Source organism: Coregonus clupeaformis, chromosome 9 (genome assembly GCF_020615455.1).
Source record: "Coregonus clupeaformis isolate EN_2021a chromosome 9, ASM2061545v1, whole genome shotgun sequence".
Classification (NCBI taxonomy): Eukaryota; Metazoa; Chordata; class Actinopteri; order Salmoniformes; family Salmonidae; genus Coregonus; species Coregonus clupeaformis.
In genome coordinates this window covers 39,195,487-39,267,575 of record NC_059200.1, presented here as the reverse complement: position 1 = coordinate 39,267,575, position 72,089 = coordinate 39,195,487, and the positions used below count along the sequence as shown (strand labels likewise).

General features: G+C 43.5%; 2 protein-coding genes across 2 annotated transcripts; both read left to right on the top strand.

Annotated features, from left to right (window-relative positions):
- The first annotated feature begins 49,854 nt into the window (after nucleotides 1-49,854).
- LOC121574419 (lens fiber membrane intrinsic protein-like) lies at nucleotides 49,855-59,755 on the top strand. The gene is made up of 5 exons (XM_041887043.2): nucleotides 49,855-49,988; nucleotides 51,169-51,350; nucleotides 51,849-51,998; nucleotides 58,862-58,996; nucleotides 59,496-59,755. The coding sequence occupies exons 2-5, from the start codon at nucleotides 51,176-51,178 to the stop codon at nucleotides 59,555-59,557; spliced, it is 522 nt and encodes a 173-aa protein (XP_041742977.2). The 5' UTR covers nucleotides 49,855-49,988; nucleotides 51,169-51,175; the 3' UTR covers nucleotides 59,558-59,755.
- Nucleotides 59,756-62,852: 3,097 nt separating this feature from the next.
- Nucleotides 62,853-64,889, top strand: LOC121574420 (brain-specific homeobox protein homolog). Its single transcript, XM_041887044.2, has 3 exons — nucleotides 62,853-63,261; nucleotides 63,724-63,914; nucleotides 64,015-64,889. Exons 1-3 carry the CDS (start codon nucleotides 63,009-63,011, stop codon nucleotides 64,255-64,257), a joined length of 687 nt encoding a protein of 228 aa, XP_041742978.1. The 5' UTR covers nucleotides 62,853-63,008; the 3' UTR covers nucleotides 64,258-64,889.
- Nucleotides 64,890-72,089: the final 7,200 nt, after the last annotated feature.

Below are 72,089 nucleotides of genomic sequence, written 5' to 3'. Positions count from 1 at the left end.
GACTGCGACCGCGCCAACTAAACCCAACAGGGGAGGGGCCGGGTGGGCATTCCGCCTCGGAGGCGGATCCGGCTCCGGGCGTGACCACCACTCTCTAACTACCCCCCCGTAGCGCCCCTGGTCTGGTCCCGCTGGCTGGAGCTGGACTGGACATCGGTGGAGCGGATTGCTTAGGCTCCGGTGTGGAGCAGCTGACCGGTACCTGACGTGGCACCGGTGAAACAGGCACGGGCTGTGCCGGACTGACGACGCGCACCACTGGCTTGGTGCGGGGAGCAGGAATGGGCCGGACCGGGCTGACAACGCGCACCACTGGCTTGGTGTGGGGAGCAGGAACGGGCCGGACCGGGCTGACGACGCGCACCACTGGCTTGGTGCGGGGAGCAGGAACGTGCGGACCGGGCTGACGGCGCGCACCACTGGCTTGGTGCGGGGAGCAGGAACGGGCGGACCGGGCTGACGACGCGCACCACTGGCTTGGTGCGGGGAGCAGGAACGGGCCGGACCGGGCTGACGACGCGCACCACAGGCTTGGTGCGGGGAGCAGGAACGGGCCGGACCGGGCTGGCGACGCGCACCACAGGCTTGGTGCGGGGAGCAGTAACAGGCCGGACCGGGCTGGCGACGCGCACCACAGGCTTGGGGCGGGGAGCAGGAACAGGCCGGACCGGGCTGGCGACGCGTACCACAGGCTTGGTGCGAGGGACAGGAACAGGCCGGGCTGGGCTGGCGACGCGCACCACAGGCTTGGTGCGAGGGACAGGAACAGGCCGGGCCGGGCTGGCGACGTGCACCACAGGCTTGGTGCGAGGGACAGGAACAGGCCGGGCCGGACTGGGAACACGCACCACTAACTTAGTGCGGGGAGCAGGAACGGGTTGGGCCGTACTGGGAACACGCACCACTAACTTAGTGCGGGGAGCAGGAACGGGTCGGGCCGGACTGGGAACACGCACCACTAACTTAGTGCGGGGAGCAGGAACGGGTCGGGCCGGACTGGGAACACGCACCACTAACTTAGTGCGGGGAGCAGGAACGGGTTGGGCCGTACTGGGAACACGCACCACTAACTTAGTGCGGGGAGCAGGAACAGGTTGGGCCTTACTGGGAACACGCACCACTAACTTAGTGCGGGGAGCAGGAATGGGCCTGACCGGACTGGTGACACACACCACTTGCTTGGTGCGAGGAGCGGGACTGGGTTTCCTCATAAACCTCCGCTCCCTCTGCTGCCTACTCAGTTCCTCTCGCCGTGCCTCCACACTCTCCTTCTCCCTCCTGACCAATGGCCCCCGTAACCTGGTGGCCTCCTCTCCTAGTCCACAAACTCGCCCTGTAGCTGCCTCCAGCAGCCCCGTCGTCCATGCCGTGTGCCCCCCAAAAAATGTTTATTGGGGTTGCCTCTCGCCTGTCCGACGACGACACTGTTGGCGCCGTACCTCCTCTCTCGCCAGGGCTTTAACTTTAGCCCATGGCCCTTTGCCCGCGAACATGTCCTCCAAGGACCACCATTGGCCCACCTGGGCCATCGCCAACCTCTCCAGCTCCTTACCCGGCGTTTGCTCCTGCACACGCTGCTTGGTCCTTGTATGGTGGGATCTTCTGTCACGATCGTCATAATAAGCGGACCAAGGCCCAGCGTGAAATGCGTACATCTTTTATTGAGTACTATTACCAATAACAAAACGAAACATGAAGTCCTCGGTCAAAAACACAAACCTACACGGAACAAGATCCCACAAATGACAAGTGCACAACAGGCTGCCTAAGTATGGTTCCCAATCAGAGACAACAAGACACAGCTGCCTCCGATTGGGAACCACCCCGGCCAACACAGAAATACACGATCTAGAAAAGAACACATAGAAAACAAAACATAGACACTACACATAGAAACTAACACCCTGGCTCAACATATAAGAGTCCCCAGAGCCAGGGCGTGACACATATTTAGGAAATCCTTTTTTATAATCACATTTTATAATCAACCAGGATGGGGAGAGAAGTGGAAGCAATTAGATGTTAGAATAGAAACCAGGAAAAGGAAAGCACCAGATAAATATCAAATAGACTATGAGAAGTGATACAACAAAACAAATCGGGTTATATAATTTGGGAGAATTCAAGGGAGAATGTAAAACTACATGGCACCTAGATACAGATAGCATTTGGAATACAGACACCCCTCAAGTACTGGGGTAATTGTTACCCCGGAAGTATGCAAAAATCAGACACTGGCATTACCGCTGATCGCTCCGTATGAGGATCAGTCAGTGGCCATTGCAGATTTTTTCTGGGTCTGTCAGGGGCAACTAAGGACATTATTACCAAAAGGATGGAAAGGGATCTGTGCCAGAGTACAGCTAATACAAAAAGTTGTAATAGTTGACTGGAAGGCTTTAAAGGTTCATACACAAGATACTAAAATACAAAGATCAAAAAGGGCATATGAAGCCAGTCCGAACATACAGATAGATGCTATAGGCCAACCTAGAGGAATTCCAAATTAATTTAAAGCTAGGAGTGAGATTAAATCAGGATTTGAATCAATACTTCTTTGGATAACTCCTAATAAAAATGTGGAATGGATAAATTACATATATTACAATCAGCAGAGGTTCATAAATTATACTGACTCAGCATTGTCAGCGCTGGGAGAACAAGTACAGGCAACAAGTAGGATGACCTGGCAGAATAGACAGGCTCCTAGCAGAAAAAGGCGGAGTCTGTGTTATGTTTGGAAGCGAGTACTGCACCTATTCCTAATAATTCTGCCCCAGGAGGAACATTCTCTGAGGCAATGATCAAGCTTAAAGGATTGAGACAGGAAGTCAAGAACAATGCTGGGCAGGACGCATGTGCCTGGGATTGGCTGGACTTAACTTTTGGAAAATGGGAACCAATGTTCACAAAAATGGCAATGATAATAGGCATAGCACTGGTAATAATGGGAATAGTACTTTGCTGTGTGTTGCCATTGCTGAAATCCCTGTTGATCAAAACCACGGTGAAACAAATTACTGTAAGGAGAATGACCATAAGGACCAAAACCTAATGGGACATGAACTTGAAAGAGGTAATCCCAGTTCCAGGGAAACCAGGACATTATAGGAATTCTAATGGGAAGCCCTGCAACGTCAAAGGAGGACCACTTGACTGCCCTTATGGAAACCCAGAATGTCTTTATAGGGTAGTGGCAGGAGGAGGAGGGGCTTGTCATTGTTACAAGGACAAGCAACAGCTGAAGAAAACAGGACTTGGAGATATTAATCTCACGGACTTGTATCCTGTTCAATATTATGTTAGTGATGATAAGGATTCTAGCCTGATGTTAGAAATGGGATAACTAAGTAAACATAGATGAAGCATTAATAAAGGAAAGTAGGTGAGGTAACATTTAAATGGATTTTGGTGTTGGAACTAGGAGTCCCATATGGGACGCCTGAGGAAAACCAGGAATCCTAAAAAGATAGACTACGCCTCTCTCATGTCTTATGTTGTATCTGTATGTAACAAAGGGTTTTCCGGTTACGAGTGTCCACGGACATGTCTCATAATCTCCTAAATAGGTTCTGCTTAGATTCAGAAGTCGGTTGTTAGGGAGATGTCCGAAAGGGGGAGCATGCATTACTAGACCTTGTAAACATAAGGGATGATATTATGAAGAATAATATTAGAAATAATTCACTAGTTCATGTATTGCTAATACAATCGCAAGATAACTGCCTTAAATAGATATTATGGTTAAAACAAAGCTGCATTATTTTTGTGTATTTTAATGTTAATATGTTGAGGAGAAACACTTATATTGTTTATTCTGAGTAGAAACATTTATATTGTTCCTTTTTGAACAAGTAATGTTTGAAAATATAACCTTAAATGCAAGGATTGTGCCTTATACAGTATCATAAACATGGTTATTCTTATGTTAGTCACTACATATCCCTGTATTCATATATTAGTCACTATATACATTTGTAATGATGTGGGACCTCTGAAGTCCCAGACGGGGGATCTGATGGGGATTTTTCAGTAGACTATAGTTAAATCTCTTCAGACTCAGTAGACTATACGATAAACATAGTTGTTAGGCCTACTGCTGCTAGGTAGCTCTCTCTGCTCTCTCCCTCCCCTCTGTCTGTCCTTGATTGCAGGAGTGAAGTCTGGTGTGCGGGAGTCAGGGTTCCAGCTGCAGCTCATTCACCATAATCACCTCAGCCTTTAAGACCCGGTCAAACTTACCACTCATCGTCAGATCATAGTCAAGACGACCATATATTTGGAACCTGACTCCTGCCTCCGCTTCACTCCTGCCACCACCATCCTGCTCTCCACTACCGGACCTCTCTTTTGGACTCATCACGGACACTAGGACATTACGGTACCACACCTGCCCTGATCTGGATCTGTTACCCTCCCTGTAACCTGGACTTGCTCTTCCCCTATATTTGGAAACCTGGACTTTGAACATTGTAAATAAACCTGTTAATACTTCTCTGGCTTCGTGTACTTGTCTGCATTTGGGTTCTTATCCAGTTAAATCATAACAGTATGATCTGACCAACATGAACCCAGCAGACAGTAGCTCGGATACCACCCCAGAGTGCACTGAAATTTGGACTGCCATAGCCAATCAGGGCATTTTACTTGGCCAACATGATACCCTGTTTAAGACGATTGCTGAGGACAGTCAGGTGCTGCTTAATCAGGTTCAATTACTCACCAATCAAGTGTCTGCCCTTACTACCCCTTCAGCCCAGATCAGAGAGCCTTTTGTTCCTGCTCCAGAGCGCTATGACGGGAACATGGGAACCTGTGGCGATTTTTTGACTCAATGCTCGTTAGTGTTTGAACAACAGCCCCTCACCTACGCCTCAGAAAGAGCCCGTATTGCCTACCTTATTAACTCTACTAGCGGTTCCGCTCGTGCCTGGGGATCCGCGGTCTGGGAGAGTCAGTCGGACATTTGCAACGCTTACGTTGCCTTCACCACGGAGATGAGGAAGGTTTTTGACCACCCCGTACGAGGCAAGGAGGCTGCGAAACGGTTGTTTTCTCTTCGACAGGGGGCTCGTAGTGTGGCGGAGATGGCAGTGGAGTTTCGGACTTTAGCAGCAGTGAGTGGTTGGAATGACGAGGCATTACAAGGAGTGTTCATCAATGCTTTGTCTGAGACTTTAAAAGATGAATTGGTGTCATATGATGAATCGGCTACGCTGGATAATCTTATTTCACTCACTATCAGGTTGGATAATCGGATTCGGGAGCGCCGCCGGGAGAGGAGTGTTAGTTCCAAGCAACCTGTCTGTCATCAACAAACTCCTCCCTGCATCTTCCCTACGGAGAAAGCCGTGTCTTCCCGAGTCGATACGAGGAGCACTGAACCCGAAGCCATGGAGGTGGGTCGTGCACGGTTGTCCTCAGAGGAGCGTGCACGTCGTATTCAGGCTCGGGTCTGCCTGTATTGTGGAGAAGCTGGTCATTTCGTTCCTTCCTGCCCAGTTCGTCCGGGGAAAAGGGCCGGCTCATCATTAATGGGAGAAGTTTTGGTGAGCCGAGCAGCGGATTCTTCCTCTTCTCCCCGCATTCTGCTCCAGGCATCCCTCCAGTGGCAGTCCCAGAATTTCTCTGTTAGTGCGCTGATTGACTCTGGTGCCGACGAAAGCTTTTTGGATAGAGAGTGGGCTCAACAAATGGATTTGGAGACTGTTCCTATGGACTGTCCGCTGCAGGCTAAGGGTCTAAATGGACAATTGTTGACCCGTATTACCCATCAAACTGTTCCTGTTTGTCTTAGAGTGTCGGGAAATCATCAGGAGAACATTCAATTCCATATTATCGACTGCCCACAGACACCCCTGGTCCTTGGTATTCCCTGGCTCATAAGACACAATCCACACATTGATTGGGTGACAGGTAACATTGTTTCATGGAGCACATTTTGTCATGTGAATTGTTTGTGTTCTGCTCAGACTCCTGCCAGTACTGTGCCTCAACCTCCACTGGAGTCCATGGATCTCTCTGCTGTCCCTGACGTGTATCATGACCTGGCATCCGTTTTCTGCAAACACAGAGCTACCTCTCTTCCTCCTCACCGGCCTTACGACTGCGCCATTGACCTCCAGCCAGGAGCCCCGCTCCCCAGCAGTCGCCTGTACAATCTCTCCCGGCCGGAGACGGAGGCTATGGAGAACTACATTCGGGACTCCTTGGCGGCAGGTATTATGCGTCCTTCCTCGTCACCTGTAGGAGCGGGATTCTTTTTTGTTGCTAAGAAGGATAAGACCCTCAGACCCTGTATTGATTACCGTGGTCTTAACAACATCACCATTAAGAACAAGTATTCTCTGCCTTTGATTAATTCTGCTTTTCCCCTCCTTCATGGTGCTACCATCTTTACGAAACTGGATCTACGAAATGCGTATCACCTGGTGCGCATTCGTAAGGGTGATGAATGGAAGACTGCCTTCAACACACCCTTGGGACATTTTGAGTATCTGGTTATGCCTTTTGGGTTGTCCAATGCCCCTGCTGTTTTTCAGGCACTAGTCAATGATGTCCTTCGGGACATGTTGAATCGGTTTGTTTTTGTCTATCTGGATGATATCTTGATTTTCTCAGAGTCCTCCCAGGAACATGAACTGCATGTGCGCCAGGTGTTGCAAAAGGTTGTTGGAGAACAAACTGTTTGTGAAGATGGAGAAATGTGAATTTCATGTGTCTGAGACCTCTTTTTTGGGTTACATCATAGCTCAGGGGGAGTTGCGGATGGACCCAGCTAAGATCTCTGCTGTCACGGACTGGCCAGCTCCCTCTACCCGCAAACAACTTCAACGATTCCTGGGGTTTGCGAACTTCTATAGGAGGTTCATCAAGGATTACAGCCGCATTGCGGCACCACTCACCGCTCTCACCTCCATTTCACGACCGTTCGCTTGGAATGAAGGGGCCGAATCAGCGTTCGAAGAACTGAAACATCGCTTCGCCTCGGCTCCCATTCTGATGCAGCCGGACCCCCGACCGCCAGTTTGTCGTGGAGGTGGATGCATCCGACACTGGGGTAGGTGCAGTGTTGTCACAACGTTCTCCTGAAGATAACAAACTGCATCCCTGTGCTTTTCTCTCAAGGAAACTTTCTCAGGCAGAGAGGAATTATGATGTTGGCAATCGTGAACTGCTCGCCGTTAAGCTGGCTCTCGAGGAGTGGCGACATTGGTTGGAGGGGGCGGAACAACCCTTCATCGTTTGGACGGATCATAAGAATCTGGCTTACCTCCAGTCAGCAAAGCAGCTCAACCCCCGTCAAGCCAGGTGGGCACTATTTTTGGGAGATTCAATTTTTCTCTGTCTTACCGTCCTGGGTCACGCAACGTCAAGCCTGACGCCCTGTCTCGTGTTCATTCGGCTGTTGATACTGGTAGTAACCCTGAACCCATTTTGCCTCCTACCTGCAGTATTGCAGTCATCACATGTGACATCGAGGGGATTGTTAGACAGGCTCAACATCATCAAGCTGACCCTGGGAGGGGTCCTCCTAACCGGATGTTTGTCCCTGAGTCTGCTCGCTCCCAGGTACTTCAGTGGGCTCACTCGTCTCCCCTTACCTGTCACCCTGGAGTTTCGCGGACCCTTGACTTTGTGCGACGGAAGTTCTGGTGGACCACGATGGAGGCGGACACTCGAGCCTTCATTGCTGCTTGTACGGTATGTGCACGAAGTAAAAACTCCACCCAGGCCAGCGCTGGTCATCTACGACCTCTACCTATACCCAGCCGGCCCTGGTCGCATATCGCTATGGATTTTGTCACTGGACTTCCCCCTCATCTGGTAAGACTGTCATTCTTACGGTGATTGATCGTTTTTCTAAGTTCGCTCATTTTTTGGCCCTACCTAAACTGCCCACTGCCAGAGAGACGGCTGATATTTTGGTTGAACATGTGTTCCGCTCTCATGGTCTACCCACGGATATTGTCTCTGACAGGGGTCCCCAGTTTGTCTCCCAGGTGTGGAAAGCTTTCTGTAAAGCTTTGGGCATTACATCCAGCCTGTCCTCTGGATATCACCCCCAGACCAACGGGCAAGCCGAGAGAGCGAACCAGGAGATGGAGACCGCTCTTCGCTGTGTCACTGGGTCTAACCCTGGGTCATGGAGCTCCATGCTCCCCTGGGTGGAATATGCTCATAACACCTTGACTAACGCTTCCTCTGGTTTGTCTCCTTTTCTGTGTGCTCTGGGTTATCAACCTCCCCTGTTCCCTTCCCAAGAGAGGGAACTGGCGGTACCCTCGGTGCAGTCCCACATGCGCCGCTGCTTCAAGGTCTGGAGGAAGGCCAGGGTAGCTCTGTCCCGAGCTTCGGCGTACATGCAGAGGCAAGCCAACAGTCACCGGTCCCAGGCTCCCGGTTACTCTCCTGGTCAAGAGGTATGGCTGAAGTCACGGGACCTTCCATTGAAGGTGGAGTCTAAGAAGATGGCGCCTCGTTTTATAGGACCGTTCAAGATACTGTCTATTGTTAACCCCTGCGCGGTTAAGCTACAGCTTCCTGCCTCCCTACGGGTTCATTCCACCTTTCATGTTTCCCAGATTAAGCCTGTGTCGGTTAGCCCTCTGTGCCCGCCCTCTCGTCCCCCTCCTCCGCCCAGGATCGTGGGTGGGGGTCCGGTCTACACTGTCCGGCGACTTCTGGATGTTCGCCGCCGAGGTCGTGGTTTCCAGTACCTGGTGGATTGGGAGGGTTATGGTCCCGAGGAACGTTCCTGGGTGCCCAGGAGCTTCATTGTGGATCCTGCTCTGGTCCGAGAGTTTCATAGGTTACATCCCGATAAACCCCGTCGTCCGTAGAGGGGGGGGTACTGTTAGGCCTACTGCTGCTAGGTAGCTCTCTCTGCTCTCTCCCTCCCCTCTGTCTGTCCTTGATTGCAGGAGTGAAGTCTGGTGTGCGGGAGTCAGGGTTCCAGCTGCAGCTCATTCACCATAATCACCTCAGCCTTTAAGACCCGGTCAAACTTACCACTCATCGTCAGATCATAGTCAAGACGACCATATATTTGGAACCTGACTCCTGCCTCCGCTTCACTCCTGCCACCACCATCCTGCTCTCCACTACCGGACCTCTCTTTTGGACTCATCACGGACACTAGGACATTACGGTACCACACCTGCCCTGATCTGGATCTGTTACCCTCCCTGTAACCTGGACTTGCTCTTCCCCTATATTTGGAAACCTGGACTTTGAACATTGTAAATAAACCTGTTAATACTTCTCTGGCTTCGTGTACTTGTCTGCATTTGGGTTCTTATCCAGTTAAATCATAACAATAGTTAATCACAACATGACAAACACGGAGCCAGGGTTAAACATGGGTACATCTCTGTTGCTAGGCAAGAACTTAATTGGTTCCTCTCACTGGTGTAGTCATTGCCCTGCCTGGAATATGTGTGTGTGAAATAGGACTGTTTGTTCTCTTTTCATCTGACCTGTCTTCAGGTCAAATTCCTCGTTCCTCCCTAATCCATGGCTGTCCTACCTTTTCAGTGACTGAAACCAGAATGTTGCCCTTCGCCTCTCTCCTTAGGCATATTTCTGGAACGGAGCCAGGGTTGAACAGAGTTCAGACTAAACATGGTTAATCACAGCATGACAGGCATTGGGACTGAGTGGTACAGAGGGAGGAGGCTTGTATATGTTTGAGAAATTGATTATGGACCTGCCATGTTTAAGTATCGATTCATAGGTTTGGGAATCAATTAACCTCTTCATCATTGGGCACCTGGCTAAAGTGCCTGCCTCGAAAATGCATGCCCAAATTGAATAGAGTATATCTCCAAACTGACAAGGGCTATAAACATAATCTTGGTAGCAAAAGAAAGGTAACACATGTGAGATGTATCTTGAAGTGAAATCATTAATGTGGGTATTACTGTGTCAGAGTACATGAAGCTAGAACACAGCATAAATTGGGAGGTTTTGATTCCGCCTGAAAGTAACTTCAGGGTTTATAGGGAATGCTTTATTGGACTTATGCAGCTGCAGCTGCAGCCCCTAAACCCTATGGGACCATAGCCCATGATGAGTACTTATGTGAAGTTTGATGCCAATAAAGTAAAGTAAACCAACGTTGTAGGGGTTTTAGTTGAAGTATGTTTAGGCGGATTACCAAATGGAGACATTTAGGTAGATTTGGGCACCATCAGTACCATTTGACTTTTATCAGGTACCAGACAGCAAAAGTCATTTAATTTCACTAACATATCACTATATGTGTACATTCCATCAAAATACAACTGTTTTGATGTTGTTTCCAATGTTCTCCCAGACCTCTATACATGTTCCCATTAAAATAAACCATACAATGGGAAAGTTTGACTCCAAACTGAGCAGATTTATTAGAAACTATAAACAACAAATGTAAAAACAAAAAGTCCACACATCCCAAAACTATAAACAATGATATGGTGTCCTTGGGTGGGTTGTCACACAAAATGTAGACCCTTTTTACCCTAAAACCTGCTGTCGTGCCAATCCTTGAAACAGTTACGCTTTGATGTAAGGCACAAAGGGACTTGGCACTTCCTGCAGTACACAGGTGTTTTCACTTTGGGGATGCCAACATCCAGACATCTCCTACAGTTCTTCCTGTCTTTGCTGGCATCATCACCATAGTATTCTGGCATGCAGGATGTTGGTGGTGGTCATGGTGGAGGTTGTGGTTCAGACTGTTTAGCAAAGCTCACCATTTCTGTGAGTAGCTTTTCCCTGAACTTCTTCTGTGTGTACGGCTTAGTGAGGTTGTTCTTATGGAGTTCTTTGTGAAGTAGGAAACTATTTACAACAGCAATATCAACAAAATGAAAAATAAAAGTCTTATACCATTTCATCGTCTTGTGGTGAACACTGTAGTATCCAATCAATGCGTCGGATAAATCCACTCCACCCATGCTCCGGTTGTAGTAGGCTACCGCATCTGGGATGGGCACAGTTTTAGTCTGCCATACACCACCCTCTTTTACCTTCCTTTTGACAGTTTGTCCACTAAATGCTTAATGTACAGTAGAGCACATGGTTACCTCACGTGTCCAAATAATACATTTTCTTTGCGTATCCACTGCAAATCTCCCCTTTCTGCTTTTTTTGGCAGGTTGTTCCTTTTGGTTTGTGGGAAACCAATCCTGTTAGTTCTAATTGTCCCACAGGCACCAGTGTTTCTTCTACGTAGTTCCTCAAAAAGGGCAGGGCTAGAATAGAAATTGTCTACAAACAGTGTATAGCCCCCACCAAGTATAGGGAATGGCATCAAGTCCATAACTGAAGTGTAGCTTAGTCTCTGGCCTGGTGTGAACACACTCTTGCCTTCATAAACAAAAAAAATCCACGTATAAGCAGTATGAGAGTCAGCCAGTACAAATAATTTATACCCCCACTTAGTGGGCTTTGCTTTCATATATTGCTGCATACTTATTCTCGCCTTGGATGCCACCATCCTTTCGTCTATGGAGATGTTTTGGTATGGCTGGAAATGTGATTTGCAGGCATTGGTAAGCTCAGTGTACAGGGGCTTGATCTTGAAAAGTCTATCATATTCTGCAGTGCCTTTTTTAGTGTTGTTGGCTTCATCATCTTCTGGTTTGCTCAAGTGCAGTGACCACATGATTGCTTCAAAACGGTCTCGTGTCATAGTGTCTCCAGGGAAGCGGAAATTATATGGCCATTCCGTCCTCCAGTAGGTGCCCCTCTCGTGTACAGAGACAAGCCCTGAGTTTAGCAGAATTGCGAGGAAAATGTAAAAATCTCTCATCGTTAGTGGTATCCAAGCGAATTTCAGTCCGGATTGGAAGTCTTTTGGCAGCATTTGCATTAGTGTTGCAAATTATTGTGCGGACAACCGAAGTGCTAAAAAACTGTTGAAAGAGTGAAAGGGGAGACCATGACGCAGTGGTGTCGATTGTGGGGCCTGGGACTCTGGTGGGCATAAATCGGATTGGGTCTGGTCGTTCATCATTCTCTTCTCTATTATGCCACCTATCTTCTTCTTCCTCTTCTTCCTCCCCAACTCTTGGAAAGGCAGGCCTACCTCCACCACGCTTACTTGGATGCGTTGACTTTGAGAAAGCTTTCCCTTTTCTTTTGGGTTGAGGGCTCTTTACAGGGGACTCAGTGTCCGATGAAGACCGTGGCCGAGGGAGGGGATTAGAAGTGCGTTGTCTAGACAAGCGGCCAGGCTGAGGAAGAGGAAGCTCTGCCTGAGGAAGGGTAAGCTGTGGCTGAGGGGGCAGATGCTCTGGCTGAGGCTCATCACTCCTATAATCCTCACTGTGCAAACAAGACAAAAGAGAATCATGACTAAAACACACTTGTATTCATTCATTGACAAATCTGACTCAAAACAGTCAGATATATAAAATAAATATTTAGAACTATGAGAATGTTGACTAAAGTGATAATTCAGTGACAATAAATAATACACATAGCATTATATTGTAAGTAAACTTGTATGTGGGCCTCTAAGCTAAGCTAGCGCTAACTTACGTTGAGCTTCAGTTACTCAAATAGATATTTTAGAATGTATGTTTTGTACTCATACAATAAATTAGTAATAGTAGTATTAGAAGTAATAAATAACAATGGGATTACATACTCTTCTGATGCTTGAGTAGGGCCCTGGACACGATAACCTTCATTCTCTTCGTTGGGGTCTGGTTCGTCCGGTCTAAGCAGGTCCTCATCATCCGATTCAGAGTCAATGGGGATACATTGAGTTCAACTTTCATCTGTTACAAGTAATAACGCCTCTGTAACTGTATATTTCTTACTAGAGCCTGCCATATTTTTATAAACTTTGCGTTTTCCCTCTGAAATTCAAGTGCTGTTGTGCGCTCTGCGTAACTGTGCGTAATGCAGTAAGTCAACTAATATGATACAATGAGGTGCGCACATGGATATTTCAACAACCGGTTGGTCGATTTTGACACGTGACCCCTCTATCGAAAGCTCTGGATCAGTAGAATTAGATTGGCACAATTGCAAGCCACTGGGATTGCGTTATATATCCAGAAGATGGCGACAAAACAGTGCCTGTTGTGATTGAAACAAACTACTGACTTCATCTTCAAACACATTCTTGGCCATGTAAAACGATGTAAACTCATTGAAATCAACTCGGAATGAGAGAGAGACACTAGAGTATATTTTCAAGTGGTTTTATTCGATCAGACACTACTTTTGGTAACAAGAACAACAAAGTTAAGACGCAGTTTTTATTGACGTCTTTGATTAATAGTTTAGTGAGTGTTGGTCATAGAGGAACATAGCTATCACTGTTGGAATCTGTGAGATAGCAGTTTTCGAATGGTGTATCGTTTGTGTAGATAGGTTGAGAAAAATAAGTTATCTGTCTACGAATATACGGGCATGCACGGTTTCAAAATACAGTACTGGTTTTGCTATATGCTTACATATTTGCTTGGAGTCTGAATATTATTTCATTTGGGCAACAACAGTTTAGCTAGATTCACAGTTGAGACGCTTCTCGTTCCAGTAGTGTATTGTCACGATCGTCGTAAGGAATAGACCAAGGCGCAGCGTGATGAACGAACATGGTTAAACTTTATTATCTTTAGTGATAATAGACCACAATAACCAAAACAAGAAACGACTCGTGAAGTCCACGGTAACAATGACCAACACGGAACAAAAACCCACAAACACAAAGGGAAAACAGACAGTTTAAATATGGCTCCCAATCAGAGACAACCAACGACAGCTGACACTCGTTGCCTCTGATTGGGAGTCACTCTAGCCAACATAGAAATAAACACAACAGAATGAACACACCCTGGCTCAACATATAGAGTCCCAGAGCCAGGGTGTGACAGTACCCCCCCCTAAAGGTGCGGACTGCGACCGCGCCTCAACTTGAACAAAACAGGGAGGGCTGGGTGGGCATACCTCCTCGGCGGCGGTTCTGGCTCGGCCTTGCCACCCACCCTCCAATAAACCCCCATAGCGCCCCCTGGTCCAGTCTGGCCCCGCTGGCTGGAGCTGAACTGGACTTAGCAGGAGCGGTTAGCTTCAGCTCCATAGTGGAGCAGTTGACCGGTACCTTCCCAGGCACCGGTGGCCCAGGCACGGGTTGTGCTGGACTGACGATGCGCACCCCGGGCTTAGTGCGTGGAGGAGGAACGGGCCTTACCAGGCTGACGACGCGCACCCCTGGCCTGGTGCGTGGAGGAGGAACGGGCCTTACCAGGCTGACGACTCGCACCCCTGGCTTGGTGCGTGGAGGAGGAACGGGCCTTACCAGGCTGACGACTCGCACCCCTGGCTTGGTGCGAGGAGGAGGAACGGGCCTTACCAGGCTGACGTCTCGCACCCCTGGCTTGGTGCGAGGAGGAGGAACGGGCCTTACCAGGCTGACGTCTCGCACCCCTGGCTTAGTGCGAGTGGCAGGAACAGGCCGGGCCGGGCTGGCGACGCGCACCGTATACTTGGTGCGAGTGGCAGGAACAGGCCGGGCCGGGCTGGCGACGCGCACCGTATACTTGGTGCGAGTGGCAGGAACAGGCCGGGCCGGGCTGGCGACGCGCACCGTAGACTTGGTGCGAGTGGCAGGAACAGGCCGGGCAGGGCTGGCGACGCGCACCGTATACTTGGTGCGAGTAGCAGGAACAGGCCGGGCCGGGCTGGCGACGCGCACCGTAGACTTGGTGCGAGTGGCAGGAACAGGCCGGGCCGGGCTGGCGACGCGCACCGTAGACTTGGTGCGTGGAGCAGGGACAGGCCGGGCCGGGCTGGCGACGCGCACCGTAGACTTGGTGCGTGGAGCAGGGACAGGCCGGACTGGGCTGGCGACGCACCCCGTAGGCTTGGTGCGTGGAGCAGGGACAGGCCGAACCGGGCTGTGGAGACGGATAGGAGACCTGGAGTGAAGAGCGGCCACAACCCGTCCTGGCTGAATGCCTACCCTCACACACTCTGTGTGAGGCATCCGCACAGGACGTACAGGGCGGTGTACCCGTAACCTGGTGGCCTTCTGAATCCGCCCCTTTTCTGCCTCCGTCAGCCCCGTCGTCCATGCCGTGTGCCCCCCCCTAAAAATGTTCTGGGGTTGCCTCTCGCCTGTCCGACGTTGACACTGCTGACGCCGCTGCTCCTCTTTCGCCAGGGCCTCTCCCGGCGCTTCCTCCCATGTCCAGTCCAAGTTCTGCCCCAGGACACGCTGCTTGGTCCTTACTTGGTGGGTTTTTCTGTCACGATCGTCGTAAGGAATAGACCAAGGCGCAGCGTGATGAACGAACATGGTTAAACTTTATTATCTTTAGTGATAATAGACCACAATAACCAAAACAAGAAACGACTCGTGAAGTCCACGGTAACAATGACCAACACGGAACAAAAACCCACAAACACAAAGGGAAAACAGACAGTTTAAATATGGCTCCCAATCAGAGACAACCAACGACAGCTGACACTCGTTGCCTCTGATTGGGAGTCACTCTAGCCAACATAGAAATAAACACAACAGAATGAACACACCCTGGCTCAACATATAGAGTCCCAGAGCCAGGGTGTGACATGTATAACATTCAGGTATTCATACATGTTTAAAAACCGTACTACGTAATTGTTTGAGATTGCGGGAGGAGTACCCCGGATATGGGGAACCTTGGGCTGAAGAGGTTAAGGGGTCAGGTCGGAATCAGGGAATGGCTCTGTTATTTTTGGATGACAGGGCTTGGTCGCACCACTATTGTTTCCAGACACAGAACTAGAAGGGAGAGAAGTCAGATACCGCCATTAAGGAAGTGGGCGGAGCGGTCAAGAGGTGAAAACTGGAGACTGGTGGAGGAACCAAAATAAATGACTATATAAACTGAGAGCTGAGAGGTGGAAAGTTAGATGCTCTGCAGACTACCTCGGCTATATTGATTGTAATAAAGTCTATCTTAATTCTACAAAAACTCTGAAAGTACTTTGTGTTTGACTGAGGACAAAGACAATTTTCTACAACACCGGAGCTTGCCGAGGAGTCTTGTTCTGAGCACAGATTGTGCAGGCGGCAACGAACGCGGAGACGTCAGGGACCATGGTAGGCCAACAAATGCGCTGTCGCACAAAGGCCAGGGTCCGATGGGAGCCTGGGTGGCAGGCAAGCCTGGCCCGAGGGGCGGACAGCGTCAGGAACAAACAACCGCTTATCTGGGCCCCTCCCGCTTCTCTATTCCCCAGCTGAGTGCCGTCACCAGGCACGAGGTGGGGAGGATGGTCTCAGGGTCCGAGGGTGTAGCCGCGGATATGGGAGCTGTGGTGAAGCGGTGCTTGAGGTCCCAGAACGCCCGGTCAGCAGATGGGAACCACGTGACCGGAACGTTGGGAGAGGTGAGTGCAGACAGGGGGGAAGCCAGGGTGCCGGATAAAGCGGCGATAAAAGTAGGCAAATTCCAGGAAATTTTGCAGCTGCACTCTGGATGTAGGCTGGGGCCAATTCATCACCGCTCTCACCTTCCCGGGATCCATCTGTACATTCCCTGCAGCGATGAGGTAACCAAGGAAAGGGATGGTGGAGCGATGGAATTCGCACTTCTCCGCTTTCATCAAAAGCTGGTTCTCCAGGAGGCGCTGGAGGACCTGTCGGACAAGGAGCACGTGTTCTTGGGCTGAGCGGGAGAAAACAAGGATGTCGTCGAGGTAGACGAAGATGAACCAGTTCAACATGTCGCGGAGAACGTCATTAACCAGGGCCTGGAACACAGCTGGAGCGTTGGTAAGGCCAAATGGCATGACCAGATATTCGTAGTGACCGCTGGCCGTGTTAAAGGCAGTCTTCCACTTGTCCCCTTCCCGTATCCGCACCAGGTGGTAGGCGTTCCGTAGGTCCAGCTTGGAGAAAACAGTGGCCCCCTGGAGCGGCTCGAAGGCCAAGGCGATGAGTGGTAGCGGGTAGCGGTTCTTCACCGTGATGTCGTTGAGGCCCCGGTAGTTGATGCACAGGCGCAGGGTTTTGTCTCTTCTCCACAAAGAAGAACCCTGTGCCGGTGATGGAGGCAGAAGGATGGATACACCCTGCAGGTAGGGAGTCCTCGATGTAGGTCTCCATAGCCTTGGTCTCCGGACCCGACAGAGAGTACAGTTGTCCCCGGGGCGGTGTGGTGCCTGGGAGAAGGTCTATCCCGCAGTCATAGGGTCGGTGCAGAGGAAGCTAAGTGGCCCGGGCCTTACTGAAAACCTCCCGGAGGTCCTGGTACTCCTGGGGAATGGTGGAGAGGTCCGGGGCAACTTCCCAGCCCCCAGGAAGATGTCCCCGGGCAGGCTGCACTGACTTCAGACTGGTTCCCCCACAGCAGGATGGCATGGAAAGGGGTGCGAGTAAAGGGAGAGGAAAAGTTATCCGTATGGCCCACCAGAATACTTGCCCCTACCAGTGAGCCTGGTCTTTTAGTGGACAGGAGGACACGAAATGACCAGTAGTCCCGCAATATAGGCAACTCTTCGTGTGAAGCCTGTGTAGACATTCGGCTGGGGACAGCCTAGCTCTGCCTATTTGCATCGGCTCAGGAAGAGGTGAATCGGCAGACTTCGTAGACTCTTTGGGTTTTTTATTTTATTTTTTATTTCACCTTTATTTAACCAGGTAAACCAGTTGAGAACAAGTTCTCATTTACAACTGCGACCTGGCCAAGATAAAGCAAAGCAGTGCGATAAAAACAATAACACAGAGTTACATATGGGGTAAAACAAAACAAAGTCAAAAAATACAACAGAAATACATATATATACAGTGTGTGCAAATTTAGCAAGTTATGGAGGTAAGGCAATAAAATAGGCTATAGTGCAAAATAATTACAATTAGTATTAACACTGGAATGATAGATGTGCAAGAGATGATGTGCAAATAGAGATACTGGGGTACAAATGAGCAAAATAAATAACAATATAGGGATGAGGTAGTTGGGCGGGCTAATTTCAGATGGGCTGTGTACAGGTGCAGTGATCGGTAAGGTGCTCTGACAACTGATGCTTAAAGTTAGTGAGGGAGATAAGTGTCTCCAGCTTCAGAGATTTTTGCAATTTGTTCCAGTCATTGGCAGCAGAGAACTGGAAGGAATTGCGGCCAAAGGAGGTGTTGGCTTTGGGGATGACCAGTGAGATATACCCGCTGGAGCGCAGACTAACTCAGGTAGCCTCGGGTTCTCTCGGCAATGGAGACTTCGGGGACTTCCTGGATGCCTCGGAGGCGAGGTGGAATCCTTAAGCGGGCGAGTGGAATCAGACCTCCTCTCCTTCCTACGTTCCCTTTAGCCGCACATCGATCCGGATGGTCAAGGCGATGAGCGAGTCAAGATCCGTTGGTAGTTCCCGGGCTGCTCGTCCTTAAATTCCTCCGATACTCCGTGCAGGAATGTGTCGAACAGCGAATCCGGGTTCCAGGCACTCTCAGCTGCCAACGTGCGGAAATCCACCGCATAGTCTGCCACACTGCGGGAGTCTTTCCGAAGCTGGAGTAACTTCCGGGCAGCCTCTCTCTCGGACAATGGATCATTGAAAACCTTCTTCACCTCCGCCACGAACTCCTCCAGACTGAAGCATACGGCCGACTGTTGTTCCCACACTGCCGTAGCCCAGGCAAGAGAGCCCCCCGGACATCAGCGTGATGAGGTACGCTAACTTTGAGCGGTCCGAGGGGAAGGAGGAGGGCTGCAGCTCGATGAAGAGAGAACACTGAGTGAGAAACGCCCGACAGCTTCCCGACTCTCCAGCGAAGCGTTCCGGGGGAGGTAAGCGGGGTTCTCAGAAGACCAGGGTGGCTGGGGAGGCTGCGCTGCTAAGGGAATGGAAGGTTACCGTCGTGGTAGGCTGCCTGACAGACAACCCGCGGAATTGCTCTAGCAATGTGTTCAACGCTCGGTCATGGCGTTCAGCCAAGGTCTGGAACCCTTCCATAAGACCATGAAGCAACTCCTTATGCCCTCCAATGGTGGCTCCTTGGGAGGAAACGGCATTGCGGAGCTGGTCCAAGTCTGCTGGGTCCGTCATGGCCAGTTCGTACTATCAAGGCTCAGGAGAAGACTCAGATGCAGACAGTTTCGAAGTAACAGAAGTTTATTACAAAAACAGGGGGGCAGGCAAACGACAGGTCAAGGGCAGGCAGATGTCAGTAATCCAAGGTGGTGTCACAAGGTACAGAACGGCAGGCAGGCTCAGGGCCAGGGCAAGCAGAATGGTCAAAACCGGGAAATCTAGAAAACAGGAACTAGAGAAAAACAGGAGTACGGGAAAAACGCTGGTAGGCTTGATGAGACAAGACAAACTGGCAACAGACAAACAGAGAACACAGGAATAAATACCCTGGGGATAATGGGGAAGATGGGCGATACCTAGAGTGGGGTGGAGACAAGCACAAAGACAGGTGAAACAGATCAGGGTATGACAGATCCTTGACACCTCATCCTCCTTCACCCTAACAGGGAATTTGGAAATATTATCCCCACCACAGTTGCAACATTTTACATTCACAGACTCTTCAATAACATATTCCTTCCATCTGCAAACACTTGACACATGGCCAAACTTTTTACACTTCTTGCATTGCATCAGGTTTTGCACAATCTTATATATCCCAACTTTACAAATAAATAAATACTAAGTAAATACTCATCAAACATCAATAATACAGATAAACTTTGCTCCTTTTTCCCAATCTCCATACGGGTCAGGCGACGTGCATTAACTACTCGTGGAATTTTTTGCCTAAGATATTGATTATCAATGTCCAACAGGACGCTAGAAATAACACCTTTTACCGGTGCCCTGCTCGAAAATCAAAGCTGTTCACCTCATGGGTTGATATTTTCACGAGCCACAATGCACGCTCCTTTTGCTCTTTAGATACACATGATATCAACACCATACACTCCTGGTTACTATGATATCAACACCATACTACTCCTTACTTTGACTGCATCCACTTTTCCCAACGCCTTCTTCACCATCCTCGTGACTTCAAAAGGGTTTCACAAATAAACATATGTATCCAAAAAACGTACTCCAACAAGGAACGATTCAGACAAATTTTCCACAACAATTTTTGCCCTTTTTGTTCCATTCTTGGACTTCACTGTTGTCCACTCATCTTTCTCGCTAACTGTACTCAACGCGCTTTTAGCTTCAAACTAAACTTCTGCTTTCGCCATCGCACGATCCTACCCGACCAAATGCCCACCTACATAGGGATGGTGCCAGGTTTCCTCCAGATGTGACGCTTGGCATTCAGGCTAAAAGAGTTCAGTCTTGGTTTCATCAGACCAGAGAATCTTGTTTAGGTGCCTTTTGGCAAACTCAGAGTGGGCTGTCATGTGCCTTTTACTGAGGAGTGGCTTCCATCTGGCCACTCTACCATAAAGGCCTGATTGGGTAAGTGCTGCAGAGATTGTTGTCCTTCTGGAAGGTTCTCCCATCTCCACAGAGGAACTCTGGAGCTCTGTCAGAGTGACCATCGGGTTCTTGGTCACCTCCCTGACCGAGGCCCTTGGTCACCTCCCTGACCAAGGCCCAGTTTGGCCTGGCAGCCAACTCTAGGAAGAGTCTTGATGGTTACAAACTTCTTCCATTTAAGAATGATGGAGGCCAAACCTGTTTTCGCTTTGTCATTATGGGGTATTGTGTGTAGATTGACAAGGATTTTTTCTTTCTTTAATCCATTTTAGAACAAGACTTTAACATAACAAAATGTGGAAAAGGTCAAGGGGTCTGAATACTTTCCGAATACACTGTATTTAGCATTATTAAGACTTAAACCAATCAGCTTCTATTGCCTTGACTCAAGAGGAGGGTGGAGAGAGCGCCCTGCCTTCAAATGTTATTATTTATTTTTTTGATTATATACACTACCAGTCAAAGTTTGGACACACCTACTCATTCAAGGGTTTTTCTATATTTTTACTAATTTTTACATTGAAGAATAATAATGAAGACTTCAAAACTATGAAATAACACATATGGAATCATGTAGTAACCAAAAAAGTGCTTTTAACAAATCAAATTATATTTTATATTTAAGATTCTTCAAATAGCCACCCTTTGCCTTGATGACAGCTTTGCACACTATTGGCATTCTCTCAACCAGCTTCATGAAGTAGTGACCTAGAATGCATTTCAATTAACAGGAGCGCCTTCTTAAAAGTTAATTGTGGAATGTCTTTCATTCTTAATGCATTTGAGTCAATCAGTTGTGTTGGGACAAGCTTGGGAGGGTATACAGAAGATAGCCCTTTTTGGTAAAAGACCAAGTCCATATTATGGCAAGAAAAGCTCAAATAAGCAAAGAGAAATTACAGTCCATCATTACTTTAAGACATGAAGGTCAGTCAATCCGGAAAATGTCAAGAACTTTTAAAGTTTCTTCAAGTGCAGTCGCAAAAACCATCAAGCGCTATGATTAAACTGGCTCTCATGAGGACCGCCACAGGAATGGAAGACACAGAGTTACCTCTGCTGCATAGGATAAGCCTCAGCCTCAGAAATTGCAGGCCAAATAAATGCTTCACAGAGTTCAAGTAACAGACACATCTCAACATCAACTGTTCAGAGGAGACTGTGTGAATCAGGCCTTCATGGTGGAATTGCTGCAAAGAAACCACTACTAAAGGACACCAATAAGAAGAAGAGACTTGCTTGGGCCAAGAAAAACTAGCAAGGGACATTAGACCGGTGGAAATTTGTCCTTTGGTCTGGAGTCCAAATTGGAGATTTCTGGTTCCAACCGCCGTGTCTTTGTGAGACCCTGTGTAGGTGAACAGATGATCTCCGCATGTGTAGTTCCCACTGTAAAGCATGGAGGAGGAGGTGTTATGGTGTGGGGGTGCTTTGCTGGCACACTTAACAGCATGGCTACCACAGCATTCTACAGCGATACCCCATCCCATCTGGCTTGGGCTTAGTGGGACTATCATTTGTTTTTCAACAGGACAATGACCCAACATACCTCCAGGCTGTGTAAGGGCTATTTTACCGAGAAGGAGAGTGATGGAGTGCTGCATCAGATGACCAGGCCTCCACAATCCCCCGACCTCAACCCAATTGAGATGATTTGGGATGAGTTGGACCACAGAGTGAAGGAAAAGCAGCCAACAAGTGCTCAGCATATGTGGGAACTCTTTCAAGACTGTTTTAAAAGCATTACAGGTGAAGCTGGTTGAGAGAATGCCAAGAATGTGCAAAGTTGTCATTAAGGCAAAGGGTAGCTATTTGAATAATTCTTTGGGGCATTCTACAAGGTGTCAGAAACGTTCCACAGGGATGTAGATCCACGCTGACGTGATGGCATCACGCAGTTGCTGCAGATTGGATGGCGGTACATTCATGTTACGAACAGCCTGTTCCATCTCATCCCAAAGATGCTCTTTTGGGTTGAGGTCTGAGTTCCGCCTGTTAGCTTCCATGATTCTTGCAATTCTCCTTTGACCGCTCTCATCAACGAGATGTTTTCGCCAACAGGACTGCCGCTGACTAATGTTTTTTGTTTGTCTCACCATTCCCTAGACAGTTGTGCGTGAATAGCCCAGGAGGGTGGCCGTTTCTGAGATACTGGATCCATTCTAGTTTTCAATCAAACAGTAACTGAATGCCTCGATGCCTGTCTGCCTGCTTTATATAGCAATCCATTTTCGTGAACGGGGTTGTGTACCTAATAAACTGGCCGGTGACTGTATGTATTTATTTAATTAAGGATCCCCCTGCGGTTAAGCAGTTTTATTGACAGGGGTGCACACTAATGTTTATATCTCTTCAGCCTACATATAGGCACCCTGTAATGCCTCCTCGGTGGCATCAGCTGGAACTCTGTGTTCAATGCATGTGTGGGGTCCGATATTACCTTTCTGGCCTGTCTGATGATACACTCCTGGAAAATGCTGAAGGGAGAACGGCTCATAATAATGGCCGGAACGGAGCAAATGGAATGGCATCAAACACCTGGAAACCATGTGTTTGATGTATTTGTTACCATTCCACTGATTCCGCTCCAGTCATTACCATGAGCCCGTTCTCCCCAATTAAGGTGCCACCAACCTCCTGTGGCACACACTCTCCACATGGGTGCGCCAGCACAGCCCACTGTCAATGTGGACCCCCAGGTACTTGTATGAGTTCATTTGCTCAACGTTCTCTCCGTGTTCCACTATGGGGCTGTGGTCCCCAATGGACAATGGTCAAGGATCATCTCCTCTGTTTTTTTCCCACATTCAGTTATAGGTGATGTTTATTACACCATCTGACAAATCCTTCAATCTCTGCACTGTAGCCGTTGGTGTCGGAGCCTTTGTTTAAGAGCCTGAGGACAGCGGTGTCGTCCAAGAACTTAACCATGTAGTTGTTGGGGTGCCTGCAGACAGAGTCGTTTGTATACAGTGTGAATAGGATAGGGGAACTTGGTGGAAGCACCATTGGCAGCCATTACAGGTGTGAATCATTTTGAATAAGATGAGTATTGTGGTGGCAGCATCATGTTATGGGTATGCTTGTTACAGGCAGGGACTTGGGAGTATAGGATCAAAATAAATATGAAAGAAGCAAAGGACAGGTAAAAAGTTAGAGGAAAACCTGCCATAGTCTTCTGAAAACCTAACCCTGCAATTTATTTATATTTTTCAGTGGAACAATTACACAAATTCTAATGCCAAAGACACACCAGGATGGCTTTCCAATAGGTGTTGAGTGTTCCTGAATGGTCAAGTAGTGTCAGTCCTGACCTAAATCTGCTTGAAAATCAGTGACAAGCATCGAATATTGTTGTACTTGAAGCATAATGTTCTCAATCATTTTTGTGCTGGTGGTAAGTTGTTATTGTATTTGAATCAAGGTGGATTATGATGCAAGATCTAGGGACTATTCATGAGGACCATGTCCAGAAACAACCCATAGCCCCTTGTGTAGATCTGAAATACTTTGATTTGGATAGGTAATAGCTCTATCTTTCTCCTCTGATAGGCCTAAACCAGGTTAAACATTTGCCATACCAAGAGCCATATGGCCATACCTATCCAATCCTTTCAGATCTACTAGTCAAATGGATAGGCTAGGGGATAAGAGGCTAGGGGTTGTTTCTGGAAGGGACAGGGAGTCCCTGACATAACATTTAGTGTTTTAGAACATGGAGAATATTTCACATTTGTACAGTAGGTGGCAGCAATGTTCTTCAATGGGATGCCATAAGAATATACTAAAGGTTTAGGCCTATCAGAGGAGAAAAATAGAGCTATTACCTATACAAATCAAAGTATTTCAGATCTACACAAGGGGCTAGGGGTTGTTTCTGGACATGGTCCTCATGAATACTCCCAATGATTCGCAACCAAATTTACTGAGCTTGAGTAATTTTGACAAAAACAATGGATATGTTGCCCTAAGAGCTGTGCAAGGTTTGTAGAATCTTATTCAAAATGATTCCCAGCTGTAATGGCTGCCAAAGGTGCTTCACCAAGTATAAAATCTGGAGTGTGAAGACATACGCAATCATTACATTTTCATTTCTTATTTTCTGTATTAATTTGGAAAATGTTCTATAATTTTTCTTTCACTTTGAAAAAGAGGAGTAAGTTGTGTAGATCTATAGGAAAATAATCAAATGTAATCCCTTTTTAGATAACATTTTAAGGCAGCAAAATGTGAAGACTATGCAAGGGGTGTGTAGACTTTCACTAGCGATTGTATGTAGGAGCATGCAAATGCATTCCCGCCCCCATGAAGGTCATTATCATAGAATATATATATTTTTTATTATTATAATCAATATAAAAACATTCACATAGATAAATATTTTTTATATCAAACATTCAAATAATTCATATCAAATATGTAATTATTGCTATAGAAAATACAATTATTGATATCAACATTTTTATGAATCAGTGGAGGTTGCTGAGGGGAGAACGGCTCATAATAATGGCCGGAACGGTTCCGCTCCAGTCATTACCACGAGCCCGTTCTGAAAGTTAGATCTGAAAGACTTTGATTTGGATAGGTAATAGCTCTATCTTTCTCCTCTGATAGGCCTAAACCAGGTTAAACATTTGCCATACCAAGAGCCATATGGCCATACCTATCCAATCCTTTCTACTAGTCAAATGGATAGGCTAGGGGATAAGAGGCAAGGGGTTGTTTCTGGAAGGGACAGGGAGTCCATGACATAACGTTTAGTGTTTTAGAACATGGAGAATATTTCACATGTGTACAGTAGGTGGCAGCAATGTTCTTCAATGGGATGCTATAAGAATTTGCTAAAGGAGATGACGCATGGGAAATAGAGTTTATATATTGCCTACTGTATTTGTCAATATTGTAGCGAAGTCAGGGGTTAATCCCAATTGGACTTGAACCCAGGACCTTGCGAGTGTCAACCACCTTAGCCGTTACGCCAAAAGATCCAAACCTCTTCAGGTTGCTAGATGTTGGGTTAACGTCACTAGTACACTATCCCCTTCCTTTGGAGAGCACGTCGTTGTGCTTCAGCCCTGTATATTCCTCGCCCTAAACTGATGGCCCTCTCAATTCTAAGGTTCAATTAGCAGTTAGTGTATTATTTCACATGAAGTTAAAAAACAATTAAAATATGTCCCTCACCAACTCTTAGCCTCTGTTCCCCTTCCTTAAAGGATTTTTCCTGAATGGATGTACCAATCCCAGATTGTCTCTTTAAACTACAAGCTATGGAAGAGAAATAAAGTGAAGTTGATTCGCAAGCTCCTCAACAGTGGTTAGCGACTTAGCAATCCTGTCAAGACATTTTGGAGAATTGGGAGAATTGAATCAAACAAGAGCTTTTGAGGAGGTCTCTGTGTGTTAGTGTGACGTCCTGCTTGCTTCATCTCTCTTAAACAGTGGGTTGTCGTCTCTGTTCCTAAGGGGAGTCATGGGAAGGCCTTTTCAAGGCAAAAAGAGAAAGCTCTTTTGTGACAGCTATGCTCAAAGATGACACTAATTTCCCAGGAGAGTAAGAGCTTAGAGAGCCTTCATCTCTCAGTTCCATTTCAGGAGAACTGTAACTACACTTAGTTTAAAAAATCCTCTCTGGTCTGAGTGCTTATTGTTGCAATTGAGTGGACAGTTTGTCGACATATCATATTCAACAACATTCGTTAGTCCAAGAGCATTGAGTTAACATTTACAATTTCAAGTAATTTGTGTATTCATAGGATTGCATTCATTTGGTCCTTTGTTGGTGACATGCTTTAGTTTTCTTTCATGTTGAAACATGATCAAACCCGGGTCTTCTACTTCTCTTTGACATCATTTATATTTTTGAGCATGACAAAAATTAATGTGGTGTTGTTTTGCTCGTTTCAATCTCCAAAGAGCCTCTGTGTAAGCTCATTATGGAGACGCTATTGGCAATGGGATTACTTTAATGCATTTGATGAATACACCACGAGGGTCTTAGACACAATACCATGGGGCTATCCCAGTCAGTGATATTATTTCTCACATTGTCTCACTTTAACTACTACAGTCCATAAGCTAAGATTCTCTTTTATTCCTCTTGTCAAGTCCATGTGCAATATGTCTGTGTGTCATGTTGCCGGTAGGACTCATTTGAGCGTACGGGTCTAATCTTCATAGGGAGGGATGAAACCAGGAGGAACAAATCTGCAGTGATTACCTCGTAGTGCCTTTCTTCCCCTCCAGCCATTTCAAAGCACCTGCCAGAAACTCCCACAATGCAGTCCTCTGTTCCCTGCAGATTTTCACCATTAATTCCAGATTAGCAAGCATTGGTGGATTCCCTCAGCCTCATCTCTTCTCTCTGAGGCTTCTGGAAAACTTGGGTACAGTATGAAATGCTGGGGTGTATTCATTAGTACACACCAGGTTCAGGTTAGTCCCTCCCCGTTTCTGCCCGTTTGCTTCCGTGTGGTTCCTAGTGAATACACCCCTGTTGAAAGAGAGCATGGTGGTTGGAGTTTAAATGGGTGAAAGGTCCTGTTGACTGCAAACTGGAGATGCTGAACCTCAGGCTCAGCCGGATCCTGCAGCAAAGCAGATCACTCCGGAGTAACCTTGACTAAAGGAATTTAGAGATGGATATGTCTTATCCTTCTGCTACAATTGGTTGTTTGTTAAACCATTTTAATAAGCAAAGCATTTTTTCCATGTAGTGTGATCAGCTACAGATCTCTAGGGTCCTAAGATGTTTTGCATCTATTAGGCTAGTTACTGTATTTGTAAAGACCTGGTAATTTCCCAATTCAACACAGTAAATCATTATAACTCAGTGAATTAATCATTGTTGAAAATTTCTGGCCAACCAAAGCTTTTCATTGCTTCCCAAGTAGTATGCTACCAAGACATTTTGTTTATTGGATAATGTACGGTTAGGTAAGTAGGCTATTTGCTACAGTTCTTATAAAGACATTTGTAAGTTGTAACCACACTCATTTTATCAATCAAGATTTCCTAAGGTTTTCCAGTAAATTGTTTTGTAGTATAATGAGAGGTGTTCTTGGTACTCAGAGAATTCCACTACATCATTTTATCACCAACATTCAGCAGCATCAACCACCAATGATTCTGAATTATCCAGCCCATGCTCTTACCAAATACCCTGGCCTATGGGTGCTGATTTGTAGCCTCTGGGGTCCATTCTGTTTTTATTTTACATAACTGTTGATGTCAACACATACCTGCTAGTTGGACAGTATGTAGGCCTATGTCAAGATTTTTGAGCCAACGTAAAAAAAGGTATAGATAAAACAGTGTGAATACAAACAGTAGACAGCAGGGGTCACTACTGCTGCAGATTTGAGAATTATTAAACAAACCATTTAGACTAGTGTTTTTCAAGCTGAGCCTGGAGTGTAAGCTTTGTGGGTACTAACACACCAGACTAAACAAACCAAGGGCTTGATGATTTGTTGATAAGTTGTGTTAGTGTGTAAGTACTGAGATGGAACAAAAGTCTGCACACCCTGTGGGTCTCCTGAACTGAGGTGTTCAGTTCACCAACATAGAAAGGTCACAGTAGTTATCAGTTCTTAAACATCATTAACACCAATACACCTCATTCAATAAGTACAACACACCACTGGCTCAAATGGCCTTTGTAAGTGTACAAGAGCAGGAATTTGATTTGCCTGGAAGACAATGGCAAGGGTATAACTGCATTCACTTTCATGGAAAAGTCTCTCAAGAAAGCTTACATGGTGTCAGTCAGGTACAGCCGAGAGTCACTGTCTGTAGTCTTTTAATCTTGTAGTCTTGTAACCAAACTAGTATTATTTGAACCCAGTAGACAGCGAATAGCATGGTATTGTCAGTTGTCCAAAGTCATTTGTTACATCTATAACTTTTAGGTAAGATGCATACTTTATGGTGAAAGATCTCTACAGACAGTCACACAGGTCTTAGAATACCTGTCAAACATGGTTAGCTACCTGGAATAGTTAAGTGACCTCAAACAAAAACTTGTCAGTGTTTGGGTGGTAAGGGGTGGGAGCGGTAAGAGGTCTGTCTCAATCATTTTGAAAGAGAAAGAAGCAAGCCAATTGAATGGTATCAATGATCCGTGAAAGCACACACACACGCACACATACACACACACACAGGATCCTCCTAATTTCTAGGGGTGCAAACAATCTCTTGTTTTTTCAGTTATTCATCAGACTTACACTACAGAATATGTAGCCTATTTATTTAGATAGCAACTATTTACTATACCATTTATTTAGATAGCAACTATATACTAAACTATGGTATGTGAACAGTGGTTTTCTGAGAACAGCCCATGCATCAACCCAATCTGTGTTAATTTCCAGAACAGTTTTCAAAAGACCGGTGTGGTGGAAAATTTACTACGGCAGTAGTACTTTCAAAAACAACCCTCTTTGTGACTGATATAACACAAACTATTATAATATTATAATGTCGAGCGACAAGTGTTTGGCCTTCAATGGGCATGATGCCTCGCTCATCTGATTGTCACTCAGCAATGGGAGAATCATATGGACAAACAGGGGGGAAGGAAGAAAGAGAGTCTCACCTCCCCCCCACCCTTGTCTGCCCCTAGTCACCCGCCAGCAACAGTTCATGCAAAGGACCGGAATTGGACACAAAGCCGGTCGGGGTGAGGGGGTTGGTGGGGCGTTGGGGTGAGGGGCAGAGGTGCATTAAGGGGAGGGCTCCACCATGAGAGCACTTAACTGGCTAAGAATGCTGGGACGAGAGTGGGGTGGAGATGGGCCCCTGTACCCCGCGAGTACAATGCCTGGGTAATAGGCACACATTTTTTATGCTTGTTTGTCTCCTGCTTTAAAAGCTTTACAGTATTTTTTTTCCTCGGGAGATGGATTGCATTGTGTTGAAATGATCCGCATCTAGAAGGACCCATATGGTCGGCCATTTGAAGGGAACCGGCTGCTAGTGGCCGCCGTGGCGCGGGGCCCAGCTCTAATCCCTGGCTTTTCGAGGTGCACACGGTGGTGCCCCGACCCTATTAGAGCCGAGTGGGCCGTGTGCCGGTGGGCCACCGTGTGCTGCCGTGGGCCTTGGGCGGAGCTCCTTGGACTGGAGCAGCTACGCTCGTCTCCCTCTGCCGTGATTTGCAGCTAGGCTCGTCCCCAATGTGAGCGGGCTCTGTTCTTATTGATTCCCCTCCAACTCCTAATTCCATTAATCAGAGCAATTTCCCTCTGGGCAGTGGTTTACTTCCGTCATCAAATGCCTGATGAAATCTTTAGACGGCGCCGTATTAGGGCCAATCCCCAACAAATAGCTGATAGTGTTAACCAGTCACAAGCTGCGCCGGAGCGCTGCTTGCCCCTCTAATTTGAAAGCAAGTGAGGTGATAATGCGGTGTGTCATCCTTTTGTGGGCGCGCATTAATGCCGCTGGCCGAGATGGCGATTGATGGCAAATCGACTCTTTCCAACGGCATCCGAACGAATGGGGAAGGGGATGAGATTGGGGACGATACGGAAATTAAAGAAAATAAAGAACATTGACTGGCAAACTGTGGAGCGACTGCGGCCTTTAATCCATTACGGCTCCTGACGGGGAGGGCCTAATGCATCACCAGCGTAGATTGCATTTGCATTTCAGTCCCTCTCTACCTCCTTCATCCCCCTTTCTCCCTCTCCCTCGCTCTCGGGCTGATCTGGTGGTTGGTGGTTGGTTGTTATGAGAGTGCTGCATCCGCATTAAGTGCTGTATCCTGACTGAACGAACACGCTTTAATTGATTCCTGACGCGTTCTCCTGGTTTTCCAGCCCTAAGTGGATAGGTTTGTGATAAGCTACAGGAAATCTATCGTGGGACAGGCTGGGTTGATGACACAAATATGAATATTGTATTTTGGTAACACATTATTTGAACTGACATAAACAAACAAGACATAAACAATGTCGTAAATGTCACCAAATGCCAAGGAACAAGAAAGGACATCTTATTTCACTGAATGTCTGAAGTGACAAGATCGTGTCATGTTGCATTCATTGGAAACAGATATGACAGGTGACATACTATATGTTGAGATAACAGTTTATGTCACTTACCCACGTAGGCACAGTGCCTTGCAAAAGTATTCATCCCTGTTGGCATTTTTCCTATTTTGTTGCATTACAACCTGTAATTTAAAAAGATTTTTATTTGGAAATCATGTAATGGACATACACAAAATAGTCCAAATTGGTGAAGTGAAATGGAAAAAATAACGGAAAAGTGGTGTGTGCATATGTATTCACCCCCTTTGCCAAGAAGCTCCTAAATAAGATCTGGTGCAACCATTTACCTTCAGAAGTCACATAATTAGTTAAATAAAGTCGACCTGTGTGCAATCTAAGTGTCACATGATCTCAGTATATATACACCTGTTCTGAAAGCCCCCAGAGTCTGCAACACCACTAACCAAGGGGCACCACCAAGCAAGCGGCATCATGAAGACCAAGGAGCTCTCCAAACAGGTGTCACGCCCTGACTCAGGGAACGCTTCTATGTTGAGTCAGGGTGTGTATATTTCTTGTTGTGCCTTTTCTATGTATAGGATCTAGTATGTTCTAGTTCTATGTTGGCCGGTGTGGTTCCCAATCAGAGGCAGCTGTCGCTCGTTGTCTCTGATTGGAGACCATACTTAGGCAGCCTATTGGCACTGTCTTGATGTGGGATCTTGTTCCGTGTAAGGTTAGTTGTGTGTCTACCTTAGGACTTCACGTTTTGTTTCCTTTGTTGTTTTGTCGTGTGTTTAACAGTTAAAATAAACATGTACGCATATCACGCTGCGCCATGGTCTGACCCGTCATTCAACGAACGTGACAGAAGATCCCACCAAACAAGGACCAAGCAGCGTGCCGAGAAGGAGCAAACGCCTGGGACTCAACAGGAGGTAACGTTAGTAGATGTCCTCCTCGGTTGGTTGGAGAATTACGGAGGAGGAGGCCGTCCGTTATCGGAGGGCGATGAAGGAGGATGCCCAGGTAGGAGAGGAGAAACGGCGCCTACAGTGCCGACGACAGAGACCCGAGAGGCAACCCCAATAAATAATTTTGGGGGGGCTCACGGTGTGGACGACGAGGCAGCAGGAGGCCGTTAAAGGGCGGATCTGCAGGTTAAGAGAGGAGGCCACCATGTTACGGGGGCTATTGGTTCAGAGGGAGCAGGAGTTATTCGGTCAGAGGGAGGCGCTACAGGAGGCTAAAAGGGAGAAGGAAAGAGTAGAGGCACGGCGAGAGGAGCTGGTTAGGCAGCAGAAGGAGCGGGGGTTAATAAAGGAACCCAGTCCTGCTCCTCGCACCAAGCAAGTGGTGCGTGTCGCCAGTCCGGTCTGGCCCGTTCCTGCTCCCCGCACCAAGCCAGTGGTGTGTGTTCCCAGTACGGCCCGGCCCGTTCCTTCCCTCGCACCAAGACTGTGGTGCGCGTCGCCAGCCCGGCCCGGCCTGTTCCTGCTCCTCACACCAAGCCAGTGGTGCGTGTTCCTAGTCCGGTCCGGCCCGTGCCTGCTCCTCGCACCAGACCAGTGGTGCGTTTGTCCAGTCCGGCATGGCCCGTGCCTGTTCCACCGGTGCCTGGTCCGGCACCGGTCAGCTGCTCCACTCCGGAGCCAGAGCAGTCTGCTCCACTGGTGCCTGATCCAGCTCCGGTCAGCGGCTCCACTCCGGAGCCAGAGCAGTCCGCTCCACCGGTGCCTGATCCAGCTCCGGTCAGCGGCTCCACTCCGGAGCCAGAGCAGTCCGCTCCACCGGTGCCAAGTCCAGCTCCGGTCAGCGGCTCCAGTCCAGACCATGACGTCAGCCCCTCTCCAGGTTCGGGGTCTCCCACACCAGGGTCCAGATAGGGCCTGGTGTATCGTGGAAGGAAGGAGAGGGGAAGCAACGCGCCGAGGTCTAGACCAGACCAGGGGCGCAACAGGGAGGCGGAGAGTGAGAGGTCGTCACGCCCTGAGCCGGATCCGCCTCTGAGGCGGAATGCCCACCCGGCCCCTACCCTGTTATGTTTATGTTGTGCGGTCGGAGTCCGCACCTTTGGGGGGCTCCTGTCACGCCCTGACTCAGGGGACGCTTATATGTTGTGTCAGGGTGTGTATATTTCTTGTTGTGGCTTTCCTATGTATAGGATCTAGTATGTTCTAGTTCTATGTTGGCCGGTGTGGTTCCCAATCAGAGGCAGCTGTCGCTCGTTGTCTCTGATTGGGGACAATACTTAGGCAGCCTATTGGCACTGTCTTGTTGTGGGATCTTGTTCCGTGTAAGGTTAGTTGTGTGTCTACCTTAGGACTTCACGTTTCGTTTCGTTTGTTGTTTTTTTGTGTGTTTAACAGTTAAAATAAACATGTACGCATATCACGCTGCTCCTTGGTCTGAGCCGTCATTCAACGAATGTGACAACAGGTCAGGGACAAAGTTGTGGAGAAGTACAGATCAGGGTTGGGTTATAAAAAATATCCGAAACTTAGAACATCCCACGGAGCACCATTAAATCCATTATTAAAAAATGGAAAGAATATGGCACCACAACAAACCTGCCAAGAGAGGGCCACCCACCAAAACTCACGGACCAGGCAAGGAGGGCATTAATCAGAGAGGCAACAAAGAGACCAAAGATAACCCTGAAGGAGCTGCAAAGCTCCACAGCGGAGATTGGAGTATCTGTCCATAGGACCACTTTAAGCCGTACACTCCACAGAGCTGGGCTTTATGGAAGAGTAGCCAGAAAAAAGCCATTGCTTAAAGAAAAAAATAAACAAACACGTTTGGTCTTCGTCAAAAGGCATGTGGGAGACTCCCCAAACATATGCAAGAAGGTACTCCTGTCAGATGAGACTAAAATTGAGCTTTTTGGCCATCAAGGAAAACACAATGTCTGGCGCAAACCCAACAACTCTCATCACCCCGAGAACACCATCCGTTTTTCATCGACAGGGACTGGGAAACTGGTCAGAATGGAAGGAATGATGGATGATGCTACATACAGGGAAATTCTTGAGGGAAACCGGTTTCAGTCTTCCAGAGATTTGAGACTGGGACGGAGGTTCACCTTCCAGCAGGACAATGACCCTAAGCATACTGCTAAAGCAACACTAGTGTTTTAAGGGGAAACATTTCAATGTCTTGGAATGGCCTAGTCCAAGCCCAGACCTCAATCCATTTGAGAATCTGTGGTATGACTTAAAGATTGCTGTACACCAGCGGAACCCATCCAACTTGAAGGAGCTGGAGCAGTTTTGCCTTGAAGAATGGGCAAAAATCCCAGTGGCTAGATGTGCCAAGCGTATAGAGACATACCCCAAGAGATTTGCAGCTGTAATTGCTGCAAAAGGTGGCTCTACAAAGTATTGACTTTGGAGAGGTGAATAGTTATGCACGCTCAAGTTTCCTGTTTTTTTATTGTCTTATTTCTTGTTTGTTTCACAAAAAAAAATATTTTGCATCTTCAAAATGGTAGGCATGCTGTGTAAATCAAATGATACAAACCCCCAAAACATCCATTTTAATTCCAGGTTGTAAGGCAACAAAATAGGAAAAATGCCAAGGGGGGTGAATACTTTCGCAAGCCACTGTATGTCCCGTTATGATGCTGGTATGTTGTCCATACTTTGTTAGGATTTATGTATGATGATGTAGCTAGTGTTGAATGATACGTACCCCCAAGTTTGGCAGTGTGATTCTGATCAATACTCATATTAACTTTTCCTTTAGTTACAGTGTTGAATTTGTTTTTTAAAGCACTAATACTCTAGTACAGTGGTTCCCAAAATGTGGGGTCGGCAGAGGGGACGCGATCCGGCTTTAAACTTACTCTTAAAAGTTGTAGTCCCCTGTAGCTCAGTTGGTAGAGCATGGGGGGGCAGTATGAAAATGTATGCACTCACTAACTGTAAGTTGCTCTGGATAAGAGTGTCTGCTAAATGACTAAAATGTAAATGTAATGGTAGCGTGCACAAGGTGCAATTTTGAAATTGGGTAGTCATCACCAGTTTTCCTCTTGTCATGTCAGTCATTGCATACCTTAGAGAGCTATTTATAACATTTTTAGCTAGGTTTTTTAGCCCATAGGTTTTGTTGTAATGTTTGAGTCACTCAAATATCACATGAATACACATTATACATGGCAAAATGTATAGAATAGCAGGAAAATGAGCTTTAAAACTGAAAACAATTATCTGCATCCCATGACAAAATGTGTAGAATTCCCCAATGCTGGAAGGGGGGACTGCGTGAAAAAGTTTGCCAACCCCTGCTGTAGTACTATAGAACTAGAATTTTATATACAACACATTTAAGTATACAGCTGCCAATATTCCAATGACATATACTGTAGCAATCACCATGTAAAATAGAAATACATATCTTCATGTTCTGTGTAATAAATTCCAATCAAACGGCAAGATGGACACTGTATTCACTCAGAACCCTACAAATGTACCTGTATATTGTTTCATTAGTGTATGTACGGCTTCTTACCACCATGGCTTTTGCTCCATGTAGCCACCTTAAGGATTTCCAATGTAGACTCTTGTCCCTTATTTCCCTACGAGAGCCATCTTTGTAATAACCAATTGCTTCCACATCCCAACAAACAATCCGAACCTTAGCCAAGCAATCTACCACGACCCCTGCCTACATTTCATTGCACATCCCCATATTGAGTGTTTCAAAAACACAGTGTGGGTGATAGGGAAGGCTTTGTAAAATGATTAACCGAAGAATGAAAGAAATATGCACAGGTCCTGCCCTTAATTTGAACATACATACTTCTGCATTAATATAAAAAGGGGGAGAGGGAAAGGGAGGGGTATTGTCTTGTCTCTATGCTTTGGTATGTGTCACTTCTTCTGCTCCGCGAAGGCAACAGCTGTTCATTTGGTGCTGCCTGCACCTTTGCTGACCCCGTATCCGTCTGTGCGGTTACCGAGACAGAGGAGAAATTAGTTGTATTACTGGTTCCCTGCTGCGACAGGGCTAGCTGTGATTCCGCCCAGATTCTGTCCATTACGGCGGCCCCTCTGTCTTATTAGCCTCAACACACACGCTAACATGCCAAATCACTGCTTTGTTTGGCCACTGAGAGCTCCAATCGAGGAAGACAGGCGAGGGAACACAGGTTTCTACTTGACACCAGACAGGTGGAGACATGGAGATGTGCCATGACAAGGGCTGCATGTCGTTGATATGTATTTGCTTGGAAATAGTCAAAATGAGCTAACTTGTGATATGTGCAAATAACACATCCAATCCTAATATACACAAAAATACTATGCCTCTCCAAAATGTGTATATGAAACAAAAAAGGGCAAGTCAATAACCCCCATAAACCATCTTGAGCAGCACACATATCCCACATTTTTGGAAAATGCATTCTTTAGCTCAATGATTACTTTAAGATGATTTGTGTAGGTAATTTAAAGGGTGACAGCAGCCAGGTAAACAAAAACAAAGCTTGATTTGCTGTCTGTCTTTGTCCTTACAGGGTAAGGAAACAAATATGTACATTTTGTCATTTTGATTGATAGATAGATAGATAGATAGATAGATAGATAGATAGATAGATAGATAGATAGATAGATAGATAGATAGATAGATAGATAGATAGATAGATAGATAGATAGATAGATAGATAGATAGATAGATAGATAGATAGATAGATAGATAGATAGATAGATAGATAGATAGATAGATAGATAGATAGATAGATAGATAGATAATGCATTTACAATCATCGAGGATGACACAAAAAAGTTTGAAAATGTATTTCAATTGTGGTCCTTTTAAATAAATGGTGAGAAAATTAACAAGCATAAACATAGTAGTCCTAGGCCACCTTGCCTACCAGGCAGACATAACAAAACAAAGGACAGTTATGGTCGGCATATACAGTGGGGGAAAAAAGTATTTAGTCAGCCACCAATTGTGCAAGTTCTCCCACTTAAAAAGATGAGAGATGCCTGTAATTTTCATCATAGGTACACGTCAACTATGACAGACAAATTGAGGGAAAAAAATCCAGAAAATCACATTGTACGATTTTTTAGGAATTTATTTGCCAATTATGGTGGAAAATAAGTATTTGGTCACCTACAAACAAGCAAGATTTCTGGCTCTCACAGACCTGTAACTTCTTCTTTAAGAGGCTCCTCTGTCCTCCACTCGTTACCTGTATTAATGGCACCTGTTTGAACTTGTTATCAGTATAAAAGACACCTGTCCACAACCTCAAACAGTCACACTCCAAACTCCACTATGGCCAAGACCAAAGAGCTGTCAAAGGACACCAGAAACAAAATTGTAGACCTGCACCAGGCTGGGAAGACTGAATCTGCAATAGGTAAGCAGCTTGGTTTGAAGAAATCAACTGTGGGAGCAATTATTAGGAAATGGAAGACATACAAGACCACTGATAATCTCCCTCGATCTGGGGCTCCACGCAAGATCTCACCCCGTGGGGTCAAAATGATCACAAGAACGGTGAGCAAAAATCCCAGAACCACACGGGGGGACCTAGTGAATGACCTGCAGAGAGCTGGGACCAAAGTAACAAAGCCTACCATCAGTAACACACTACGCCGCCAGGGACTCAAATCCTGCAGTGCAGACGTGGCCCCCTGCTTAAGCCAGTACATGTCCAGGCCCGTCTGAAGTTTGCTAGAGTGCATTTGTCTGATCCAGAAGAGGATTGGGAGAATGTCTTATGGTCAGATGAAACCAAAATAAAACTTTTTGGTAAAAACTCAACTCGTCGTGTTTGGAGGACAAAGAATGCTGAGTTGCATCCAAAGAACACCATACCTACTGTGAAGCATGGGAGTGGAAACATCGTTTTTCTGCAAAGGGACCAGGACGACTGATCCGTGTAAAGGAAAGAATGAATGGGGCCATGTATCGTGAGATTTTGAGTGAAAACCTCCTTCCATCAGCAAGGGCATTGAAGATGAAACGTGGCTGGGTCTTTCAGCATGACAATGATCCCAAACACACCGCCCGGGCAACAAAGGAGTGGCTTCGTAAGAAGCATTTCAAGGTCCTGGAGTGGCCTAGCCAGTCTCCAGATCTCAACCCCATAGAAAATCTTTGGAGGGAGTTGAAAGTCCGTGTTGCCCAGCGACAGCCCCATAACATCACTGCTCTAGAGGAGATCTGCATGGAGGAATGGGCCAAAATACCAGCAACAGTGTGTGAAAACCTTGTGAAGATTTACAGAAAACGTTTGACCTGTGTCATTGCCAACAAAGGGTATATAACAAAGTATTGAGAAACTTTTGTTATTGACCAAATACTTATTTTCCACCATAATTTGCAAATAAATTCATTAAAAATCCTACAATGTGATTTTCTGGATTTTTTTTTTCTCATTTTGTCTGTCATAGTTGACGTGTACCTATGATGAAAATTACAGGCCTCTCTCATCTTTTTAAGTGGGAGAACTTGCACAATTGGTGGCTGACTAAATACTTTTTTCCCCCACTGTAGGTACACTATCTCTTTAACACTAGCATTGCCAGGACTCGGCACAAACATGATGCCTTTGCAACGTCTACATTAATACTATTGGAGTCTTTTAGCTAACTAGTGATATGGTAATAACATGTAATTACACAAGTAGGTACTAGTCAGGCCAATGTAGGTCTAATGTTAAGTGTGCCCAGGTTCAAGTCAGGAACTATTAAGCTCTTTCTGATATTCTATGACTGAAGGACTTTTTTATTCAATGTCTCTCTCTCTGACACCAGTGGAGGCTGCTGAGGGGAGGACGGCTCATAATAATGTCTGGAATGGAGTAAATGGAAATCATGTGTTTGATGTATTTGATACCATTCCACTGATTCCGCTCCAGCCATTACCACGAGCTCATCCTCCCCAATAAGGGTACCACCAACCTCCTGTGTCTGACACATGTAACAGGGTGAAGATTGCCCTGTTACTAGGTAGTCATTTGCATTGTTGCTATTGTGTTGAATGTGCTCTGGGATTGATTATTTGTGTCTGCTTGCTTCCAGGTAAGGAGGTGATTGAGCACACCTGTGCCCCTTCTTACAAATGAGGAGGACATGGTGTGCTCTAGGCGCAAGCCAAACCAGGGAAAGGCAGTGGAATTGTTGTTGGACCATTTTGGTGAAGTATTTTGAAGTAACTAGGTATGGCAGCTTGGAGCCCAACAACATAGTGCAACCTTTTCATTGTTTTGTATTGTAGTTTTACATGTGTACTTTGCGGAAGCAAAGTACACAAAATAGCCCCATAACATCAAAGATCCACCACCATATTTTACAGTAGGTATAGGGTTATTTTCTGCTCATGCATTCTAATTTCGACTCCAAAACCACAACTGGTGTGCGTGACCAAAGAGCTCTATTTTAATGTCATATTAAAGCATCGATGCCAATGCCGTTTAGACAAACTCCAGGCATTTACATTTGTTGGATGACATGAAATTAGAGTTCTTTGGCCACATATGCAGGAATGGTCTAAGATCCCTCCCAATGTGTTCTCCAACTCAAACATTTTAGATAAAGACTCAGCGCCCTTATCCTCGCAGGGTGAGGTATTGAAAACAGGGATGTCAATCATTTTGACCCATACCTTTCTGAGAAATTTTGAGCGTACAATATAGCTAAGTATTTAAATTATTTTTGCTCGTCTTTTTCAAGGGTGTCAATTTCAGACCCGACTGTATCTATATTTTGAACATTTGGTGTAATCGATCTAGCTACTGTGTAACGGTAAGAAATGTGTGAACCACCTCAGCCTTTTGTGCTTCATTTAAATCTTTAATAACATGTAATAACCTTGTAATAAATTGGCGTGATCTGTTTCCTGACCATGTACTCAGTTAGTCTGAGTGTTTGTTGTACACACCTACACACAGCATTAACAAGCCCCTATCCATCAATTTATTTATTGACCTAGTTCTTATCCAAATGTTTAACATTTCAACCAGCATATTCTTTTTTTTTCTTTAATATTCACTCAAACACAATGGTTGGCTAAGTCATTGCTTGTGTGCTGATTTAAAAGTACCTGAAGCAGGGTGTCTCTAATCCAACAGGTCTTTTAGGAGTCACCTGGTCAGACAAATGGGTTCTTTCAAAGAAGTATAATGTGTTCTTAAATTATTTTATTGATGGGAAAGGGGATGGCCTCCACAGGTACCCATACAAACTGACTTAACACGCTGTGAAAGGGTCAATTTGGCCTCAATTTTCCATTTCTTCATTATCTGCATTTAGAGTCACACTGAGTGTCTCTATGGGGTTTCAAGAAACTTCAGCCCTGCCTGCATTTAGCATTTCATCTAGCTGCTTCACAGTGGACTAGTAAGTTGTTTTTAATTGCTTTTGATAGTGCAATAGGCGATAAAGGAGGTTTGTGCAGGTTGCAACTGTGCACGAAGGCACTTATTGTTTAAAAACCAATGGAAGCTCTTTCAATGGCTTTCCGTGTTCAGAGTTTGCTTAGATTTTTTCATATTTACAGGAGGACATGTACTTATGCTAACTAGTATGACAACTAGTTATTGGAATACTATATATGCCCATTACTCATACATTACAATACTTAAAGTGGTAATATTGAGCGATTTGGCAATCTTGTTTTAAGAGGGGAAACTGAGAATAATGTGGATATTGTGTCTGTGGTTTCAACCAATATTTTGTCTAAATAAATTACCACATCCATACTTGTACTATGTCGTCCAACTGAATGTAGAAATGCTACCTGGTTTTGTGCTTATAATTATGCCAACTCATTCCCCTTTGTTCCACTGCTAAACATATTTCATAAGGAAAAGCAACAGATGAAGTAAGCAATGAGCTTTTTGCTCATATCAAGCCACACATTATGTGAACCTAGGAAGACTGGGCTACAGAGAAACCCCACTGTAAAACAAAATAGGTGAGTTGAAATGATCATTGGCATGCTGTCTAACAAAGTCTGCCAATCCATCTGAATTTAACCATCTGGGTTTTAGACTAGCCACACTGCTTACTATTTCCCTGCCATGCTGTCCACGGCAAACAAAACCACTCAAAGAAAGAGCCCCATGCGGTGCCCACAATACAACACCAGCCTGAATCCCACCTCAGAAAAAGAATTGCCTAATGATTTAAAGGAAAATGCAGAACAGGTGTGTAACACGTTTAAAATAAACCATCAACTGTGCTTGGGCAAAAAATGTAGGTTCGCTAATTGCATTGATGCTTGGGTGACCCCAGCTTAAGTACATGAAAGCCTACTTGACAGGCTAAATTGCATTGGCATTAACATTTTAAAGGTCCTATGCGGGCACTCTGCTTTAATATAGCCGCCCAACATTTGTAAATGACTCCTCTTTTCGACTCCATTAGGAAGTTGAGCGACGCGCGGAACATTTCATCATAGGATTCAGAGTCAATAGGCATGTAATCAGGAAGTCCAGAGTATGCCATCGCCACTGAAGGGGATAATTAAAAAGATTGCCTTATGATCTGGCTAATTACTTTGCTGACTGTTGGCCCCGATTCTCCCCAAAGTGGCACATTTGTTCTTTAGCCGCCATCATTTCGTGATTGACGGAGGAGGAACGGGGAGAGGGGGGCTGGGGTAAAAAAAACTAATGTAAATGCACACTCAATTATGCACTAACTGCGGGTTCCATTTACTAACGCAAAACAAGTTGTTAATTAATGTGGGTGATGATTAAGCTGTTTTACAAGGGAAAGTCAGAGTGCAGTGGCACTAACAAGCCTCTTATATCGAGGACTGCAAAAACAACATGACAAAAAGTGAGCCTCTAAAAGCTACTACTGTAACTGCTTCATAAAGCATTGATAATAACTTATAATGTGTGGAATAAATGTTAAATTCAATTTCAAAAGTATTTTCTTTCTTGAGAAACGTTTATTTAGCATGTTTCATGTGTTATACATTAGTACATGGTAACTTACTGTATTGTTTCATTACACAAATTTTTTTATTATTAGAAATTATTGTGCATAATACTATCAGACATAAGGTAACTTTTTACATTTTGAAAGAAGTGTAATTTTACTGAAGCCATATAAAAAATGTAAATGGCAATACACAGGTAACTGCTAAAATAATGGAAACACTTGAGTAAATGAGGGATACAAAGTAGGTTATATTGAAAGCAGGTGCTTCCACACAGGTGTGGTTCATTAGTTAATTAAGCAATTAACATCCCATCTTGCTGAGGGTCACGTATAAAAATGCTGGGCAGGCCATTATTTTGGCTATCATGGCTATGCCCCCATAGGATTACAATGCCCCCATCCACATGACACGTAGTCACTGAATGGTTTGATGAAAATAAAAACGATGTAAACTATATGCCAGTCACCAGATCTCAACCCAATTGAACATTTATGGGAGATTCTGGAGAGCGTGCCTCAGATGGCGTTTTCCACCACCATCAACAAAACACCAAATTATGTAATTTCTCATGGAAGAATGGCGACGAATCCCTCCGATAGAGTTCCAGACACTTGTAGAATATTTACCAAGGTGCATTGAAGCTGTTCTGGCTCGTGGTGGCCCAACACCCTATTAACACACTTTATGTTGGTGTTTCCTTTATTTTGGCAGTTACCTGTAGATGTACCATGTGGTGGGCCCCAAATGGAGCAGCCTCAGCACACATGTTGAAGGTGACAAAACACTTGTTTCACTTAACCCCTCCTCCACCACCATTTGTCTAGCCTGTTTGCTGATCTGCTTAACAGCGAGACTGGAAAGAGTGAGGGGGCTTTAGGCTAAGCTAAAGGTGCTGGCGGGAGGCAGGAAGGAGTGGCATAGTCAGGCTTTTCCCCCCAGGTTCTCTCACCAATTCAGGGGTAATCCTCCCAACGTGAGCCCTTGTACTTCCCTGGGTCTTGGTCATCCTGGTTGTCCTGGTTGTGAATACGGAAGGGGTTGGGAGGGGGGCATGTTTGCGTAGTTGCTTATACACATGTACATTCTGGGGAAGATCAACCCCCATCCACCCCCTCAGTAGGGGCAGAGTCACATACAAAACAGCCCCCCTGTCAATGGATATGTCTCTGCTGACCCGTGACGACCTCGCCATTCTGAAGGCAACAAAGGTGGGAGTGAAAGAGGCATGAGATCACACACATTTAAATCAACTGGGTGGGTGCTCTCATTCACTCAATCCCCACCGGAGTGAATACTGACAATATGCCAGTTGTGTGCCTGCCACTATTATAAAGTGATGGGGCGGATATAGTGACGGGTATATAACAAGTGATTAGGATAAGTGTTGCTATTCGTGTCACTATTTAGGAGAGTTGGTATGTCATCAACTTCTGTGGTTGTTTTCATTGAAGGCAATCATAATACTTAGGCTACCATATACAATTTGGACACAAGCCTAATGAAGGATGGCATCGAGTTGTGCATTATAGCATCTCAAACCACAAGTGTTTTTGTTTCACGTATACAACAAATCTAAAGTGGATGAGAGCAGTTGACTCTTTTTTCACACAGTGAGAGAGTGCTTGGGGAGCAGCGGCCAGCGGGTCCCGTCGTGTGAGCAGAAAGAGAGGTGATCCATGGCTGTCTGGCGCCCTGCTGAAACGGGGCTGCCGGTGAGCTGCCCTAAGCCCCCTCGCCCCTCTCTCCTCGGTCCCATCCCTGTGGATTAAGTGGTGCTCTCTCCCTTGCTCCCTCCCTTTCCAGGGCTGGGAAACTCCTCACTTCCCCAGATGAGGCGGCGACCTCCTTTTTCTTCTTGCTCACTTAAGGGGAGCAAATGACCAGCGAGAACTCAATTAGCAACATGTCTCCCCCACGGCTGGGGGTCGATGCAGAGGCTTGTTCCAGGAGGCCTCGGAGATCAGCTTGGTCATGCAGAGCGACAGGGAAATAGAGAGAGAGTGGCATCTGCCCCAACACAGATTTGCTTAATTGAGTTTGGCTCTTACAATTACAGGGTAATAATGCCTTTTGAATAGTGCGGGTGAAAGGCTTGCAGCCCGGGCAGTTGCACTGTACTCCCATGTGTCGTCAGCTGGCCCGGGTTAGCCAGTGACAGACACAGAGAGAGAGGGGAATTGCCAGTGGACTTTGGTTAAGCAGTGTTTATTGAGTCCTTGATAGGACCCCATGAGACCGCAGGATCAACAATGGCAGAATTAATGGGCAAGGCACGATGAGAATGTCAGCGCCACGGGGGGCGTGTGTGGCCTTTGAGCCTGCCTCCACCGCCAATACGATGGCGCTCTCCCAAAGCGCTTTGACAAGGCTTGACCTGTTTGTTTGTGTGTTTACTTGTTTGTTTTCAATGCATAAGTCGCTGTATTGGGTTTACAATTGCTCTCAGTTTGGGTTATTTGGTCGCTTACCCAGTGACTGGCACATCGAGGTCATCTTTTGAATGACAAAATATTGGTACATAGTATTTTATCAAATGTAGTTAAATATTAGTGATATCATTGATTTGGCTTGGTATAATAAGAACACCATTTTGAAACCATGTATTTACTGATCGTTAAAAAATAAATACATTATTAAGATGTTTATCTGACCAAGTGATCTTCCAAATTGTACATAACTTCTAGGTATATTACACAGCCTCCTGGCCTAAACTGATCTAAACCAAACTACTGAAAGTGGTTCCATGAACACATTCCCGGTCTTTGAAAATGTCTTTTTTTTGTATTATTATAAAAAATGACTATAACAGGTCTATGAGAACATGTACATAACATAAGCCTTGTTCCTCATTGGTTTAATTATAGACTCCATAATCCAAGATTAGTCTGTCCAAGGAACACACACAGTATCAAGATGTTTACTACTGTAATATTTAGTTTTCTCACTAAAAAAGGGTATAGATGCATATTGGAAGGGAATTATGCATTCAAAATGTAGAAGGGAATAAAAACATTTAAGAAAAAGGGTGTCATATGATGTGTGAAGACGACAAAAACATTTGTTCCAAACAAAGTACATTCTTATGGTAATATTTTTCTGAAATGACTCAGAGTTAATAAACTATAAATGAAAGGAGAGTGTTTTACGCACAGCCGTCTTAGCACAGGAGCTGAACATAAAAGAACTGTAGAATAAAATAATGTCCGCTCACTGTTTGCCATTCTCACAAGGGAACTTAAAATAGAGCTTTTAGTGAGATAAGAATACAGACTATGTCGGTCAAAATTGTCTCACTAAAAGCTTTATGAAAATTACTTTATTCTTCAATAGAACCATCAAGCCATCACTTGAACTCTGCTCACTCCTATATTCAAGGTTCCTTATTCACAGCCCATATGTTTACACACATTTATTAAAGGGATAGTTCAGCCAAAGTACATATTTGTTGCCTTTCCATAATAGTTTGTAGGACAAACCGTTCGGACGCTACAGACGATTTTGTGAGAAGCCCAATTTTCGGTATGTCTCATGGTCCGACAAACACCACTCTAGCTCTGTCACCTTTCACCGCTGATGGAGGGTCAGGGAAATCCCAAATAGATAGATTCCAGATGTCCGTCAGCTAGCGCGCTAGCACAAAGCCAAGATGGAAAGGGTTACAAAACTCCCATAGCCTACTCCACAGAAAACATGCCGAAAAGTTGACACAACAAAAAGGAGAACAGACGAGATAGTACAAAATTAGAGCAAGCAGGTGTGATTTTCTCTTTTGTTTGAGCCCACAGGAAGAAGTCACCAGAGCCTGCTATGCTAACGGTTCCCACTAGACAACACAGCCACAAAGTCTGTGACGAGTATGCTTGGTCTGGAATGTAATTACATGCTAGCATGGCTAGTGGATAACGTTAGCCAGCTTGAGCTAGCTACCAAGCTAGCATATGAACTCGGTAGCTCAGAGTAGATCCTCCATATGACGTTGAGAAATAGTGCATTGTGGGTAGTTCAGAAGATATCTGGAAATAAGTTAATAAATATATAATAACCCAAAAACATAACTATGTTTGTTCTTATAGGTAACCAGATTGTGACTACAACTAAGCCTTTGACCACACTGTGTTTTTACATAGGTGAGTAAAAACTCATGCTTCCTACCCTTTAAAGCATCCACCTATCAATCATTATTAGGCCTAATGATGTCCCCATTTTGACACTCCAGAATCAGTGTGGGCAAATAGCCCTAGGAAGAGGAGCAACATGGAGCGAGATAGCTTTTCTCTGATATAATTTGAGGCCATAATAATGTGCGAAGTCAAGCTTGGTGAGGGAGAAAATAGAAGAATGTAGGGCTGTGTGCCACCCTAATGGATAACCTTGTAGTCGGGAGAAAATGGGACCCAATAATGTCTCCTTAATGTTCGCAGCGGTGTTTCAGGGAACGTATCAGGAGAAATGTCCCCTGTCATTTCTGCAAGCAATCACTTAATGGGACCAGCAAATGTTGACAAAATGGACATGCACTGAGCTATTTCTGGGCTTGACAGAGGGAATGAATCTTTGGCTCTTGCAAGGGGGAAAATAGATAGAGACGGAGAAAAGAAAAGGAAACAAGCAACGGGAGAAAAAAGGAAAAACAAAAACCTCTCACGATCCATTTGCCTCCGGTGTGTGTATGTTTGTGTGCCGCTAAAGTGCAGACAGTGACAGGAATTTCAATTATTTCATTAGGGGGGAAATGAAAAGACTTAAGTGTTGTGATTTCTGCAGTCTTTCATAGATCAATCTAATGTGCGCTCGCATTGGAAATCAACCAAAATGGAAGAGGGAGAGTGAAGCAGCGTCTCCTTAAATCACGCAATTAAAATGGCAAATTAGTTTCTTGATATATTCATTTAAGTGGTTAAGTGGAAGGGTTTATCTCTCCATCCGCGGCGCTGTCTAGCAGGATGGGGGGGAGCATCGTCTGCATGCTCTTTTGATTAAAGCCACCACTTAAATGCTGAGGAAAATGCTGAAAGCACTTGCCGTCCAAATTAGCCATCCGAAGGCTTCAAAATCCAATTCGAAAGAGTTGATTTAAGCATTTAAGCAGAATACGGCTGGCAACTTAAAGGATTCAGAAACATTTTCCCGGCTGCAATCAACAGCTTTTAGAGGTCATGGCTAGCATAGGGGTTTGGTGGTTTGTCATCATCCAAGAGCAATGCAAAGTGAGGACAGTGAATATAGAGTGAAGTTAAGTAATTTAATATGTATTCCCACCTCTGTATAATAAGGTCAATATAATATCATCATAGCCTTTAAAATCTATTTGATAACAATAGAATATTAGGCTTTATTCCCTGGTAATTGTATAAGCCTACACTGAATACATTTTCTGTTTACAAAAATGTAACATCATCCAATGTTGTAATAAACAGTGCCTGTGTGTCACTTCCTATGTTTTCGCATCAATGAGCAGTACATAATATTGTTGTGATAAAGGCTGCAACATGTTACCCGTAGTTGTCATCATCCAGAAGAGAAAAAAGCCCAAGAAAATCTGATACATGCAAAGTACACTGCGCAAAATGATTTGTAGTCTCAACTAACTAGTTCACTTTTAAAAAAGTTTAGTCAACTTAAATGTTAAATTATCCCAATTTACACTAAATCTATATTGATTCATTAAAGATAGTTAGGGCAACTTAACATTTTGTCGGTATAAAAAAGAAGGAGCTCGAAAGATGGGAGTGATGTTGACCCTGGGCCCGGATTCACAAAAACATATCTTTCCTTAAGTTTATACTTAATGTTCTGATGAAAAAAGTTACAAAGAAATGTGATTCTTGAAAATAATGTTCTTGGATTTCTTCTTGGAAATGTTCGTAATTCCAAGATAGCTTGTCTTAAACTCCGGGCAGTGAGAGAATAAGCCAATGAAAGACATTGAACATGTTTAATTCACTCACAAACTTCATCTGAAAGTTTCAGTATTGATTGTTTTAAACCCAAGAACATGTTTTAGAACAGTAATCTCAGTAATAAATATGCTAGCATGATTGCCATTACCAGCTAGATAGCTAACTAGATCGGTTGCCTAGCGACAATCATCTTAAGAAGATAGTTAAGAAGTTGGTAAGAAGCTATTTGAGAAGTTCATAAGAAAAACATGAACATATATTGTTGAGGAATTGCACTTATTAACTTATAAAAAAAATTCTTAAGAAGCTTCTTAAGTTTTTTTGTAAGAAGTGTTTTGTGAATCGGGGCCCAGTCCTGTATGGACACAGTGGCCAGGAGGCTCTATGTCAAGTGCCAGTAGAATGGCCAATGGTGATTTACAGACAGACTGGTCAGACCAGGGAAGTATATGGCTGGTGATGTTAGGCAGAGGGAGGCAAGCCAAAAGACTACGCAACAAGAGGAGATACAAGCCAATGGCATCGTAATGGACATGTGAATGTAACTCTCAGTCAAAGCTTGCCAAAAATATAATTTCTAATTTCTCATGAAACCATTAATGTTATGAACCTCTCTTTAAACATTTTGTTTGCTAGTTCGCCAGCTTGCATAAATGTGTGCTTTCCATAACAACATTAATCTGTCAAAAGCAAGATGGATTTGTAGAAGATGGATTTTCTCTTCCAGCACAGAGGCATATTGTCCACTTTGATGGTGCAGGATGATATCAAATACCCTCCTGGTTGCCGAGTTGAAATGAAAGAAAAATAGGCAGGGGTCTATAAAAATGAAGTTGGAAGTAAGTACGCCACTCACATCTATGGGGGGGAGAAATCCTTTTCCCAGGACATTTTGTAGTCGTCAATTGGTCTGTGCAACTTGCTGTAATGCAGGTAATGGAGCTACTCTTCTCCTTTCATCTTCAGGGCGAGTGTGTGCTGAGGCGAGGGAAGGCCCAACAGGAGAGGCAGATCAGTCGTAATGGACATGCATGGATATATGTGGGAAAAACAAACCCTTATTCTAAAAAGAACAATCAACTAGCCTAGCTAGTTTGTGTTTGTTTGTAATCTCTCATGATGGTGAATGATACAGAGGAAATGTGCTTTGATGCTGGGGGCAGTTTGTATCTTTTCGATGCAGAGTTACCGGATTATTTATTGATTCTCTCACTTGGGGAGAGCTTCAGTGGTTGAGGAGAGCGATATAGCAATCTGATGCTTTTTCTCTTCTTTTTAAGAGTACAATTTAAAGAAATGTGCATTAAAGGCACAGTGCAGTCAAAAACATGATTTTCCTGTGTTTTATATACATTTCCACAATATGAGGTTGGAATGATACTGTGAAGTTGTGAAAATTGTGATAATGCCCTTTTAGTGTAAGAGCTGTTTGAAAAGACCGCCTGAAATGTCAGCCTGTTTTGGTGGGATGGAGTTTTGGCCTTCCATGTTATGAACACCAGGCAGTAAATTACTTAATGAATAGATAAATAAGAAAGAGAGTTCCAAACCTCTCTGCCAAGAACAGCTAGTTATCAGGCTGACACTTGGCCACAAGTGGATCTTCCAGCATGACAATAACCCCAAACACTAATCAAAATGGGTTTGAATTGAAGAGGGTAGTCCATAAGCACAGAAGAAGGATATCAAGGATCTGGAAAGATTCTGTATTGGTCTAAATCAAATCAAATCAAATGTTATTTGTCACATACGCCGAATACAACAGGTGTAGACCTTACAGTTAAATGCTTACTTACAAGCCCTTAACCAACAATGCAGTTTTAATAAATATATATATATTTTTAATTAAAAATACAATATAAAATAATACGAAATAAAAGTAACAAATTATTTTAAGATCCCTCCCAACGTGTTATCCAAACTCACTTTTGAAAAAGGTTCAGCGTCATTATCCCGGCAAGGGAAAGGTGCTAGTGTATTTGACCCCTATCTTCTTTTGATATTTTTGTATTACTTGTTAAACAAAATCTCTTTCTCTAAGCAATTGTATTAGTATAAAATAATATAATATCCCAATTTGTTTAGCATACAATATAGCTCAGTATTTGTATCATTTATTTTATAGTCTTTTTGGCTCATCTTAATCAAGGATGCAAATAATTAGAACCGATCATGGGAAACTCTCCTATAGAGTATGTCTGGAAATTGTGAGTATGCCTCACAAAATGATATGAGTACCTCTTACAGCTTGTATCTATAAACAAATACCTTTTAATAAAAAATGGGACAAGGAAAGACTCAGAAAATAATAATTGGGAGAATATTTGCTAAATTTCCTGTGACTTTGTTTGTTTTGGAAATTAAAATAAGCACTACTGGTTGAGGCAGAGTCTCTGATTTAACGCCTGGCCTGCTCTCCACTATAGCTGCTTCAGCCCTTCACTTTCAATCGAAACCATCCAGTCATCAGTATTACTTCAACCTGCCAGCTTTAGACATTTCTGTTTTTTCAGCAGATTCCCAAACGACAAAACTAGTCCCCGCTGATTGGCTAGCTCTCCGCCGGTCCCTTTGTCTGCCCTCTCCGTTTGTTCTGTCCCCCATTTCCCTATTCACCGACTCAAACGTTAGCGCTATTAGCCTGCTGGAAATCTGCCTGTCTTGGCATTATAGGGGCCTTGTTGTATTTTGTCAGGCAACCCGACTTTAATACAGAGTCACTTAGTCTTCATAAAAGGGGTCAATAAAGGTAAGCTCGTCAGCGTGTGGTTGAATTGATGCAATAATGACATCTTGGAAATTATTATTTGGTGTGTTTATGTGTGACAGTCAAGCTCTAATTCTTTCCAATATAAATGTAGACTTATATTCTAAATATTCAAATTAATGACTATACAACATAAGTTAATGAATATATAAATGTACATGTTGATATCACCAACTTGCATTGATAAAATCGGCACATGCTATCTGCTGTATTGGAAAAATAGCAATAAAATAATTTGTGTTTGGGAATATTCTGGTTATTGAACCACTGTGAGAAATATTTACCAGATGTTTAGCCTATAGAATCAGTTACAGACCTTTGTAAAATCCCCACCAAATTATTAACAGCCATTTTTTTGGTGTAAATGGGGTATGGATGTAATAGTAGGGTATGGTGGACTTAATCCATATGGGTGACACCAAAAACAACTAGGTTGCCCTCTTCTGGCGAGTGTAAAACTGAGAGTTGATTGATAGGAGTATCTATGGCAAATTAGGTTCTGCTCTCACAGTAAGAGGAAACGTGGAGCTGTATTTGAGAGGGATGACAAATTTAATGTCAATGTATTTTACAAATTCTACTAATAAAACAACAATACATAGAGCCACAAAAAAATCTGCATTAAAATGTGGATATACTATATTTGCAAGGTTTATAAAAAATATTTTACCTGACATAACCTGCCATGTAAATCTATTGAATTTGAAATAAATGGTGAAACTTAAATGAGAACGAACAGGGTTTGGTAGAAGATATTGTTTTCAGGTGGAACAAGTAGACAATACATGTATCAAATATCAAAGTTATCCTGGGCAGATGCCCTGAGTGAAGCTCGATAATATAAAAGGTGCCTGTGAGGGCCCATCCTTTCCCACTGATCTCCCAGAGAACAAAGTGGACCTCATAGTAGACCCATGCCTGCGACCCCTCGGCTCAATCCAGTGGAAATTATGTGTACATTACAATGCAATTACCGACACTTTGGCCCTCTCTCCCTCAAGTGCGTGTGTATGTTGAGAGGGGGCCGCAGCTGACCCCCGTAGGCAAAGTGACCTCATACTCATCAGTGTGTGTGTGTGTGTGTGTGTGTGTGTGTGTGTGTGTGTGTGTGTGTGTGTGTGTGTGTGTGTTCACGTGTGTGCATTTGTGTGTCTGTCTGCAGGTGCAGGATGTACAGCTTCATGGGCGGAGGGCTGTTCTGTGCAGGCGTGGGGAACATCCTCCTGATTGTTTCCACGGCAACCGATTATTGGATTCAGTACCGGCACTCCAACAACTACATGCATCAGGGCCTGTGGCGGTACTGCATGCCGGGGAAATGCTTCACACACAACGACAGTATTGGTGAGGACTATGGCCAGTGCACACAATGCTGTCATAACACTGTCATAACACTGTCATAACACCCAACACTTGTCATAACTGTTCATAACAAGCCCTAACAAATGTATGAGAGGTGCAATTTTCATTTTATGTGCCATGTCAGTGGTACAGCTCATCACTTAAGAATCACGATATGTTGTGATCGAAGCTATGTCAATCACACCACAGCTGTTTATAAAAAGGCAAAGTCCAGGAAGCAAGGTGTAACCCGAAAACCCCCAGAAAGGATTGATTAGAACTTCCATTGACTACAACCATTTTAATTGGTGATTTTGGCACAAAATAGTTATTATCCTAGTCACAGCATGAGCATCAAGGCATGCTTTCCATAATAAGATTCGTATTTGCCAAGCACAATCCAAATGTGTTATCAATATGGGTAGTTTGTCAGGTCAGAACAGGCCAGGGTCAGCCTCTCTTGTACACTGACAACCCCTGTTAACCTTTGACCCCCTGCAGCCCACTTGGACGCCACCCGAGCACTCATGATCCTCTCCCTCTTGGCCTGTTTCATTGGCATCATCATTGGCATCATGGCCTTCATCCACTACTCGTCCTTCGACAGGTTTGACAAAACCTTTGCTGCAGGCATATTGTTCTTCATCTCATGTAAGTTCGGTTAATTTACTTATTTTCACTTATTTTACACATTTTACTGCTTGATTTTCTTTCCATGTCAACTGTTGTAACTGTATGAGAAGTGATGTAATGTTGTTGTCCTTATTTTATGATCTATGCAGTACTTTGTTGGATGATGAATACAATTTTTGTTAAGATTATGTATTTTCAAAGATTTTGTTAATCGAATGGTATCAAATTGTTTTTATGAACCACTTAACTTAAACCCAACACAGGCTAAATTAATAATGATGTTATTTGGTTTAAATCTGTTTCTGGTTGAAGCAACGTCATGACTATAAAAAGCAAATATTTTGGTTGTTATCTGGGTAGTTTTGTCCACTATGCAAAATCTCATAAATTTGGTGTAATTTATTTTTACTTTTATTATGGTTGCCTAAATGATACGTAAAAATAAATAAAAATTATATCAGTATACAGTGAGGGAAAAACATATTTGATCCCCTGCTGATTTTGTACGTTTGCCCACTGACAAAGAAATAATCAGTGTATAATTTTAATGGTAGGTTTATTTGAACAGTGAGAGGCAGAATAACAACAAAAAACTCCAGAAAAACGCATGTCAAAAATGTTATAAATTGATTTGCATTTTAATGAGGTAAATAAGTATTTGACTCCCTCTCAATCAGAAAGGTTTTTGGCTCCCAGGTGTCTTTTATACAGGTAACGAGCTGAGATTAGGAGCACACTCGTAAAGGGAGTGCTCCTAATCTCAGTTTGTTACCTGTATAAAAGACACCTGTCCACAGAAGCAATCAATCAATCAGATTCCAAACTCTCCACCATGGCCAATACCAAAGAGCTCTCCAAGGATGTCAGGGAAAAGATTGTAGACCTACACAAGGCTGGAATGGGCTACAAGACCATCGCCAAGCAGCTTGGTGAGAAGGTGACAACAGTTGTTGCGATTATTCGCAAATGGAAGAAACACAAAATAACTGTCAATGTCCCTCGGCCTGGGGCTCCATGCAAGATCTCACCTCGTGGAGTTGCAATGATCATGAGAACAGTGAGGAATCAGCCCAGAACTACATGGGAGGATCTTGTCAATGATCTCAAGGCAGCTGGGACCATAGTCACCAAGAAAACAATTGGTAACACACTACGCCGTGAAGGACTGAAATCCTGCAGCGCCCGCAAGGTCCCCCTGCTCAAGAAAGCACATATACAGGCCCGTCTGAAGTTTGCCAATGAACATCTGAATGATTCAGAGGAGAACTGGGTGAAAGTGTTGTGGTTAGATGAGACCAAAATAGAGCTCTTTGCCATCAACTCAACTCGCTGTGTTTGGAGGAGGAGGAATGCTGCCTATGACCCCAAGAACACCATCCCCACTGTCAAACATGGAGGTGGAAACATTATGCTTTGGGGGTGTTTTTCTGCTAGGGGACAGGACAACTTCACCGCATCAAAGGGACGATGGATGGGGCCATGTACCGTCAAATTTTGGGTGAGAACCTCCTTCCCTCAACCAGGGCATTGAAAATGGGTCGTGGATGGGTATTCCAGCATGACAATGACCCAAAACACACGGCCAAGGCAACAAAGGAGTGGCTCAAGAAGAAGCACATTAAGGTCCTGGAGTGGCCTAGCCAGTCTCCAGACCTTAATCCCATAGAAAATCTGTGGAGGGAGCTGAAGGTTCGAGTTGCCAAACGTCAGCCTCGAAACCTTAATGACTTGGAGAAGATCTGCAAGAGGAGTAGGACAAAATCCCTCCTGAGATGTGTGCAAACCTGGTGGCCAACTACAAGAAACGTCTGACCTCTGTGATTGCCAACAAGGGTTTTGCCACCAAGTACTAAGTCATGTTTTGCAGAGGGGTCAAATGCTTATTTCCCTTATTAAAATGCAAATCAATTTATAACATTTTTGACATGCGTTTTTCTGGATTTTTTTGTTGTAATTCTGTCTCTCACTGTTCAATTAAACCTACCATTAAAATTATAGACTGATCATGTCTTTGTCAGTGGGCAAACGTACAAAATCAGCAGGGGATCAAATACTTTTTTCCCTCACTGTACTACCAGACCATGACGTCATAGCCAGACCATTACATTGTGATGTATTTGCAGGAACATGCATCCCAGACATGCTAAACTCTCACCATTACCAATAACAAGGGAGGTTAGCATTTTTTGGGGGAGTATGATATTTATGCCTAACTTTCTCAATCATAATTATTCATTTAGGATTATCCATAATTATGGTAGCAGCCACATTAATGTAGAAGTGTTCCGAAATATATTATATTCTTATTTACAATAAAAGTGTCTCCAAAATGGCACACTACATTATTTACCATTAATTTCTATTGGGCACAGAATAATCTGAAACACAACCAAAACTAACTGCAAATGCATCCAACAGGTTTGTAGAGTCACAAGCTTGATGTAGTCATACCAAATACTAAATTTTTGACTACTTTAATACAGTGCCTTCAGAAAGTATTCAAACCTCTTAACTTGTGTTGTGTTACAGCCTGAATTAAAAATGGATTAAATTGATTTTATTTCTCACCCATCTACACATAACGACAAAGTGAAAACATGTTTTTAGAAATTGTTGCACATTTAATGAAAATGAAATGCAGAAATCTCATTGACATAAGTATTCACACCCCTGAGCCAATACTTTGTAGAAGCACCTTTGGCAGTGATTACAGCGGTGAGTCTTTCTGGGTAAGTCTCTAAGAGCTTTCCACACCTGGATTGTGCAACACTTTATTATTTTCTAAATTATTCAAGCTCTCTCAAATTGGATGTTGATCATTGCTAGACAACCATTTTCAGGTCTTGCAATAGATTTTCAATTAGATTTAAGTCAAAACTGTAACTTGGCCACTCAGGAACATTCACTGTATTCTTGGTAAGAAACTCCAGTGTAGATTTTGCCTTGTGTTTTAGGTTATTGTCTTGCTGAAAGGTGAATTAATCTCCCAGTGTCTGGTGGAAAACAGACTGAACCAGGTTTTCCTTTAGGATTTTGCCTGTGCACAATTCCGTTCTATCTTTTTTTGTCCTGAAAGACTCCTCAGTCCTTAACAATTACAAGCATACCGATAATATGACGCAGCCACCACTATGTTTGAAAATATGGAGAGCGGTACTCCGTAATGTGTTGTATTGGATTTGCCCCAAACATACCACTTTGTATTCAGGACAAAAAGTGAATTGCTTTGCCACATTTTTTGCAGTATTACTTAAGTGCCTTGTTGCATGTTTTGGAATATTTGTATTCTGTACAAACTTCCTTATTTTCACTTTGTCAATTAGGTTAGTACTGTGGAGTAACTACAATGTTGTTGATCCATCCTCCATTTTCTCCTATAACAGCCATTACTCTCTGTAACTGTTTTAAAGTCACCATTGGCCTCATGGTGAAATCCCTGAGCGGTTTCCTTCCTCTACGGCAATTGAGTTAGGAAGGATGTCTGTATCTTTGTGGTGACTGGGTGTAGTGTAATTAATAATTCCCCATGATCAATGGGATATTCAATGTTTTTTTTTTTTTTTTTACCGATCTACCAATAGGTGCCCTGGTCTTTGTGGTTGAATCTGTGTTTGAAATTCACATTCCGACTGAGGGACCGTACAGATAATTGCATGTGTGGGGTACAGAGATGAGGTAGTCATTCAAAAATCATGTTAAATACTATTATTGCACACAGAGTGAGTCCATGCAACCTATGTGACTTATTAAGCAAATTTTGGTAACACTTTATTTCACACCTAGCGTCATAACACGTTATGGCACGGTCATAACCATGTCATAATATGTCATTACAGCTGACAAAACTTGACATTACCTGTCATAATATTGTGATAACACTGTCTTGACACATATATTTAGACCTGTTGTGACATATATTGCATTATTTTATGGCTGGTTATGACACCTAAAGAGAGTGTCAAAACCCACAAAACCTACCACACAAGGCAAACCATTCCATTACACCATAGCCTACTTGTAAACAGTTTGATTGTTATATAAAATTTTCTGAAATGTACCATATTAAATTATCATTGTAATTGCGCACACATTGATGTCAGACATGCACCTACCCCAATGCTCTGTTGCTGATGACTGGGATGAATGCAGGAGCTGATTTCAGGAGCAGGACAAGACACCCTCTTTGTGACTGATGACTGACATAAGGGCATGTACATGATAGGCCTATCTGGCTTATGATGGTCATAATGCTTCTTGACAGTGTCATAAAGAGTATTTTCTTAGTCCAAGTCAAATAACAGAGGATGGTCATAATGCTTCATGACAGTGTCATAAAGTATATTTTCTTAGTCCAAGTAAAGTGACACAGGATGGTCATAATGCTTCATGATGACAGTGTCACACAATTTATCCAAAGTGTGGTTAGAAAAACAACAACAACAACGTTCCTGGCAGACATCTCAGCTTGGATGTCAGCCTACCACATTAAGCTTAACCTCAACAAAACAGAGCTGCTCTTCCTCCGGGGAAGGCCTGCTCGCTCCAAGATCTCTCCATCACAGTTGACAACTCCATGGCGACCCCCTCCCAGAGTGAAAAAAACCTTGGCATGACCCTGGACAACACCCTGTCGTTTTCTGCAAACATCAAATCAGTGACTCGCTCCTGCAGGTTCATGCTCTACAACATCCATAGAGTACGACCTTTCCTCACACAGGAAGTGGCGCAGGTCCTAAACCAGGCACTTGTCATCTCCCGTCTAGACTACTGCAACTCTCTGTTGGCTGGGCTCCCTGCTTGTGCCATCAAACCCCTGCAACTTATCCAGAATGCCGCAGCCGCCCTGGTGTTCAAACTTCCTAAGTTCTCAGGACACTCCACTGGCTTCCAGTCGAAGCTCGCATCATCTTCAAGACCCTGGTGCTTGCCTACGGCGCAGCAAAGGGAACTACCCCTCCTTACCTTAAGGCTATGCTCAAACCCTACATCCCAACCCGAGCACGTTTCGTCACTTCTGGTCTCTTTGCCCTCCCACACCTACAGGAGGGCAACTCCCATTCAGCCCAGTCAAAGCTCTTCTGTGTCCTGGCACCCCAATGGTGGAACAAGCTTCCCCTTAAAGTAAGGACAGCAGAGTCCCTGCCCATCTTCCAAAACGTCTGAAACCCTACCTCTTAAATAACTCTCACAGCACCCCCGTTAGATACACATTTAATAAAAAGTAACCCTCTAAAATACAGCGTGGTTCATATGTACTCAAGTAAATACACTTAATACGAGCCATCGTTTGTCAAAAAATAAATAAAACCATTTAAGAGCCAAAACATTTTAACGAAAACACATTTTATCCGAGACGTCATCTTGCCTCATTGACTTACATACAAAGTTAGCTAGCTTACTTTGGCTACATTCATATGAAGGGGAAAATATCACTCCTTTTTCACTGTCAAAACACTTAAATTATCCATCAAAATGACAAGAAAATTCATCACAGTTCAAATAAACATGTTGTCGCTAGATTTAAATGACAAAACCATGCTTACAAACCTGAAAACAGGAAGGAGACACAGACAATTTAACATTTTCCACTGGGCTTCTCTTCTCTTCTTCCAACATATGAGGCACGTGCCTGCAGCTAACAGTTCGAAAGTCTCCCCCTAGTGGTAGCGCTAAGTATACATGCATATTAAATCAAAACCATGGAGGACTACAATAATATTGTTGTGAACAAACAAACGTTGATCCCAAAATATGGAATAAAAATAAATAAAAAACATAGTTCCACTTTGACATTATGGGGTATTATGTGCAGGCCAGTGACAAAAAAACACATAATTTAATCTATTTTTAATTCAGGCTGTAACTCGACAAAATGTGGAAAACGTCAAGGGGTGTGAATACTTTCTGAAGGCACTGTAAGTGAATTTGTCAAAATACTTTGGTTCCCTAAAATGGAAGGACTATGTACAAAAAGTGCTGTAAGTTCTAAACGGTTCACCCCATATGGATGAAAATACCCTCAAATTAAATCTGACAGTCTGTATCATTTCAAATCAAGTATTGGAGTACAAACAACAAAAAATGTGTCACTGCCCATGGGGGTTGCCCCAAACATACTCACTTTTTTATTTTACCGGGCAAGTCAGTTAAGAACAAATTCTTATTTACAATGACGTCCTACACCGGCCAAACCCGGACGACGCTGGATCAATTGTGCGCCACCCTATGGGACTCCCAATCACGGCCGGTTGTGATACAGCCTGGAATCGAACCAGGGGGTCTGTAGTGATGCCTCAAGCACTGAGATGCATTGCCTTAGACCACTGCGTCACTTGGGTGCTACTTTATTAAAAACGGATAAAAATATGTATTTCTAATCAAGTGAATTATTTATCTTTAGGCTCCCCCATGGTATATATACAAATGTTTATATATCCAACTTCATTAGATTATATATAACTTTTTCTAAATGACAAATATAAGATCAATGTACCTCAACATAATTTTGTTGGAGTGACTTACCAAGTTGAAATGAGACAGATTAAATGTTTAGTTGAGCAAAAGTAGTGGTAGCCAGGGAAAGTGTTAAACAAATTTTGGTGACATAAAGTGGTTTCTGTGGGAATTACAGGCAGGGGAGTTTAACCCAGGGCCTCCCCCACTGCAATCTCTTCACTAAATGATTGTGCATAATTGTGTATCAGTGTGGTGAAATTCATCAGCATCCATTGACGACACAGTTTGACAGATTTCCATGTTAAAACCTAAAGCATGAAACTATTTTAAGAATCAAAGAAATGCAAAAACATGGATGCCTGTGGATGCCATCATCGAATGATGTGATGTTGCAGTAAGTAGTTTGCTCTCCCCTTTCTCTCCAGGCTTTTTCGTGTTGCTAGCAATGGCAGTGTACACTGGTGTGACGATTAATTACTATGGTAAACGCTATGGCAACTGGAGGTTCTCCTGGTCCTACATCATCGGCTGGGTGTCAGTGGTGCTAACCTTCTTTTCAGGTAAAACCAAGACATCACTGGTCACACTCCCCACATAACATTCAGTTGTGAACAAATGTTTTATTTAAGCAAATGTATTATTAATAGTCAATCCAGGGCCCATATTCACAAAGTGTCTCAGAGCAAATGACTGCTGATATAGGATCAGGTTTGTCCTTTAATCATAATGAATAAAGGGGGCTGATCCTAAATCAGCACTCCTACTCTGAGACGCTTTGTGAATACGGCCCAGGAGTATTATAAAGGAACATTATATTTTTCGTATATTTATTTAACCTTTATTCACCCAGGTAATTCACGTGTACTACATTGATTCAAGCCTGAATATGTACAGCTCCTAGTTACTTTAACATGCTTCAATCTCCTTCCTTGCTTTTTTGGAATATATAATTTTTAATGGCAGCTGAATTGTGTTTTATATCGTTTTGGTCTAGGTACTTCAATGTATGTGTGTGTGCGCACAAGTACAACATGATGTCTTTGTCTTTTTTTTATAAAGGTATATTCTATATGTGTGCCTATCGGATGCACGAATGCCCCAGGAACTCAAACTATCACTAGAAGACTTCAGAAATGATCATCAATATCTTATGATATTGAGAGCCACTGACTTGTGGCTGTTCCCTGAATTTGAAAGTCAAGATGGATCAACCCACTATTTACTTTTGGAACATGGATTACATAATTTTAAATGATATGAATAAAGGACGTTGGGGGTAAACCTGTCTCCTTTTCAATTATTAAATGCTTGTTCTTTTATATTTGCACTGGGCCCATTTTTACACGTCAGACATATTGCCCATTTTGACTCTACAGGTCTGATATGCTATATACAGACAAACTAACCCAGATCTGGTCAAGTTAAGTGATCCAAGTACCTAAAAGAAAATGTGACAGATGCACTCTCTCCAGGTATGACAATCCATATTGTGGAATAGCTATAACAACCTAGTTAGCGCTTTAGCAGAGTTGGGGAGGCATCAAGAAATTATAAAACACTGCTGTCCAGGGTCAGCCTACAGCAGAAAAGCATAGTCTTTTTCATTTGTATATCTTTCAAATTATTTTAGTATAGTATGTATGGGATGCACAATAAGTTGCTATGTTGAACTATGTAAAAAAAAATAAAAAATGATGTATGTTATTTGGATCATACACCAATGTTTTGTTCTTGTGGCAGGCATTATTGTACAACATGATTAATTATATTTTGTCCAGACTAACAGGATTAGTTAAGTGGAAGACCCAGATGTAATATAGGTTTACAAGGAAACCAAATATATTGCATGCAAAATGATATAATGGTGCCAGGTAGACATATTCGCAAAACACAAAGGCAGCCCAGTTCCGATAATTTTTCCACTACTTGATCTATTGACCAACCAGATCAGCTCTTTTGCCAATAATTGGGCAAAATATCAGAATTTGGTTGCCTGTGTAAAGGCAGCCATATTGTGTGTGGAATTTGTGTCAAGATGTCACTTCGATTGGTTAAACATCGACTGGAGTTAATTGACGGATGTCAGACATTTTTAGGCCAGCGTTTCTCAAACTCAAACCTGGGGACCCCAAGGGGGTGCACATTTAGTTTTTTGCCCTAGCACTACACAGCTGATTCAAATAGTCAAAGCTTGAGGAAGAGTTGAATATTTGAATCAGCTGTGTAGTGCTAGGGCAAAAACCATTATGTGCACCCCTTGGGGTCCCCAGCACCGAGTTTGAGAAACGCTGGTTTAGGCCTATAGGACCATGTTTTGAGATAAAGGTGTTCGAAAAATTGCCACATATTAAAATTAATATGACATAACATTGTCCTCCGGTATTGCACAATCAAGCTTGTTATTGATGCCAAAAAGTCACTGAAACCTAATGATCTAATAGAACATATGCATTTGCCCGCGCCACTTGTGCGTGATGGTAAACCCTTACACAAAACAAAGATGAATAGCAACAACAACAAAAACTGCTTATTTCCACTAGATTGAATTTGATTTCACTTGTTACCAGATCAATAAATATAGTAACTGCTAAGAAAGACCCGTCGTCTTTGAAGCTAACCGACGTATTACCAAATGCAATGCTGCAAGCCTCTTATCGAACGAAAATAATACGCCACTTACTTTAGAGTGACGCAATGGCTCCCAGGCACCACATTTTACTTGATGAAATTGGCTGTTAGAAGCCGCTTAACCCCACCTTAAGAACGGAACGGATCCTATTGACTATCCGTGCAAAGACGATGTAATTGCCATTTGTTCATTTACTTTCTAATTTTCATCTAAAAGCAACTAGTTACCCTGATGTTCATTTAAGGCTTGAGGAGGTGCACGTGCATCTGAGGTCTTCTCAATTTAGTCCATAATTTAGCTGGAAAGACTTTGACATTTAAAATACTAGGCCTAATATGCTTTGCAAGTTTTTTTCAGACAGATAATTTGTTCTATAGGCCAATTAAACAAATGTTAATACAAATAGTCTTCTACAGATAGGCAATATGTAAAAAAAAAAAAAATGGCATCAAATGCATTACCAAAGTGAGCTAAGCCCTTCAAGTCATGTTATATTTACATCACTTCATTCGTCTGTTCACTCTTCCATTTCACTAATTCAACTATCTAATTGTGTGGTTGCCATAAAAGTATACTCTATGACGTATGGACTCTGTGCTCAGAGAAATAAACACAAACTCAAACAGTGTCTCAAGCTGTCACATTTCCAAGTTCTTTAAACTGGTGCTAAATTATATTTGGAGTCATTTGCAAGGTCCACATCCATTTTCCTTATACAAGCTCATGCATATGGAGGACATGTTTTAGATTTGGCGCAGTAATGCACTTTCTTGAGTAATTGAATTCAGTAATTAATTTGTTCTGCCTACCTGATCAAATGGAAATCCTGTCCTCGCGCCCAAGGATTACTACTTCCGCTCTAACATCTCCCCTAATTGCCTAATAGCATTGCAGCGAGAATTCTGCCTGCATTAATACACTTTCACATTAGCCAGCGTGATTGGAAATGTGATGACAACACGATATCAACAAATTAAGGCTTCCGTCGCCTAAATGGCGCAGGAGCACCACTTGTACTCTCCCAGATTTTAATACCAACAATTACAGCCAATTCAGGGCGGAATTAGCAAGTACACCTGTCATCCCCCGCATCAGCGAACCGGGGGATGACTAAGAAAATATAGTAGGAGACAGACAGCCTACTAGGGATTAGGGAAACAACAGGTAGGAACTATTGCACAAAAAAATCTATATGCTATTCAGATCAGTAAATGTTCGTTTTCTGTCGTATATTTGGGGATGCCAACAGCAATCTCACCTATTGAGGTAATTTAAAAATTATAAAATATTCAACATGTAGAAAGTGAAACGTTATACAAATCACCTCCAGTTGTTAATCATTGGTGTTGCCTAATTGTGTGTCCTATGCCTTGTTATATACGTTGATGTTGTTTATAAATGTAAATGTAAAATAAACAGGCTTAAAATTGCACCACAGGTGATCTGACAATATAAATAATAGTCGAACGGCCTAAAATAATCGGATATGTGTCTATAGTTTATACTCTAATTTCACTGGAAAAGGGGCGAATGAAAGCAAGTTTGATTGAGGTGCAGCAGGGAACGACTGCAGGGCTCCGGCGTGAAGCCTGTTTCAGCACCATGGCGAGCGACCCTCCCTCTCCGTCGTCACCACCATTAATCCATACACAACTAATTCCATTCTCCGCCCAACCGGCGTGCTATTGGCTGATTACAAATCAATTTTATAATTTGCCACAGTTGCTCCACTTGGATAAATAGTAATCTACCTCCCTCTGAATAAATAGTAGGCTAATCTACCTGGCACCACTCACTGGCTGCCACACAGACGACAATTCTAGCGTTTGAGACTGAGGAGACGGAGGCAAGAAGTTTAGTGCTACCCTTCCCTGGTTTATTAGGGTGCACATAGCATCAACACCACACGGACTCCATTTTGAAGGTGTTTTCAGAGATATAAGATGAATCTGAACTACACGTCCCCCGTGCCTCAGATGCCAGCCCAGAGGTCAACGTCGTTCTTCATCGAAGATATTTTATTACACAAACCCAAGCCCCTGAGAGAGGTATTCCACTTGCCGTTCTCAAGCTCTCTGGCTTCCCGGATGCCTCTCCTAGAATATGGATACCCACTTATGCCCACTCCGATACTAGCGCCTCACCCGCACCATCATCTACACAAGCCGGACCATCACCAGTATTTCTTCACTTCTGGTAAGTAGGAAGGTAATGGATTGGTTCATGCTTTCAATGAAGCGAAGGCTGTCAGAGAGTGCAAGGACAGTTAAGACAACTTTGACATTTCATTAGGCCTATAATGATTCCAAAAGGATGTTATTTCATAATGTTGGTGCATGTATAATTTCCATTTTAGTAGCTTACCAATCTTAATAGCCTGACAAAACGATGGAGTTGTCTCGGGCTTTTTGCAACAGGTACATTGGCCTTTTCGCGTGTAAAAGTTGGTACAAAAAAAATCCAACTCAATCAGAAAATAAAAATCCTACTCCATTATATAATGGTGTGCTAAATATAACGAGGCCTAAAGTAATATTCTACAGTGTGAAGAAATTGCATGGAGTATATTTAATTTAACTTAAAACAATTAAACTGTTAATATAATTGTAAAAGTTGTATTGAACATTTGATTTTGAATGCCTTATATATATTTCACAGGGATGCAAATGCCGGGGTTATTTCAGCATCATCCGGAGTTACCCGGCAAGCATTGCAGACGCAGGAAGGCGAGAACGGTCTTCTCGGATTCGCAACTATCTGGTCTGGAAAAGAGATTTGAGATACAACGGTACCTATCCACACCAGAACGAGTGGAGTTGGCAACAGCGTTAAGTCTCTCGGAAACCCAGGTAAGAAACCTAAACTACATCACACTATCATCATACCTTTCGGGATGGTCGCATTGTGCTGCAAAGCAAGTTTATGAAATATTCCACCTTTGTCACACAGGTGAAAACATGGTTTCAAAACAGAAGGATGAAGCATAAAAAGCAACTGAGGAAAACACAAGACGACCAGAAAAATCCGAATGACTTAGATAGATCCATGGAGAACTCAAGTGAGAGTGAACTCAACGAAAAAAACACAGATGATGTTAACAGTGGAATCGACCCAGACTCATACATGTTAGAGGAAAATGAGGACGATGTTGATATCGAGGATGACATTTGCTCGCCAGAACGTTCACTATAGTGCAAGTGGAAAGTTGTTTTAAAAACAAATAGCCATAACCCAGTGTAAATGTCAATATTTAATTGTGTATTTTAGGCTACATATGAAATGATATATTGCTTTTTTTAAACAAATCAATGACAATAATGCAAAGTATTATTTATTCAAGCGGATATGCGTAATATGTCACACATTCCCTTTAGGCTGTCTATATTTATGTTTTCCGTGGCTGTGTAAAATGCATCATGTCAAACAACTGTACATTGGCCTACAAAATATAATCTGAAGCCATGTTCATTATTAGGATATCATTATTATTATTATTATTATTATTATTAATAATATTATCATCATCGAATCAAACAAAAAACGGACATTTTCATCTTAAGATAGTTTTTGGTGAATGTTTAAAGCCACCAGACGACTTATGCTGACCAATACAGGACCAGTTGATTATTTTGGGAGACAATCTGTCAGAAAATACATTTATATGTTCCTACTTTGATAAACAAAAACAAGTTAGCGCTTAATTTCAGCATGTCACATTTTTACCCTTTCTTTTTGCACTTTCGTTCAGGTAATCGAAATATGTTGCAGCATATGCCTTTTGAAGTGTTATTGCTTTACTATTAAAACGTGCATGATAAAAATAACTAATTGTTTAGCCTGTACCATTTATCATGTACATTTGTTGGTTTATTATCAGGCTAAGGGATTGCAGTTGCATTTTCCTATAAACTTGGATGAATTGACCAATGTTTCAATTTAATGTCATTAATACTTTAGTATTAGTTAATTATTAGTCAATAAATCAATCTTTATAGGACACTGGAGATTTAACTATCTGAATAGATATATTTTTATTTATATGAAATAGTTTCTTGGAATACAAACTCATGATTAGATTTCGGAAGTATGCTTAAGCCTACTTTTGAAAAGCAATTATAGCCAATGATTATGTCCTGGCAGTCCGATTCTACGACCTCTTTTGTATTTTAATAATATTAATAATAATGATAATGATTTAATAAAAGCCAAATGGTAATAATAATAATGAATTATGGTTATAATAATATGTTTAAGTAGCCTATTATTTTGCATAGACCTTTCAACATTCATATAGCCTACCTTAGGCTTACAGAAAATTATCCGGCCGTATCTAGGTCAGTTGTAATAGCGTTTTACTAACATAACCCACCTTCTTGAAGAACCAGGGCCTCGTTTCCCAGTTGCGATGTAACTTAAGAATGACGATGATCGCCCCGTGTAGCTCAGTTGGTTGAGCATGGCGCTTGCAACGCCAGGGTTGTGGGTTCGATTCCCACGGGGGCCAGTATGAAGAAAAACTAAGTCGCTCTGGATAAGAGCATCTGCTAAATGACTAAAATGTAAATGTAAAAATCGTAGGCTACCCGATTCATCGTTATTTACGAGCCAACTGTTGTTTCCCAAGCATGCGCGTAGAGAGAACGTTCGCTAAGTGCATCATTAGACCATGTGTCGATACTGATAGGCTCGAAAGAAAAGCAGCGCTGCTCTCGGATCAGCTTTCTCCATTCAAATCTTACCTTAACATTATAATTATTCCACATTAATGACGAAGGATCAGCTCCTAGAGAGATATTACCACCTATGGCTGCAAATATTGAGGCGGCTTATTATGCTTACCCAATAATAATGCACTAACTAACAGATGAGCACATCATTGCGCACATCTTGTCACACATCATGAAACGTATTGAGGCTAAAATTACAGACAGTAGCCTATTGGCAAAATATAATTCAATATGATTGAAATGTGAGCCTATTTATCTTTTAACGCAGTCATCTCGGTTTTCACTTGAAGCATCGTTTTATCTTTCACTTGTTTGTAACATTTGAAGCATCGTTTTATCTTTCACTTGTTTGTAACAACTGCAAATACTTTGGCAGCTTTGTATTTGTAGTCAACTTCGTTCTGAAGTTATTGCGGTCAGTCAGACAGATATAAGAATCTTGATTCCATGTTTAGTGGAGATCTTCTGTAAATAAAGTGATGCGGAAGGGCAAAAAAGCACCTAACGATGCACTTTGGCTGCTCTACGAATGGTCTGGATCACTCATAGACGTGCGAAGGTTTTTAATTAAGAGCCACGTTACTAACAAAGGCTCTATTAAACAGCTCGGCTACTAAAGATCCATCGTAAGATGGCTCTAACGATGATCTTAACGCTATGAAGGCTCTGGGAAACGAGGCCATGGACCAGAACCACTACTACCGGAGTCACTTAGCTGTGGAGGAGATGTTAATCGGAGGCTGCCTGTTAAAGTTGCTCATGCTGTGGTAGACGCCTTGGTAGCTGGGACCCCGCTGAGTGAGGAATAAAATAAAGACTTCACCATACTAGAACAAATAGTTGTTGTATGTAACGTGGAGCAGTAGCTGTTCATAAACATTAGTGGTGTATAGTACTTAAGTAACAATAATTGAAAGTACTACTTAAGTAGTTTTTTAGGGAAATGTGCTTTACCTCACTATTTATATTTTTGACAACTTTTACTTTTACTCCACTACATTCCTAAAGAAAATAATGTACTTTCTACTCCATACATTTTCCCTGACACCCAAAAGTACTCACATTTTAAATGCTTAGCAGGACAGGAAAATTGTCTAATTCACGCACTTAAAGAGAACACCCCTGGTCATCCCTACTGCATCTGATCTGTCGGACTCACTAAACACAAATGCTTTGTTTGTAAATTATGTATGTTTGTTGGAGTGTGCCCCTGGCATTCAGTAAATTTAAAAAACAAGAAAATCGTGCCTTCTGATTTGCTTAATATAAGGAATTTATATGATTTATACTTTTACTTTTACTTTTGATACTTAAGTATATTTTTGCAATTACATTTACTTTTGATACTTAAGTATATTTAAAACTAAATACTTTTTAACTTTTATAATAATAATAACTTTTACTCAAGTAGGATTTTACTGGGTGACTTTCACTTTTACTTGAGTCATTTTCTATTAAGGTATCTTTACTTTTACTCAAGTATGACAATTGGGTAGTTTTTCCACCACTGATAAACATTGTCATGACTTGTATTGAACTTGAGTTAAGCTATTCTTGGTTACTGCTAGGCCTACTGGATCACCAAATGTCTTGAAAGGAGCAGTAAGAGAAGACGCGCACAAAAGGCTGATGAGGCACACTTGCACCAGTGAGGGGATTCGAATAATCTGTCCCGGGCGCACCGGGTGAAAGTTGATTGCATTCGTTTCGTAACGGGCTGCCTCTCTCTGGCCCACGGCGAAATCGGCTCAAAACAAAAGTGACGTAATTAAGCACAATGATTAATGAGTAGGATTCAGTGTTTTCACATGCAAAAGTGATTGCTTTTGATAAAAAGGCTTTATCTGCCTTCCCAATGAAAACTAGTTAGAAAATTAAAACATATGTTTTATGGAAAAGGGATGTTGTATGTTTCCGGATGATGCACCATGCTGCCTTGTTGACAACATGACCAAGCTGTGCAGATTACTGTTCGATTTGAGAAAGGCGCTCCTCCCTCACCGCTTTTGCCCGTTCACGTCAAGGGCCATAGACTGGTGCCCAGCGGCTCAGCACAATAGAATCCGCCCACTGACTCAAGCAGCCGGCTCAAAACATTGGTCTGTCACCAAAAAATTGCGTTCAATGTTAAGCTAAATGGGGACATTTGGAAAAAATTGGGATGCTAAGCAAAATGGAGACATTTGGACAGATATTTAACTCAAATAATGTGTGCACAATGTTGGTGAAATTACAAGTAAACCAACCATTGGTCTTTGCCTCTCCATGGTAGAATATGAATCGTAAACCAACCATTGGTCTTTGCCTCTCCATGGTAGAATATGAACCGAGGCTCCAAGCTAACAAAATTTGACACCCAAGTCAGCTGATTTGTTCAGAGAATTTTATGAACATTTAGTGAATGTTGTAAAACAGATTTTTTTCCTGGAAGTAAGGAAAAATTGCAGGATAAAAGCAAGTAATTCAGTAGCCTACAGTCCAGGAATTTTGTCAACTCTTGCAACACCACTGCTACACTTGAAAACAATATGCATTGATTAATGAAATCTTAGTGTGGCCCATTAGGTCGTTAGGGGTAGCGCCCCACTTGCGATTTGATATTTTTGTATTATTAAAACTATATACACTGCTCAAAAAAATAAAGGGAACACTAAAATAACACATCCTAGATCTGAATGAATGAAATAATCTTATTAAATACTTTTTTCTTTACCTAGTTGAATGTGCTGACAACAAAATCACACAAAACTTATCAATGGAAATCAAATGTATCAACCCATGGAGGTCTGGATTTGGAGTCACCCTCAAAATTAAAGTGGAAAACCACACTACAGGCTGATCCAACTTTGATGTAATGTCCTTAAAACAAGTCAAAATGAGGCTCAGCAGTGTGTGTGGCCTCCATGTGCCTGTATGACCTCCCTACAACGCCTGGGCATGCTCCTGATGAGGTGGCGGATGGTCTCCTGAGGGATCCCCTCCCAGACCTGGACTAAAGCATCCGCCAACTCCTGGACAGTCTGTGGTGCAACGTGGCGTTGGTGGATGGAGCAAGACATGATGTCCCAGATGTGCTCAATTGGATTCAGGTCTGGGGAACGGGCGGGCCAGTCCATAGCATCAATGCCTTCCTCTTGCATGAACTGCTGACACACTCCAGCCACATGAGGTCTAGCATTGTCTTGCATTAGGAGGAACCCATGGCCAACCGCACCAGCATATGGTCTCACAAGGGGTCTGAGGATCTCATCTCGGTACCTAATGGCAGTCAGGCTACCTCTGGCGAGCACATGGAGGGCTGTGCGGCCCCCCAAAGAAATGCCACCCCACACCATGACTGACCCACCGCCAAACCGGTCATGCTGGAGGATGTTGCAGGCAGCAGAACGTTCTCCACGGCGTCTCCAGACTCTGTCACGTCTGTCACATGTGCTCAGTGTGAACCTGCTTTCATCTGTGAAGAGCACAGGGCGCCAGTGGTGAATTTGCCAACCTTGGTGTTCTCTGGCAAATGCCAAACGTCCTGCACGGTGTTGGGCTGTAAGCACAACCCCCACCTGTGGACGTCGGGCCCTCATGGAGTCTGTTTCTGACCGTTTGAGCAGACACATGCACATTTGTGGCCTGCTGGAGGTCATTTTGCAGGGCTCTGGCAGTGCTCCTCCTGCTCCTCCTTGCACAAAGGCGGAGGTAGCAGTCCTGCTGCTGGGTTGTTGCCCTCCCTACGGCCTCCTCCACGTCTCCTGATGTACTGGCCTGTCTCCTGGTAGCGCCTCCATGCTCTGGACACTACGCTGACAGACACAGCAAACCTTCTTGCCACAGCTCGCATTGATGTGCCATCCTGGATGAGCTGCACAACCTGAGCCACTTGTGTGGGTTGTAGACTCCGTCTCATGCTACCACTAGAGTGAAAGCACCGCCAGCATTCAAAAGTGACCAAAACATCAGCCAGGAAGCATAGGAACTGAGAAGTGGTCTGTGGTCACCACCTGCAAAACCAGTCCTTTATTGGGGGTGTCTTGCTAATTGCCTATAATTTCCACCTGATGTCTATTCCATTTGCACAACAGCATGTGAAATTTATTGTCAATCAGTGTTGCTTCCTAAGTGGACAGTTTGATTTCACAGAAGTGTGATTGACTTGGAGTTACATTGTGGTGTTTAAGTGTTCCCTTTATTTTTTTGAGCAGTGTATATATATAATTCATGGATCATGTTTTAAATGCTCATACGAGTGCAGCGAATGTGTAAATTTTCCTGTTTGCAAAATATATTGTTCACAACAAGCTGTTTTGTTACTTACTACTCTGCCCCTCAGAGACTGCCAGCAAAATCACCTCCATTGGCACATAGGCTGTGCGAACACTGCTTGGATTGTTTAGCAGGATTTCATAGCATAAAATGTAACAGCACAAAGTAAATGGACTGTCCTGGGGCACTCAAATGTGCGCTCAGTCAGAACTTCTGGGTCTGTTCTAGTCTCCTCCCAATGAGTCTCTAGAGACAGATGGCTTACTGCTGCACGTGAGACTAGATCTGCTCTATCAGGTACATATGGCACTAAAGCAAAAAGCAAGTTGTAATGAACTTGTAAATAAATTATTATAACAGTCATGGAAGCCTGTCATAACAGTCATCTACATCCATCAAGAGTCAAAGGACAGAGGGATACAGTCGCTTGAATCTTCTCATCGCGGATCTGGTAGGACAAAAAGCATGAATGTGGCTGGTTAATTTGATTGTTTCCCCCATGGTGTTCATTAGGTTCTACTGTAGGTGGCAGGGCGACATTTTGGGTGGACTAAAATAGCATAAAACAGGGTGTATCACAAAGCATGATCAAATTAATTATCCAGCTACAGTAATTTTGAGAAACATTGAGAAGTAGTTTGGTAGATTTTTTGGTCAAATTAACCAGTTATCTAACTTTGATAAACAGCTGGTAGCTTGATAGCTCCAATGCCAATTTTAAGTCTTTCTAAACTAAGATCTGACTAACTCATCAATATTACGTTATTTCAGAATGAAATTTAACTGGCTAGGCATCATGCTTTGTGACATTATGTTAGCTGTCCCCAGTTGGATAATGTGTTTTCACTTATTGCATCTGCATGCTTGCTGCGTTCTCCCTGGTGCACTCGTTCGTTCGTGAGCTGGCTGCTAGTTCTAAATAGTATAATCTAATCTGTTCAAAACAGTGGCAGCATGTGCAGCAGTGGTCATTCAGTTTTTTACATACAAAAGTGAATTAGGTGTATTTATGCTGTTGTTCAAATGCACAGATCGCTTTATATATCTTCTAAAATAAACTACTGGTAGTTCAAAAACTTGGCATCATATTCTGTCATGCTGCTTTGTTGACAACCCCCCCTTTTGACAATTTTAATTTAAAACAATCACAGTAACATACTTAATTGTTACCCAGAAAGGATTTGATATTGAGATAAAAATGGCTACATTGGACCTTTAACAGAAAATGATTTGGACAAATTAGGCAAATGGGTTTGATAGCTCTTCATTGTATAATGAATGATACACAGAGATGTTACAGTAATAACACGTAGCATGCTTTAATAAAAACACAACAGTAATTGTTGGGAGTTTAAATGACAATATTGAAAATAAGTAACCACTACCCATTTTTAATTTTCTCTGAATATGATAAGAATCAGTAGGGCCTTTGGCCTATTGAATTGTTTTGTTGTTTGTACACATTCTTAGAATATACTCACCTTAGATAATACTCACCGGTAGCATGCAAACACTACCCTTTAGGCCTACAGGTGAGTAAACATAGAAATATAATGATTTCCATTTCTATTTGAGTAACTATGCCAATTTCTTCTGCTATTGCAATGAGTGCTACATTTTTCTTTAGGTATCATCTCTAGTAGAAACATACTTTCTTATCCATTTTATTTTCAGATAATGGACATTCTCCTTTTAACCCAACACCCAGAGAAGCACAAACACCCACACACACACCAAGGAGTTGCCCCTGGAGCAGATTATGAGTTAAGTGCTTTGCTCAAGGGTGCAATGGCAGGAGATGGCCTGCCACTTGCCACAAGATTTTCCTATCAGACTTGGGATTCGAACTGGCGACCCTCCGGTTGCTGGACCGCCTCTCTAACCTCTAAATCACCTGGCACACCCAAAGTAGTAGTGTAACAAGAGTGAGTGGGTGGATTCCAATCCATAGAGGTCATCCCTGAGACTATCATGGAGAAACTGGCCAGAGCACTGCTCAGGGCACCACTGGGAACACATTGGTTTGATCGGAACATAATGGAA

Coding starts and splice junctions, on each gene's coding strand:
- LOC121574419 (XM_041887043.2), top strand. CDS start 51,176: ATGTACAGCTTCATGGGCGGAGGGCTGTTCTGTGCAGGCGTGGGGAAC. Junction 51,351..51,848: donor CACACACAACGACAGTATTG/GTGAGGACTATG, acceptor GACCCCCTGCAG/CCCACTTGGACGCCACCCGA. Junction 51,999..58,861: donor CATATTGTTCTTCATCTCAT/GTAAGTTCGGTT, acceptor CTTTCTCTCCAG/GCTTTTTCGTGTTGCTAGCA.
- LOC121574420 (XM_041887044.2), top strand. CDS start 63,009: ATGAATCTGAACTACACGTCCCCCGTGCCTCAGATGCCAGCCCAGAGG. Junction 63,262..63,723: donor CCAGTATTTCTTCACTTCTG/GTAAGTAGGAAG, acceptor TATATTTCACAG/GGATGCAAATGCCGGGGTTA. Junction 63,915..64,014: donor TAAGTCTCTCGGAAACCCAG/GTAAGAAACCTA, acceptor TTTGTCACACAG/GTGAAAACATGGTTTCAAAA.